We start from the raw sequence: 71,613 nt of genomic DNA on the forward strand, positions 1-71,613 counted from the left end.
GGTTGGGCCAGTCTAGAACTAGAGGTCATAGGTTAAGGATGAAAGGTAAAACGTTTAAGAGAACTTCTTCACTGAGAGGGCTGCACGCGTGTGGAACGAGCTGCCAACGGAACTGGTGGACGTGGGTTTGACTGCAACGTTCGAGGGAAATTTGGATAAGTACGTGGATGGTGGGGTGGAGGGCTGTGGTCTGGGCACAGGTCAATAGGACTAGGCAGAACAACAGTCCAACATGTATCAGACGGGCCGAAGGGCCTGCGCTTTCAATGATTCCATTCCATTCATACAGTAGGCCTTCACAATAAAAAACATTATTTCCCCTCAGATTATCGTTCTTTGAACAAAAGGAGCAACAAACCATCTGCTGGAGGAACTTGGGGGTCGAGCAGCACCCGTGAGGGGAGGAGAACGGTCACCCTTTCACATCTTTTATCAATTTATTTTTATTGAGGTAGCGGGGCCAACGAGCCCTCGCTGCCCGACCAGCTGAGTTACTGAGACACAGCATGGAACCAGCATTTCGAGACACACCGCCCAGCGACCCCGAGTTAACCCAAGCCTGATCAATGACCAATTAACCTATCGACTGGTACTTCATTAGACTGTGGGAGGAGACCGGAGCGCCCAGAGGAAACCCAGGCAGTCACGGGGAGAGAACGTACAAACTCCTTACGGGCAGTGGCGGGAATTGAACTCCGCTAACACCCCGAGCTGCAACAGCGCCACGCTACCGTCACGCCCAATTACACCCTTGTGTCCAATTCGCCTACTAGCAGCCTGAAACATCGACTGCTTTACTCTTTTCCACAGGTGCTGCCTGGCCTGCTGAGTTCCTCCAGCAGGTTGTGTGTATTGCTCAGATTTGTGGTATCTGTAGATTTTCTCTTGTTTGTAACCTGCTAACTGGTACGCCTCTGGAGGGTGGGAGGCAGAGGAGAGCCCTGCGGTCACCAGAACATACAAACTCCCGCTGCTCTACATCTGCGACAAGGGTGACGCGTTCCTTCTTCTACTGGGGCCTGGGGCTGCCGACGGCGGCTTGCCAGAGTCCTCAGCCCTGGGCTTCCGCGGCACTTTGTACGTCTTCCCGGCGGAGGTGCTTCCTCTCCCAGGGATGAGGCTGTAGCTCTGGGTCTTTTTTTTTCACGGGACGGGGTTGCTTGACACTCCTCCTTCCCGCAGCCCGACTTGGGGCTGTTCATAGGTGGCATTCGCGCCAACGTTTACACTGGGAAAATCTCTCCTCAGCGCAGAGCCAACTTTACAAGAGGAAAACGTTAACAGGGCACTGGGTGCATTGTGGAGATTGTTTGACATATTTAGACCAAGAGGTGATCTCATCTGACCAAAAAAAAGAAAGGGGGAAGAAAATATTTATTAGACTCACACGCTTTCCTCTGACATACAACCTTGCAGCACTTCTCTCTGGAATGAATTTAATTTAAAATGGGTTTATTTTACAGGATGACCAGTGCATATATAACATATATTAAAAGATTTTTTTTTCTGTTTTGTGTGTGATTTTTTTCCAAATGTAGAACTCTGTAACACGGAAAATCGTCCAAATGTCACTTGCGAAAATGCAGGCGGGGGGGAGAGGGGAGAGGGGAGCTCACTTCCACTGTTCCGAGGGGGGCTTGTCCATCCACTTCCAGCTCCCGCTGGTGTTGTCCTGCCTGCTGGAGGTGCTGGCGCTGGGGGTGGGCGACGAGGAGACGTGGGTGTTGTGGTACTTGCGCATGTGGCGGTACAGGTCGCCGGACTGCGAGTAGCGGCGCAGGCAGAAGCGGCAGCTGTGCGGCCTCTCCCGGGTGTGCACCAGGGCGTGCCGCTTGAGACTGTAGGTACACGAGAAGGTCTTGCCGCAGGCCGTGCAGGTGGGCAGCTCGTCCTCGGACCCCGGCGGGGGAGGCAGGTCTTGGAAGTACAGTTTGGCCGAGAGGGCCAGCGGCCCGGGGCTGACCATCTCGGGGTATGACTTGCCGTCCGCCGTCAGTCCGCTGCAGTACAGCCCCTGGCCCGGGTAGGCGTCCTCCTCGGGCGGCATCTCGTCCTCGTCGGAAATGACGATGTGGCCGGCCGGCTGGGGCTCCGGCTGCTGGAAGGCGTCGTCCAACAGGGGCCCTGGCTCCTCGGCCTGCTCGTCGTCCGAGAACAGATCGTCCTCTACCTTTACGGTGATGAGATCGCCCTCCTCCCCTTCGCACTTGCCTTCCTCCTCCTCCTCCTCAGCCGCTCCTCCTCTGTGCCGGCCGCCCTCGACGGCCGGCCGATGCCGCCCCTGGGTGCCGGGGGGGGCCGGGGAGCCGGGGCCGGCCCCTCCGGCTTCCGCCTCACCTTGCCAGGGACCACCAGCCGCCTCCAGTGAACGGCTGGCGCCGTGCAGTGCCGACTCAGTGGAGGAGCAGGGGCTGGCGAGGACGTTCTCCACCTTGGCCGAGTACAGTTCGGTCTCCATGCCCGGCTGGGTGGTGTCAGCCGGGTCCGAGGGCCACTGGTGCTCGGCCCCGGGCTGGAAGACCGACGCCGCCGCCGTCTCCTCGCTGCGGGCCGCCTCGGGGACCGGGAGGCGGGCAGGGACCACACCGCTGTAGGACGCGGAGAGGTGGGACACCCCGGGACCGGAGGCGCCCACCAGCGCCTCGTCCTCCTTGCGGGTGCTGTCCGCCTCGGCCATCGCCCGCGCCTTCAGCCGCGTCTTGCACACCTTGACGATGTCGTTCATGTGCAGGAAGCTGGCGGCCGCCAGCACGTCCTCGGTCGGGGCGCTGCAGAAGCGCAGCCGGCCCTCGTACATGAACTCGAGCAGCAGGGAGAAGGCGGGCGCCGTGACGATCTCGTCGTCCAGCTCCACCACGTCCCGCTTGCCCGCCGCCGCTGCCTCCTCCTTGTAGAACATGTGGAAGTAGGTGCTGAAGGTGGCGAGCACAGCGCGATGCGCCTGGAACTGCACCGGCCCCACCAGCACCGTGCAGTCGCACAGGAAGCCCTGGTGCCTCTGCTCCCGCAGGCTCTGCAGCAGCAGCCGCCCGTGCTCCGGGAACTCCATGGGGGCTGGGGCTGGCGGTGTGGCGCCTCTCACTGCCTCGTCGCCTGGCTCCAGACCGTCGTCATTCTGCGGGGCAGACAGAGAGAGGGGCGGGTCAGACCGTTCGGCCCACAATGTTGTGCTGCTCCAAAACCGATCGAACCCTGCCCTCCCACTTAGCTCTTCAACACCCCCCCCCCCCAACGCAGCCAGTACACAACCACGTACACTCGGTGGCCAGTTTAATGGGTACCTCCCGTAACTAATAAAGTGGCCACTGTTAGTATGCTTGTGATCTTCTGCTGCTGTAGCCCACCCACTTCTAAGTTCGACATGTTCAGAGATAATCTCTTCTGCACACCGCTGTTGTAACAGGTGGTTATCTGAGTTACTGTCAGCTTGAACCAGTCTGGCCGTTCTCCTCTGACCTCTCTCCCATTAACAAGGCGTTTTCTCCCTCAGAACTGCCGCTAGCTGGATGTTGTTTTGTTTCTCACACCCGTTCTTTGTAAATCCCAGAGACAGTTGCGCGCGGAAGTCCCAGCAGATCGGCACTTCCTGAGATACTCAAACCACCCTATCTGGCACCAACAGTCAAAAGTCACTCAGATCATATCTCTTCCCCATTCTGATGTTTGGTCTGAACAACAGCTGAACCTCTTGACCACGTCAGCATGCTTTTATGCATAGGGTTGCTGCCACAAGATTGGCTGATCAGACATTTGTATTAAAGAGGTGTACAGGTGTACCTAATAAAGTGGCCACTCAGTGTATACCCCTCCCATAGAACCCAATGACCCCTCCATTTTTCTGTCATTCACGTGCCTATCTAAGAGCCTCTGAAAAGCCCCTAATGTATCTGCCTCGATCACCACCCATAGCAGTGCGTTCCACACATCCACTGTCTGTTTTTAAAAAATCTCTGACGTCCCCCTTATACTTCTCTCCAATTACCTTGGCTATTTCTACCTTGTGTCAGGACATTAATATTAAATGTCTAGTGAGTGCCAATGAGGGGTCTCGACCCTAAACTGTTTATTCCTCTCAGTAGATGCAGCCTGACCTGCTGATTTTGTGTGTGTGTGTGTTGCTCTGGGTCTCAGCCCCTTATTTTGAGCCCCTTATTGAAGAAGGGAAGCGTTGGCCTTGGCAGAAGATCCAGGGGATGTTCACGAGAATGATCCCGGGGACAAAAGGGCAGCACGATAGCGCAGTGGTCAGCATAACGCTCTACTGCGCCAAGCGACCCGCGCTCAATTCCCGCTGCTGTCCTGTGAGGAGTTTTATATGCCAAACCCCTGTGTCCACGTGGGTTTCCTCCCACAGTCCAACGTCGTACGGGTTAGCATTAGGGAGTTGTGGGCATGCTATGGAGGAAACATGGCGACCCACGCGGATTGCCCGGTACAATCTTTAAAGTGAACTCCAGCGTTTGCAACAGTGACCAACACAGTTTATGTTTTCCTGTTTTGATAAACGCATGACAAATTAAGCTAATCTTTAATGCATGAGGAGTGTTTGATGGCCCTGGGCCTGGACTCATTGGAATTTAGATGAATGAGGAAGGAATCTCATTGAAACCTATCGAATATTGAAAGCAACACACACAAAATGCTGGAGGAACTCAGCAGGTCAGGCAACATTTATGGAAAAGAGTACAGTCGACATTTCATGCCAAGACCCTTTGGCAGGACTGGAGATTCCTTGTTTATTGAGTAGTTCTTGAATTCTCAGGGTATTAAAGGTTACAGGGAGAAGGCAGGAGAATAGGGTTGAGAGAGAAAATAAATCAGGCATGATTGAATAAAGGAGCAGACTCGACCAGGTAAATGGTCTAATCTTTCTCCTTTGTCTTATGGTCAATTGAAAGTGAGAGGGGTCAAGTTCAAAGGAGATGCACGAGGCAAGTTTTTTATCCCCCTCCTCAGTGCAACACACACAAAATGCTGGAAGAACTCAGCAGGCCAGGCAGCATCTAGGGAGAGGATTAAATCCATGCTGATGAAAGTCTCAGTCGAGAACATTGATGGTTTATTCCCCTCTGGAGATGCCGCCTGACCTGCTGAGTTTCTCCAGCATTTTGTGTCGCTCTTTCGTGCCTCATCTTTTTAAAAAACACACAAGAGAGTGGTGGATGCCTGGAGTGCGTTGCCAGGCGTGGTGGTGCAGGCAGGTACGATCGAGGCTCCTAGGTAGCCTCATGAATGTGCAGAGAATGGAGCCACCCGGGTATTACCTGGGCAAAAGGAGATTTGTTTACTTAGGTGCTGGATACTAGTCTAATTAAATCAGCACAACATCGCAGGCCACAGGGCCTGTTCCTGTGACTTCAATCTACATGTAGATTGGGTGAACCAAATTGGTAAAGGTGCTGAGGAAGAGGATTTCTTGGAATGTATGTGGGATGGTTTTTGGAACCAACATGTCGAGGAACCAACTAGAGAGCAGGCTATTCTGGACTGGGTTTTGAGCAATGAGGAAGGGTTAATTAGCGATCTTGTCGTGAGAGGCCCCTTGGGTAAGAGTGACCATAATATGGTGGAATTCTTCATTAAGATGGAGAGTGACATAGTTAATTCAGAAACAAAGGTTCTGAACTTAAAGAGGGGTAACTTTGAAGGTATGAGACGTGAATTAGCTAAGATAGACTGGCAAATGACACTTAAAGGATTGACGGTGGATATGCAATGGCAAGCATTTAAAGGTTGCATGAATGAACTACAACAATTGTTCATCCCAGTTTGGCAAAAGAATAAATCAAGGAAGGTAGTGCACCCGTGGCTGACAAGAGAAGTTAGGGATAGTATCAATTCCAAAGAAGAAGCATACAAATTAGCCAGAGAAAGTGGATCACCTGAGGACTGGGAGAAATTCAGAGTTCAGCAGAGGAGGACAAAGGGCTTAATTAGGAAGGGGAAAAAAGATTATGAGAGAAAACTGGCAGGGAACATAAAAACGGACTGTAAAAGCTTTTATAGATATGTGAAAAGGAAAAGACTGGTAAAGACAAATGTAGGTCCCCTGCAGACAGAAACAGGTGAATTGATTATGGGGAGCAAGGACATGGCAGACCAATTGAATAATTACTTTGGTTCTGTCTTCACTAAGGAGGACATAAATAATCTTCCAGAAATAGTAGGGGACAGAGGGTCCAGTGAGATGGAGGAACTGAGCGAAATACATTTTAGTAGGGAAGTGGTGTTAGGTAAATTGAAGGGATTGAAGGCAGATAAATCCCCAGGGCCAGATGGTCTGCATCCTAGAGTGCTTAAGGAAGTAGCCCAAGAAATAGTGGATGCATTAGTGATAATTTTTCAAAACTCGTTAGATTCTGGACTAGTTCCTGAGGATTGGAGGGTGGCTAATGTAACTCCACTTTTTAAAAAAGGAGGGAGAGAGAAACCGGGGAATTATAGACCAGTTAGCCTAACATCGGTGGTGGGGAAACTGCTGGAGTCAGTTATCAAAGATGTGATAACAGCACATTTGGAAAGCAGTGAAATCATCGGACAAAGTCAGCATGGATTTGTGAAAGGAAAATCATGTCTGACGAATCTCATAGAATTTTTTGAGGATGTAACTAGTAGAGTGGATAGGGGAGAACCAGTGGATGTGGTATATTTGGATTTTCAAAAGGCTTTTGACAAGGTCCCACACAGGAGATTAGTGTGCAAACTTAAAGCACACAGTATTGGGGGTAAGGTATTGATGTGGATGGAGAATTGGTTAGCAGACAGGAAGCAAAGAGTGGGAATAAACAGGACCTTTTCAGAATGGCAGGCGGTGACTAGTGGGGTACCGCAAGGCTCAGTGCTGGGACCCCAGTTGTTTACAATATATATTAATGACTTGGATGAGGGAATTAAATGCAGCATCTCCAAGTTTGCGGATGACACGAAGCTAGGCGGCAGTGTTAGCTGTGAGGAGGATGCTAAGAGAATGCAGGGTGACTTGGATAGGTTGGGTGAGTGGGCAAATTCATGGCAGATGCAATTTAATGTGGATAAATGCGAAGTTATCCACTTTGGTGGCAAAAATAGGAAAACAGATTATTATCTGAATGGTGGCCGATTAGGAAAAGGGGAGGTGCAACGAGACCTGGGTGTCATTATACACCAGTCATTGAAAGTGGGCATGCAGGTACAGCAGGTGGTGAAAAAGGCGAATGGTATGCTGGCATTTATAGCGAGAGGATTTGAGTACAGGAGCAGGGAGGTACTACTGCAGTTGTACAAGGCCTTGGTGAGACCACACCTGGAGTATTGTGTGCAGTTTTGGTCCCCTAATCTGAGGAATGACATCCTTGCCATAGAGGGAGTACAAAGAAGGTTCACCAGATTGATTCCTGGGATGGCAGGACTTTCATATGAAGAAAGACTGGATGAACTGGGCTTGTACTCGTTGGAATTTAGAAGATTGAGGGGGGATCTGATTTAAAAGTATAAGATCCTAAAGGGATTGGACAGGCTAGGTGCAGGAAGATTGTTCCCGATGTTGGGGAAGTCCAGAACGAGGGGCCACAGTTTGAGGATAGAGGGGAAGCCTTTTAGGACCGAGATTAGGAAAAACTTCTTCACACAGAGAGTGGTGAATCTGTGGAATTCTCTGCCACAGGAAACAGTTGAGGCCAGTTCATTGGCTATATTTAAGAGGGAGTTAGATATGGCCCTTGTGGCTACGGGGGTCAGGGGGTATGGAAGGAAGGCTGGGGCGGGGTTCTGAGTTGGATGATCAGCCATGATCATAATAAATGGCGGTGCAGGCTCGAAGGGCCGAATGGCCTACTCCTGCACCTATTTTCTATGTATGTTTCTAAAGTCTATGTGATCAGCCTGTCACAGGTGCAACTGGGGCCCCCTCTACCCCAGTTAGAACATAGAAATTACAGCACAGTACAGGCCCTTCGGCCCACAATGCTGTGCCGACCCTTAAACCCTACCTCCCATATAACCCCCCACCTTAAATTCCTCCATCTACCTGCCTAGCAGTCTCTTAATCTTCACGAGTGTATCTGCCTCCACCACTGACTCAGGCAGAGCATTCCATGCACCAACCACTCTCTGAGTAAAAGACCTTCCCCTAATATCCCCCTTGAACTTCCCACCCCTTACCTTAAAGCCATGTCCTCTTGTATTGAGCAGGGGTGCCCTGGGAAGAGGCGCTGGCTATCCACTCTATCTATTCCTCTTATTATCTTGTATATCTCTATCATGTCTCCTCTCATCCTCCTTCTCTCCAAAGAGTAAAGCCCTAGCTCCCTTAATCTCTGATCATAATGCATACTCTCTAAACCAGGCAGCATCCTGGTAAATCTCCTCTGTACTCTTTCCAATGCTTCCACATCCTTCCTACAGTGAGGCGACCAGAACTGGACACATTACTCCAAGTGTGGCCTAACCAGAGTTTTATAGAGCTGCATCATTACCCCGCGACTCTTAAACTCTATCCCTCGACTTATGAAAGCTAACACCCCATAAGCTTTCTTAACTACCCTATCTACCTGTGAGGCAACTTTCAGGGATCTGTGGACATGTACCCCGAGATCCCTCTGCTCCTCCACACTACCAAGTATCCTGCCATTTACTTTGTACTCTGCCTTGGAGTTTGTCCTTCCAAAGTGTACCACCTCACACTTCTCCGGATTGAACTCCACCTGCCACTTCTCAGCCCACTTCTGCATCCTATCAATGTCTCTGCAATCTTTTGACAATCCTCTACACTATCCACAACACCACCAACCTTTGTGTCGTCTGCAAACTTGCCAACCCCCACATCCAGGTCGTTAATAAAAATCACAAAAAGTAGAGGACCCAGAACAGATCCTTGTGGGACATCACTAGTCACAATCCTCCAATCTGAATGTACTCCCTCCACCACCACCCTCTGCCTTCTGCAGGCAAGCCAATTCTGAATCCACCTGGCCAAACTTCCCTGGATCCCATGCCTTCTAACTTTCTGAATAAGCCTACCGTGTGGAACCTTGTCAAATGCCTTACTAAAATCCATATAGATCACATCCACTGCACTACCCTCATCTATATGCCTGGTCACCTCCTCAAAGAACTCTATCAGGCTTGTTAGACACGATCTGCCCTTCACAAAGCCATGCTGACTGTCCCTGATCAGACCATGATTCTCTAAATGCCCATAGATCTTATCTCTACGGATCTTTTCCAACAGCTTTCCCACCACAGACGTAAGGCTCACTGGTCTATAATTACCCGGACTATCCCTACTACCTTTTTTGAACAAGGGGATAACATTCGCCTCCCTCCAATCCTCCGGTACCATTCCTGTGGACAACGAAGACATGAAGATCCTAGCCAGAGGCTCAGCAATCTCTTCTCTCGCCTCGTGGAGCAGCCTGGGGAATATTCCATCAGGCCCCGGGGACTTACCCATCCTAATATATTTTAACAACTCCAACACCTCCTCTCCCTTAATATCAACATGCTCCAGAACATCAACCTCACTCATATTGTCCTCACCATTATCAAGTTCCCTCTCATTGGTGAATAATGAAGAGAAGTATTCATTGAGGACCTCACTCACTTCCACAGCCTCCAGACACATCTTCCCACCTTTATCTCTAATCGGCCCTACCTTCACTCCTGTCATCCTTTTGCTCTTCACATAATTGAAGAATGCCTTGGGGTTTTCCTTTACCCTACTCGCCAAGGCCTTCTCATGCCCCCTTCTTGCTCTTCTCAGCCCCTTCTTAAGCTCCTTTCTTGCTTCCCTGTATTCCTCAATAGACCCATCTGATCCTTGCTTCCTAAACCTCATGTATGCTGCCTTCTTCCACCTGACTAGATTTTCCACCTCACTTGTCACCCATGGTTCCTTCACCCTACCATTCTTTATCTTCCTCACCGGGACAAATTTATCCCTAACATCCAGCAAGAGATCCCTAAACATCATCCACATGTCCATAGTCCATTTCCCTGCAAAAACATCATCCCAACTCACACCCGCAAGTTCTAGCCTTATAGCCTCATAATTTGCCCTTCCCCAATTAAACATTTTCCTATCCTCTCTGATTTCATCCTTTTCCATGATTATGTTAAAGGCCAGGGAGCGGTGGTCACTGTCCCCCGACTGAGAGATCTGTGACCTGACCCGGTTCATTACCTAATACTAGATCTAGTATGGCATTCCCCCGGTCAGCCTGTCAACATATTGTGACAGGAATCCGTCCTGGACACACCTAACAAACTCTGCCCCGTCTAAACCACTGGAACTAATCAGGTGCCAATCAATAAGTTAAAGTCACCCATGACAACAACCCTGTTATTTTTGCACCTTTCTAAAATCTGCCACCCAATCTGCTCCTCTGTATCTCTGCTGCTACCAGAGGGCCTACAGAATACCCCCAATAGAGTAACTGCTCCCTTCCTGTTCCTGACTTCCACCCATACTGACTCAAAAGAGGATCCTGCTACATTACCCACCCTTTCTGTAGCTGTAATAGTATCTCTGACCAGTAATGCTACCCCTCCTCTCTTTTTCCCCCCTCTCTATCCCTTTTAAAGCACTGAAATCCAGGAATATTGAGAATCCATTCCTGCCCTGGTGCCAGACGAGTCTCTGTAATGGCCACTACATCATAATTCCATGTATGCATCCAAGCTCTCAGTTCATCACCTTTGTTCCTGATGCTTCTTGCATTGAGGTACATGCACCTTAGCCCTTCTACCTTACTACCTTTACACCCTTTATTCTTCTTCTCTTTCCTTAAAGCCTCTTTATATGTTAGATCTGGCTTTACTCCATGCACTATACTTGCAGTTCTTGCATGACCTTTATCCTCCTCCACCTCACTATCTGCTCTAACACTCTGGTTCCCCTCCCCCTGCAAATCTAGTTTAAACCCCCTGGAGCAGCACTAGCAAATCTTCCCGCAAGGATATTAGTCCCCCCCCCCCCCAGTTCAGGTGAAACCCGTCCCATCGGAACAGGTCCCACCTTCCCAACAAGAGCAACAATACAATCAAGTACAGCACAGGCCTTTCAGCCCACTACGTGTGTGTGTCCACTGTCAAACCAAAATAAACAGTACATTGGTCACCCCGTTCTCCGCATATCACGTGTCTAACAGCCTCTTAACCAGCTCTGTCCTATCTGCCTCCTCCACCAGCCCTGGCACTGACCACCCTCTGAACAAAAGAACAAATCCCACCCCACCCCCCACACCGCAAGTCTCCTCTAAACTTTCCCCTTCTTTTGTTAAATGCACAGCCTGGTGTGGGAACACCAGTGCCCTTGAATGGAAAATCCTCCAAAAGTGGATTCTGCCCAGTCCATCACGGGTAAAGCCCTCCCAACCATTCAGCACAGCTACACGAAACGCTGTCATAGGAAAGCAGCGTCCGTCATCAGAGACCCCCACCACCCAGGCTCTTCCCACTGCTGCCATCAGGTAGAAGGTACAAGAGCCTCAGGACTCGCACCACCAGGTTCAGGAACAGTTACCACCCCTCAACCATCAGGCTCCCGAACAAAAGGGGATAACTACTCTCACTTGCCCATTCACCACAACCAATGATCTCACTTTAAGGACTCTTTATCTCATGTTCTCATTATTTATTGCTATTTATTTATATTTGCATTTACACAGTTTGTTGTCTTCTGCACTCTGGTTGATCTTTCACTGATTCTGTTTACAGTTACTATTCTATAGATTTGCTGACTATGCCCACAGGAAAATGAATCTTTGGGGTTGTATATGGTGACCATATATGCACTCTAATAATAAAGATTACCTTGTATTCTATTTGTCATTTCTACCTTGGGCAAAAGACTGACTGTCTGCTCTATGTCTGTGTCTCATACGTTACATCAGCTCTCCCCTCAGCCTCCGGCATGCCAGAAAAAACAAACCTCTTGGTAAACGTATTTCAAAACCCAGGCAGAGCCTCTTCTGCACCCTCTCCAAAGCCGCCACCGTAATGGGGCAACCGGAACTGCGAAGAGCACGCCAAATGCAGCCCAGCCAAAGTTTCATACAGCTACCCCACGACCTCCTGCTCGGTGCCCCGCAACCAAGCTGTGTGGCACCTTTACTGCCTGATCTACTTACTTCCGGGGAGCGATGGACTTGGACCCCATCAACACTGTGAAGGGTCTGTCCTTTAAGGGTACACCTTCCCCTTACACTCAACTCCCAAACATAGAACCTAACATCGCAAACAAAAGAAGACCTGCAGGTGCTGGAAATCCAAGCAACACACACAAAATGCCGGAGAAGCTCAGCAGGCCAGGCAGCGTCTATGGAAAAGAGTAAACAGTCGACGTTTCAGGCCGAGGCCCTTCATCAGGACTGGAAAACAAGATGAATATCCCAGTACAGGCCCTTCGGCCCACAATGTTGTACCGACCTTTTGACCTGCTCAATCTAACCCTTCCCTCCCGGACATTCCTCCACTTTTCTTTCATCCGAGTCTCATTTTTAAATCTCCCTGATGTATCTGCCTCTACCACCACCCCAGCAGTGCCTTCCACACCACCCACTCGGTGAAGAAAACCTACCTCTGACATCTCCCCTTATACTTTCCTCTGATCACCTGAAAACTCTGCCCCTTCGTATTAGCCAATTCTGTCCTGAGAAAAGAGTCTCTGGCTGTCCACTCGAAATATATATCTCTTATCATCTTGTACACCTCTAATCCTGCTTCGCTCCAACCTATCCTCATAAGACATGCCCTCTAATCCAGACAGTATCCTGGTAAATCTCTTACACACCCATTCTACATTCTATAACGAGGCGACCAGAACTGAACACAAGATTCTGAGTGTCGTCTAACCAGAGTTTTATAGAGCTGCAGCATTACCCTTCAACTCTTGAACTTACTCCCCTGTCTAATGAAGGCCTCTACACTATATGCCTTCTTAGGTGAAGTTGTGTAAGACATTGGTGAGGCCGAATTTGGAGTATTGTGTGCAGTTTTGGTCACCTACCTACAGGAAAGATGTAAATAAGGTTGAAGGAGTACAGAGAAAATTTGCAAGGATGTTGCCAGGTCTGGAGGACCTGAGTTATAAGGAAACATTGAATAGGTTAGGACTGTGTCCTTTAGAACGTAGAAGATTGAGAAGAGATTTGATAGGGGTATACAAAATTATGAGGGGTACAGATAGGGTAAGTGCAAGCTGGCTTTTTCCACTGAGGTTGGGTGGGACCAGAGGTCATGGGTTAAGGGTGAAAAGTTTAAGGGGAATATGAGGGGAAGCTTCTTCACTCAGAGGGTCGTGAATGTGTGGAACGAGCTGCCAGCACAAGTGGGGCATGCGAACTCGATTTCAACATTTAAGAGAAGTTTAGATGGGTACATGATTCCCAACTGGAGTGGTCACGTGTCTTAAGGGGAAACAGAAGTCGTCGGAGTCGTTCAAGATTTGGGAGAGTGGTAAGCAACACTCTAACTTGAGGCACAAGACCTGATCGGCTGTTGGTAGAGCAGGTACTTCCAAAAAAAAGGATGAGAAACTGAAACACAGGAAGAACCATAGCTCTTGGTCACGCGTCTGAAACTTGGCAATCTCATCCCAACTTACCAACCAAACAGATACTATTTGGAGATGCATAAATTAGCATCCAGAGTGTCCAACAGTTCCCCTTGACTCACGGCACGGAACCAGTTCAGGTAATTTAACAGTTGGTAAGTCAAGTACACCCTCTCAACTTTCTCTACAGATCTACGGAAAGCAGATCGCGCAATGAAACAGCGCTGGCCGGAACCAAATGGTGAAATAGAGCCAATCAGTGAACCTGTCGACCCCAAGGATTCTTCTTGTTCAAAGCGAACGCGGCTTCAGATATGCAGTCAAGGACCATCTTTGGGGACTACGAGACCTTACATGATGGGTCAATCGCGCTAACTGGAATAGTGTAAAGGTAGCTTGCCAAACACCAGCTGTATCCCGATTAGCACTCAGATACCAATCTGAATCCTTGTCAATTTTTGCTGTTGTGATCGTCTTCATCTTCGCCTCACCGTTCCTTTGCGTGTCACTACCATCGTTCCATCCGTGTCAGCTCGCTGCCGTCGTCAACATCCGACAGACATTCCCAGTTTGTGTTCAGTTTTTATTTTAATTTAGCCCCATTCATAATGGATAAATATGTATGGTGCGATCTCTGTGAGTGTGGAGGCGGTGATGCCTTGAATTCTAATCCTGCTTAGAAACAGAAACTACAGAAAGTGCGTCAGTTCGATTTTACACAGTTGGAGTATGATTTTATTCCGTTCCCGTCAGATCAGCGAAGCCCCATGTGTCTTCTTTGTAACACTGTACTGTCTAATGAAGCCATGAAACCATCAAGATTGCAGGAACATTTCTGTAAAAGACACCCTGAAAAGGCCACTTATGGTATTACTCAGTTCCAGAAGATAAAAGAAGCATTTGAAAAGCATTGCACACACTTTGCCAAGAAAGGTAAAAATGACCTTGATAGTCAGAAGTGCTCAGAACTGTTCTCAAAATGGATACCTGTATTTAAAATCAATTCCTCTGAGTAATAACTGTAGTTCGTCGTATTGACAAAATGAATGAAGACATTGAGTAACAACTAAGCACAGAGCTACAAAAAACAGAATTTGGGATACAACTGGATGAGTCAACTGTGCGAGACAATGAGGCATTGCTGATGGCATATGTACGATTTATCCAAAATAGATAAGTTTACAAAGAGATTCTCTTTTGTAAAAGTTAAAATATCTATGGAGAATTAATCTACGACGAGTCAAAATGTATATTGAGGACAAAAGTAGTCCGGTTGGGAACATGAATTCTTCTGAATCACTTGGAGTACTATATGACAGGTCGCCATGCTGGTTTAGTGGCAATTATGAAAAGAGAAATTCCAAGCCTGTTTGCAATCCATTGTGTAATTCATCGTCAACATCTCGCAGCTAAAACCCTCAACCAGTGACTTTTTTTCAAGCATGACTCTTGTAATACCTGCTGCCAACAAAATCAAAGCTCATCCATTAAATAGCGGAGTTATGCCGAGATAACGATGAAGAGTTTGAACGCTTGCTTCTTCACACTGAAGTGTGTTGGCAGTCAAAGGCCTGCTGCTTAAAATGTTTCTTTGATCTTTTTGACACTGTGGTTGAATTTTTGCTCAAAGTCAGCAGGAGCTGGGGAAACAAGATTAAACTTCTACATGGAGATGTGGCAGACCTAGCCGATCTGTATGACAAAACGAACATTCTAAAAATGAAAACGCAAACAGGAATTCTGCAGATGCTGGAAATTCAAGCAACACACATCAAAGTTGCTGGTGAACGCAGCAGGCCAGGCAGCATCTGTAGGAAGAGGTGCAGTCGACGTTTCAAGCCGAGACCCTTCGTCAGGACTAACTGAAAGAAGAGTGAGTAAGGGATTTGAAAGTTGGAGGGGGAGGGGGAGATCCAAAATGATAGGAGAAGACAGGAGGGGGAGGGATGGAGCCAAGAGCTGGACAGGTGTTTGGCAAAAGGGGATACGAGAGGATCATGGGACAGGAGGTCCGGGAAGAAAGACGGGGGGGGGGGGGGACCCAGAGGATGGGCAAGAGGTATATTCAGAGGGACAGAGGGAGAAAAAAGAGAGTGAGAGAAAGAATGTGTGCATAAAAATAAGTAACAGATGGGGTATGAGGGGGAGGTGGGGCATTAGCGGAAGTTAGAGTAGTCGATGTTCATGCCATCAGGTTGGAGGCTACCCAGACGGAATATAAGGTGTTGTTCCTCCAACCTGAGTGTGGCTTCATTTTTACAGTAGAGGAGGCTGTGGATAGACATGTCAGAATGGGAATGGGATGTGGAATTAAAATGTGTGGCCACTGGGAGATCCTGCTTTCTCTGGCGCACAGAGCGTAGATGTTCAGCAAAGCGGTCTCCCAGTCTGCGTCGGGTCTCGCCAATATATAAAAGGCCACATCGGGAGCACCGGACGCAGTATATCACCCCAGTCGACTCACAGGTGAAGTGTCGCCTCACCTGGAAGGACTGTTTGGGGCCCTGAATTGGTGGTAAGGGAGGAAGTGTAAGGGCATGTGTAGCACTTGTTCCACTTACACGGATAAGTGCCAGGAGGGAGATCAGTGGGGAGGGATGGGGGGGACGAATGGACAAGGGAGTTGCGTAGGGAGCGATCCCTGTGGAATGCAGAGAGAGGGGGGGAGGGAAAGATGTGCTTAGTGGTGGGATCCCGCTGGAGGTGGCGGAAGTTACGGAGAATAATATGTTGGACCCGGAGGCTGGTGGGGTGGTGGTTGAGGACCAGGGGAACCTTATTCCTAGTGGGGTGGCGGGAGGATGGAGTGAGAGCAGATGTACGTGAAATGGGGGAGATGCGTTTAAGAGCAGAGTTGATAGTGGAGGAAGGGAAGCCCCTTTCTTTAAAAAAGGAAAACATCTCCCTCGTCCTAGAATGAAAAGCCTCATCCTGAGAGCAGATGCGGCGGACACGGAGGAATTGCGAGAAGGGGATGGCGTTTTTGCAAGAGACGGTGAGAAGAGGAATAGTCCAGATAGCTGTGAGAGTCAGTAGGCTTATAGTAGACATCAGTGGATAAGCTGTCCCCAGAGACAGAGACAGAAAGATCTAGAAAGGGGAGGGAGGTGTCAGAAATGGACCAGGTAAACTTGAGGGCAGGGTGAAAGTTGGAGGCAAAGTTAATAAAGTCAACGAGTTCTGCATGCGTGCAGGAAGCAGCGCCAATGCGGTCGTCGATGTAGCGAAGGAAAAGTGGGGGACAGATACCAGAATAGGCACGGAACATAGATTGTTCCACAAACCCAGCAAAAAGGCAGGCATAGCTAGCACCCATACGGGTGCCCATAGCTACATCTTTAGTTTGGAGGAAGTGGAAGGAGCCGAAGGAGAAATTATTAAGAGTAAGGACTAATTCCGCTAGACGGAGCAGTGTGGTGGGAGAGGGGAACTGATTAGGTCTGGAATCCAAAAAGCGTAGAGCTTTGAGACCTTCCTGATGGGGGATGGAAGTATATAAGGACTGGACATCCATGGTGAAAATAAAGTGGTGGGGGCCAGGGAACTTAAAATCATTCTAAAAATGAAACTGCTGGGTGAGAATTCCAATTTAATCCAGGCAAAAAGTGCAGTTGTCCACTTTTATCAGAAAATTAGAAACACAGAAGCAAAACATTGGGAGAAGAATATTCTCACCGTTTCCCTGCATGGAAAGTATGGCACTCTTTCACAGACGGTGATTTGCAAGAGTACTGCTTACACCTGCAGTCACTGAAGAAGGTTTTTCAGAATCAATTCAAGGATTTGAACGATCTAGAGATTCTGGACAGGGTAATTAACCCATTTCTTTGCAAGGTGGAAGAACAGGAAGAGAGCTTGCAAGAAGAAATTATTAAAATTCAGAATGATGAAGAATCAAAAATGCTTTTCAAAAATATTAGATTTTGTGGTATGCGGCTGCATTGTCATACAAAGTTCCTTGGTCTTTGGAGAAGAGCCAAACTGCTCTTCATTGCATTTCCAACCTCCTATCTTGTTGCAAGAGGCTTCAGTGCAGTGAACCACATACTCAAGAAACTGAAACCATTTGGACATTGTTACTCGTGGGGACTTTGAGGCTTTTGCTGTCAGAATTTGAAGCAGATATTTCAAATCTTGCCAAAAACCACCAGGCTCAAGGATCGCATTGATATTGAAGCTGCTGTACAGCGTACAGCTAGTTTTAAAGACAAATAAAAATTTAAAGCAGAATCATTTTTCCTCATGTTGGCATATGGTAGACATGTTTTTACACTATGGGAGCACTGGAAAGTATACTGTGCCTGATATTGGCAAGTATGAAGGTGTTGGGGGGGGGGGTTGGGCTTGAAAAGGATGGGAAACACTCGGCTAGGTACATGGATGGTAGGGGTATGGAGGGATGTGTCCCAGTGCATGTCGATGGGAGTAGGCAGAAAAAATGGCTCAGCACAGACTAGATGGGCCAAAGGGTTATGACCCTATAACCAGCCTATTAACTTACGGGACAACTTGAATCATTTAGGTAGAATTGGCAGGAAGACCCAGGTGGGAGTGCTGCAAAGATGCCCCAGCAGATGTACCATAGTAACTCACAGAAAATGCTAGAGGAACTCAGCAGGTCAGGCAGCATTTATGGAAAGGAATGAACAGTCGATGTTTCAGGCCAAGACCCTTCATCAGGACAGGAGCTTGGCCTGAAATGTCGACTGTTCATTTCCCTCTACAGAAGCTGCCAAACCTGCTGAGTTTCTCTGGCATTTCGTGTGAGCTTCTCTGGTTTTCCACCATTTGCAGAATCTCTTGTGTTTAAGGTGTACTGCAGAACAGAATACAAATTAAGAAATACTGGAGGCTTAAGAAATAAGGGACTGGAATAGCTATTGGTGATTCTTTTAATTTTCAAAGAGCATATTTATAGTTGCTTTTTTAAAGCCATACTTTCAGTGCGCAGCTAGAAAGAGCAAAAGCCAATGTAAGTAATATAAAATAAAACAGGAGTAAGATCTTCTGCTGATATATAAAATCGCAAATAACTAAAGCTAATGTTGTTCCCTTCGGGGGTGAGATTTGGGAATTAATAATGGGAACCGGCCTGTGATTTGGGATAATTATTTTGCTTCAGACTACATGCTAGAAGACAGTCTGAAGGGAACCAATATGGACCCAATGAAATAAATGGCCTTTTTAAAGATTTATAATAAAGTCCTAAGGCATAAGAGCAGAATTAGGCCATTTGGCCCATTGAGTCTGTGCCATCATTCCAGTTTGGCTGATTACTTATTCCCGTCTCCTGACTTCACCCCATAACATTTGACTCCCCAACAGATCGAGTACCCATCAAGCTCTGCTTTAAATACATGCAATGACTTGGCCTCCACGGCCGTCTGTGGCAACTAATTCCACAGGTTCACCACCTTCTGTCTAAAGAGATTCCTCCTCATCTCTGTTCTAAAGGGACGTCTTTGTATGGGGAAGTTGTGCCCTCTGGTCCCAGACTCCCCCGCTAGAGGAAACATCGTCTGCACGTTCACTCTACCTAGGCCTCGCAAAGTTCAATACACAGAACCCTTCCATGACTCCGTATGAGAAGACTGCAAAGTTAACTGATTGAGCAAGCTCGGAACATGCAAGGCGATCCAGATTATTATTTAAACGGAGTGAGGCGGCAGCACGCTGCGTTGAACAGGGATGTGGGGTCCAAGAGCCGATGGTCGACTGCAGAAAAGGGTAAGGCGAGGGGACGCGAACCAATCCCCTCAGGAGGATCGGAATTGGGGAGAGTGAGCAATTCCAGGCTCCTGGGTGTCAATATCTCTGAGGATCTAACCTGGTTGCAACGTATCGGTGCAGCGACAAAGAAGGCACGACAGCAGCTACATTTCATTAGGAGTTTGAGGAGATTTGGCTTGTCACCAAAAACACTCGAGAAAACTACAAATGTACCGTGGAAAGCATTGACAGGCTGTATCACCGTCTGGTATGGTGGGGGGGGGGGGGCTACTACACAGGATCAAGAGAGACGGCAGAGAGTTGTAAACTCAGTCAGCTCCATCACGGGCACCAGCCTCCGTAGTGTCCAGGACATCTTCAAGGAGCGGTGTCTCAGAAAGGCGGCGTCCATCATTAAAGACCCCCATCACCCAGGACATGCCCTCTTCTCATTGCTACCATCAGGGAGGAGGTACAGGAACCTGAAGACACACACTCAGCAATTCAGGAATAGTTTCTTCCCCTCTGCCATCCGATTCCTAAACGGACATTGAACCCATGATCACAACCTCAGGTTTTAAATTTCTGTTTTTGCTCGGCTATTTTTTAAATTAACTATTTAACAATCTGTATATAGCACTGTGCTGCTGCCGCTAAGCGAACAAATCTCACGACATACGCCGGTGATGATAAACCTGATTCTGACTCTGAAGTGCATGAGACACGAGTAGCAGCAGATACTGTCGAGCAAGGTTAATTGTTTATTAGAAGGGGTAGGGAGCATCAAAGAGGAAAGCTTTGATACATAAACACAGGAGATTCAGCAAATGCTGGAAATTCAAATATCCACATTATCATTATGGGAGACACATTAGACACAAAACCACGAGACACAGGAGCAGAATTAGGCCATCTGGCCCATCGAGTCTGCTCTGCCATTCAATCATTGTTGATGTATTTTCCCTCTCAACTCCATTCTCCTGCCTGCACCCGTAACCTTTGATGCCCTGACTAGTCGAGAAACTATCAACCTCCGCTTCAGATACACCCAGAGACTGGAGATGCAGGAGGAAATGGAGAAGTGGCCCAAGGAAAAGTGTGAAGAGACTTACTGCAGAGGATTGAACCAGAAGGCAGAATACAGGGTTAACAGCGAGGTTCTCAGAAGCGTGGAGGGAACAGAGGGATCTTGGGGTCCATGTCCACAGATCTCTCAAAGTTGCCGCACGGGCCGATAACGTTGTTAGGAAGGCGGGATGGAGCTCACAGGCTGCGAGGTAATACTGCAGGCTTAGATCACACTTTGGGAGTCTTGTGCTCGGCTGTGGTTGCCTTATTACAGGGAGGACGTGGAAGCTTTAGGGAGGGTGCAGAGGAGATTTCGGGTCATAGAGGAGTACAGCACAGAAACAGGCCCACCAGCCCAAGCCAAAAACATTTAAACTGCCCACTCCCATTGACCTGCACTGGGACCATCGCCCTCCATACCCCTACCATCCATGTACCCATCCAAATGTCTCTTAAACGTTGAAATCGAGCTCATGTGCGTCACTTGTGCTACCCACACTCTCAGGGCCTTCTGAGTGAAGTAGTTTCTCCTCAGGTTTCCCTTTTCACCTTTCACCCTGAACCCGTGACCTCTGGTTGTAGTCCCACCCAACCTCAGTGGAAAAAGCCTGCTTGCATTTACCCTATCTGCACCCCTCATAATTTTGTATACCGCTATCAAATCTCCCCTCAATCTTCTACACTCCAAGGAATAAAGTCCTAACTTATTCAATGTTTCCATATAACTCAGGTCCTCCAGACCCGGCAACATCCTTGTAAATTTTGTCTGTACTCCTTCAATCTTGTTTACATCTTTCCTGTAGGTAGGTGACCAAAACTGCACTCAATACTCCAAATTAGGCCTCACCAACGTCTTATACAACTTCAACACAACATCCCATCCCGTACTCAATACTTTGATTTATGAAGGCCAGTGGGCCAGAAGCTTTCCTTATCCTTTCTTGAACAGTGGAACAACACTGGCTGCCCTCCAATCCGCTGGTACCTCACCTGTCACTAAGGATGATTTAAATATCTGTACTAGGGTCCCGGCAATATCTGCACCTGCCTCCTGCAGGGTCTGAGGGGCCACCCAGTCAGCCCCTGGCGACTTATCCACCCTAATTTCACTCAAGACACTAAACAGCTCGCCCTCGGTAATCTGTACAGAGCCCAGGAAGTTGATGCTGTTTTGCCTCACTTCCACAGACTCTGTGTCCGTCTCCCGAGTAAATACAGATGCAAAAAATGAATTTAATATCTCCCCCATCTGCTTTGGCTGCACACATGGATTACCACTCTGATCTGCCAGACGGGCCAATTTTGTCCTTTGCAATCCTTTTGCTCTTAACATATCTGCAGAATCCCTTTGGATTCTCCTTCACTGTGTCTGCTAGAGCAACCTCATGCCTTCCTGTAGCCCTCCTGATTTCCTTCTTAAGTGTTCTCTTGCATTTCTTACACTCCTCAAGGGCCTCATTTGTTCCTACCCGCCTATACCTGCTCTGCATTCCCTTTTATTTCCTTAACCAGGGCCTCAATATCTCTTGAAACCCAAAAACTTTCCCACTTTTGATGTCAGACTCACCGGCCTATAATTTCCTGCTTTTTTTATTAGCGCCTTTCTTAAACAGTGGAACAACATTGGCTATCCTCCAATCCTCTGGTACCTCACCTGTCGCTAAGGTGATTTAAATATCTCTGCCAGGGCCCCAGCGATGTCTGCACTTGCCTCCTGCAGGGTCCGAGGGCACAAACAAGCTACGCACGATTAAATTTTCACTTTTGAAGGCCTCCCACTAACCAAGTACACCTTTGCCAGAAAACAGCCCGTCCCAATCAGCACTTGCCAGATCCTTCCTGATACCATCAAAATTGGCCTCTCTCCGATTTAGAATCTCAACCCGAGGACCAGACCTCTCTTTTTGCACATTTACTGTGAAACTAATGGCATTGTGACCACTAGATGGAAAGTGTTCCCCTACACAAACTTCTGTCACCTGCCCTGCCCCATTCCCCATAGGTCAAATATCTCTCGTTGGGACTTCTATGCACTGATGAAGGAAACTTTCCTGAACATATTTGGCAAACTCTATCCTATCTAGTCCTTTTACAGTATGGGATTCCCAGTCAATATGTGCAAAGTTAAAATCACCTACTATCACATCCTTATGTTTCTTGCAACAGTCTGTTATCTCTCTACAAATTTGTTCCTCTAAATCCCTCGGACTGTTGGGTGGTCTATAATAGATATTTCTTATTTCTCAGTTCCGCCCATAACACCTCACTGGTTGATTTCTCCAGTCTGTCCTGACTGTCTTAACTATATCTGTCGCCACAACCACTCATTCCACTATTTGTTCTGGTATTCTTAACCAAATTTCAACCAACACCCACCCCCCCCCCCCGTGCAACATTAGCAAACCTTCCTGCTAGGATTAGTCCCCCTCCAGTTCAGGTTCAAAACCGTCCCTCCTGTACAGATCCCACCTTCCCTGCGAGGAAGGCCATGATCCAAAAATCTTATGCTCTCCCTTCTACACCAAATCCTTAGCCACATGCGAAACGGTATAATCTTCCTAGCTCTGGCCTCACCGGCACGTGGAACGGGTGGCAATCCTGAGATCACAGCCCTGGTAGTCTGGCTCTTTAACTTAGCCCCCAACTCCCTGAACTCCCGCAGCAGAACCTCGTCACTCGCCCTACCCGTGTCATTGGTACCTACATGGACCATGACCTCTGGCTGTTCACCCTCCCACTTATGAATGCTGACAACTCAATCCAAGTCCCGGTCCCTGGCACCCAGGAAGCAACGTATTGCCGGGGAATCTTTTTCTCATCCCTCCTTCCTGTTTCCCTGACTAACGAATCCCCTGTCACCGCAGCTCGCCTCTTCTCCTCCTTTGCCTTCTGAGTCACAGAGACGGAGACCTGACCGCTGTTGACTTTCCTCCGCTACGACATTCCCCACCCCCCCCACTGCCCAACAGCATTCAAAGCTGTATACCTGTCGTTGAGGGGGACAGCCCCAGGGGTACTCAGCACTACCCCTTTTCCCATCCTGTCATCCAGTCTCCTGCGTCCTGCACCTTGGGTGTAACTACCTCTCTGTCTGTCCTGTCCATCACCCCCTCAGCCTCCCGAATGCTCCGGAGCTCATCCAGTTCCAGCTCCAACTCCTTAACGCGGATTGTCAGAAGCTGCGGCGGGATGTACCTCTTGCAAGTGTGGTCATGAGGGACAACGGAGGTCTCCCTGCCTTCCCACATCCTGCAAGAGGAGCATTCAACTATCCTGCCTGGCATCTCTACTGTTCTAACTGAGCAAACGTATAGAATGGGGGAAGAAACCTCTACCTACAGCCTTTTTGTTTGCCTTCTCTGACTGAAGCCTGAAAGTTTCTGCTCTAACTCTGACCTCTCCGACAGTGGCCGCTCCACTTGCCCCAGCCTTATTTGAATTTGCTCTTGCCGATCAATCCTGACGACTGGTTGGCCTCTGCTCAAAGCACCAAACTACCGTGAAGTCGCTGCTTTGCTGCTCGGTGGGCGAACCTGAGGGAGCTACGTCTTATCAGGCTACTGATCACCGAGGTGCCACTGCTGAAAGCACTGTCGACGATCCAGGTGATTTTCCAGGATGCTGCCTGGACTACAGGTCATGTCTTATGCTGATAAGTTGAGAGAGCTAGGGCTGGAGCAAAGGAGGATGAGAGATGGCTTGGCAGATGTGGACGAGGTGATAAGAGGCGTAGATTGAGTGGATAGCCAGACTTTTTTCCAAGACGGAAATGTGGGGGCATCATTTTAAGGTAGTATAGGGGTTGGTTGACAGAGCAAGTGTGCATGGAATTCTCTGTCGGGGTGCTGGTAGAGTCAGCTACATTAGGGCCATTTTAAGAAACTCTTAGGCAGGTGCTTAGAAGAAAAATGGAGGGAGGCTTTAACTGATCTTAAATGTTCGGTGGATTGTGGGCTGCGGCCTGTACTGTACTGATATGCTCTAACTCAGCCGGCCAGGAGCTGAACAAACCGCCCATGCAAATTCACAGCGCGAGACTGCACAATTCCGTTCCTCCAGAGTGCAGGAGGTGACATTGAGGCAGCGCAGTTGGGGGCGCAGAGGCCGGCCGGCTTGAGGAGTTTCCGGAACATTCCGCACTGCAGAAGAATTAAAGGCATTCATAAGATCTTGGGGGTGGGGGTGGGGGAGGGGGAGAGAAAGGGTATCAGAATAAGGGGTCGCTCGTTCCAGGTGGAGAGGTGGAGGGGAGGAGGAAGATCCCCTCCCCGGACAGCTGAAGGTGGCAACCAGCAAAGATTCGTGCAACAGGCTCTCTGGTGAGTGGAGGGGAGGGACAGCACAACTGGTTCAACGGGATAAGCAAGACTGAGCCAGCCATGCTCTTGATGGATAGTGGAGAAGCTGACTTCATTGGCCTCCTACAGTTTGCCTTTCCTCCACTTGGCTGCTGGGTTGTCCCATTACCTCCTCTCCATTACAGCAAATATCCACTCTCCCTTCACCACGGATGAATTGTCTCTGACCATTGACCAGACAACGGCCTTCTCTGTTCCCCATTGGCCAGAGGCCCCCCTTCTCTGTTCCCCATTGGCCAGAGGCCCCCCTTCTCTGTTCCCCATTGGCCAGAGGCCCCCTTCTCTTCTCCCCATTGGCCAGAGGCCCCCCTTCTCTGTTCCCCATTGGCCAGAGGCCCCCTTCTCTTCTCCCCATTGGCCAGAGGCCCCCTTCTCTTCTCCCCATTGGCCAGAGGCCCCTTTCTCTGTTCCCCATTGGCCAGAGGCCCCCCTTCTCTGTTCCCCATTGGCCAGAGGCCCCCCTTCTCTGTTCCCCATTGGCCAGAGGCCCCCTTCTCTTCTCCCCATTGGCCAGAGGCCCCTTTCTCTGTTCCCCATTGGCCAGAGGCCCCCTTCTCTGTTCCCCATTGGCTGGAGTTCCCCTTCTCTGTTCCCCATTGGCCAGAGGCCCCCTTCTCTTCTCCCCATTGGCCAGAGGCCCCCTTCTCTGTTCCCCATTGGCTGGAGTTCCCCTTCTCTGTTCCCCATTGGCCATAAGGCCCGTCCCTTCTCCCATTGGCCAGTTGCCACCTCTTCTATCCCCATTAACCAGATGCCCTTCCATACCCCTCTAGCCAGTTACCTCCCCTCACCCCATTGGCCAAGTGCCCCCTCCCGCTCTCCCCATTGGCCAAATGCCTCCCTCCCGCTCTCCCCATTGGCCAAGTGCCCCGCTCCCTTCTCCCCATTGGTCAGATGCCCCCTTCCCCTCTCCCCATTGGCCGGGTGACCCTCCTCCCCTCTCCCCATTGGCCATTCGCCCCCCCTTTCCCTCCGCCAGACAGAGAAAAAGACCCACCCACTCCTCGGCGATTGGCGTGGGCTCTCAGTCCAACCCGCCAATGGGCGTCGTCCAGAGCCCGGACTCCTGGCCCGGATTGGCCTGCGCCGCTGTCGTTCAGGCGCGTTCTCGCCCGGTGATTGGCCGCTTCCACAAAACGCTGCCGGGTAACAAAAATACAAAGGAAAAAGCCGAACGGCGGCGGTACGGGGCCTGCGGGCGGCACCGAGGCCCTCACACGGGGCACTGTCCCGGGACCTCAGCACCCCACGGTCGGTTTCCCCTCACCCCTGACGGTCGCTTCCGCTCCCGCCGCGATCCGTCGCCGCCACCGCCTCGAAGCGCCCGTAAACCCTCCCCCGCCCAACACCCGCCAACCCCGCCGGAAGTGAGCGGCTCTCGCGAGACCTGGGACCTTGCCATGGCAACGACGGCGAGCGTGCGCCGCCCTGGCGGTGGGAAGAGCGAACGGCACCCTCTGGAGTGGGACAGCATCCGCCGCGGGGCAGAACGGCGGCCCTGGTCGGCTGAACCGAGTCTTGAGCCAGGAAAGCTGTGCTCAGGTGCATGGCTCTGTGTAGCCAAAGGATGGCACAGAGAGCTAAAAATAGAACAGTGAACACCAGATCAGGCCGTTCGGCCCACAATGTCCGTGCTGGACACGATGCCAGATTAAACCACTTTATTCCCTGCTAACAGGCCTTCTTAAAGTCCTGATGTTGGCTCTCAGACTGAAATATCAACTGTTTTCTCCCCTCCATGGATGCTGTCTGACCCTCCGGGTTCCTGAGTGCCTCTATTGTGTCTGCTTACACGCTCCAGCAATTCACCATTCCCTGCGTACTAAAACAAAACTTGCCCCACACACCTCTGTTAAATGTTCCCTCTCCCACTTCAATGCACTTGACACTTCCACCGTGGGGGGAAAAAACCTTCTGAGCATCCATTCCACCTCATAGTCTTATAAACGTCTATCAGAAACATTGGGACAGGGCTGACGTTGATTTAGATTGGGTAATTATAGAACAGAGCCTGGCTGCACCACATTCTCCCCTTAACATCCTCTCACAACATGTGGAAAACAAGACTAATCTAAATCCTATGCTATCTCACTCAAGGAGCGTGTGGAGTACAATTCATAAGGCTTGTCGAATGTCACATTTAAACCAGTTATACTCCTCGCTCTGGAATAACCCTGAGATATGCTTTGGGAAAAGAATGGTGTACTGGAAAGAACGGAAGATTAAATACGGTAGGTGATCTCTATGAGAATGGGATTTTTATGTCGTATGTGGATTTGCAGAGGAAATACAACTTTGTAGATAAAGGGAATTTTTGGAAGTATTTGCAAATAAGACATTGCGTTAGTAGCATATTCAAGAACGATGACCCACAAAGTAACCCTTTAACTGAATACATTAGATTATGAGAACACTCAGTCCTCTTTTATTGTCATTTAGAAATGCATACATGCATTAGGAAATGATACAATGTTTCTCCAGAGTGATATCACAGAAAACAGGACAAACTAAAGACTAACACTGACAGAACCATATAATTATAACATATAGTTACAGCAGTGCAAAGCAATACTATAATTTGATAAAGAACAAACCATGGGCACGGTACAAAGTCTCAAAGTCCCCAAGTCCCCGAGTCGATCAACTTCCGAGTCCCTGATGGCAGGCGGCAAAAGAGAGAAACTCCCTGCCATAAACCTCCAGGCACCGTCAGCTTGCCGATGCCTTGGGAGCAGCCGACCACAGCCGACACTGAGTCCGTCCATCCGAAAACTCCGAGCCTCCGACCAGCCCCTCCGATACAGCCTCCCGAGCACCATCCTCTGCCGAGCGCCTTCGACCTCGCCCCGGCCGCTGAAACAAGCAAAGCCGAAGATTTGGGACCTTCTGCTCCGGAGATTCCGGTTACCACACAGTAGCAGCGGCAGCGAAGCGGGCATTTCAGAACTTTCTCCAGATGTTCCTCCGTACTCTCACGTCTGTCTCCAGCAAATCATAATTGTGCACGGTCCCCTACTTGACAGATTACGGATATCATTCACCGGCGAGGCCGCTGCGAGCTGCGTCACGCCACCATCTTCTCCTCCTTACCTCAGTACTTCATTACCACAGGAAGTTTGTAAAGCACCAGTGTTTTATAAACTGTTCAAGCACTCTGTGGCCGAATCATGTAACAATCTCAAAGCAGTATGGCAGAAGGATCTTGGAAGCGATACTGAAGATAATGAGTGGTCAAATATTTTATCAAATGTGGGTGGACATATTAGGGAAGCGAGAGGGAAATTTATTCAATATAAGATAGTACACAGATATTATTGGACACCAACTAGACTGTATAAAGTGGGGATTGTTGATAATAATTTATGCTGGAAATGTAAAAATGAGGTGGGCACATATTTTCACATGATTTGGAAGTGTTCCATGGTTCGTCCATTTTAGAAACATAGAAAATAGGTGCAGGAGTAGGCCATTCGGCCCTTCGAGCCTGCACCACCATTCAGTATGATCATGGCTGATCATCCAACTCAGAACCCTGTACCTGCCTTCTCTCCATACCCCCTGATCCCTGTAGCCACAAGGGCCATATCTAACTCCCTCTTAAATATAGCCAATGAACTGACCTCAACTGCTTCCTGTGGCAGAGAATTCCACAGATTCACCACTCTCTGAGTGAAGAAGTTTTTCCTCATCTCGATCCTAAAAGGCTTCCCCTTTATCCTCAAACTGTGACCCCTCATTCTGGACTTCCCCAACATCGGGAGCAATCTTCCTGCATCTAGCCTGTCCAATCCCTTTAGGATTTTATACGTTTCAACAAGATCCCCCCTCAATCTTCTAAATTCCAGTGGGTAAGTGTTTTACTCAGAGTGGTGAATGTCTGGTATGGTGTAAAGTTCTTGATCTGTTGGGGAATTAGTCGGGTTCCACACTACCCCTGTGCCCACAGCTTTGTCTCCTGGGTGATCGGACAATGATACCGAACATAAACAATGATAAGTTCACTATTTTAAAGGTGGGTCTCATCACAGCCGCAAGATTTATATTGCAAAACATGAAAAAATCCAGACGTCCCACTGTGAAGGAATGGACTGAGGAAATGATTAAGATTTCATCATATGAACACACGTTGGGAAGAATTAATAGTGAGGGAAAAGTGCAAGACACGTGGGATCAATTTTGGTTGTATGTTAATTTAAACTTAAATTAGGACTTCTTTCTGTCTCTAAGTTTTGCTTGTTTTCCTGTCATGGGATGGCTGTGTAAATGTGGTACTCTATCTGCTCTATGACATGCTGTTCTGCTTTGTAAAATAAGAATAAATAACAATAAGAATTTGAATTACAAAAAAAAAACTTCTATCAGGTCTCTCAGCCGCCAGCCCTCCAGAATTCGTTTTATAATCTCTGAACTATGTGGTGAAATATGTGGATTTGTGCTCCAAGAGGACCACAACCTTCTCTTTGCGTTTCATGGCTTGCGTGTCTCATCCACCTGGAGATCTACCGCTGGCTGGAGTCAGGGCTTTGTGCTTTGGCTCTTGGCGGGGTCACCCATGCCAAACAGGTCGAAGGGTAGAGGTCAGACTAAGAGTGGCCCACCGGTCCTCCAGGTTCAGGGCTGACAACCCTGACTGGTCAAACAAAACTGTTAGGGAAACAGCAATGAAGAACCCTTCTACATCTGAGTGTGACGGTATTCCTGAGTCTCCACCCGGGACTGACAGGAGTGAAAACCAGGAGGAAGCAACTGACACGATAAAGGAAGCCCTGAACACCGGCAGAGATGGAGGACCTCCATTGCTGCCCGAAACGCCAGCGGAGTAACGGTCAGTAAGTAACTACAGGGCAGGGTAGGGCAGCCAGTGGCCTCATACCCTGGTGAGATAAGGACATGCCTGTCCCAGCATGTGAAATCAGCTCCGGCAGACCAAGCAGATGAGATCTACAGTGAGATCCAAGGCCAGGCAGGCGGTTCTGCAATGCTACACGGGGACCGAAGGGCATGACAAGGCGCAGAAGACGTCACGGCCAAGCAGGATCCCAGTTGTGATGGCAACCCTACCACTGGACGGGGACCTCTGCCATCAAAAGTGGAACTTCCCCGCACAACAGCTTTTCCACTTCAAAAACTCTCCCCGCACATGTTTCACCGCAGATGGTTGAGGAAGTTTGGTGTGGGCCCCCCAGATCCTAAGAACTTTCTACAGGGGCACATTGAGAGCATCCTGACTGGCTGCATCACTGCCTGGTATGGGAACTGTACCTCCCTCAATCGCAGGACTCTGCAGAGAGTGGTGCGGACAGCCCAGCGCACCTCTAGTGTGAACTTCCCGCTATTCAGGACATTTACAAGGACAGGTGTGTAAAAAGGGCCCGAAGGATCACTGGGGACCCGAGTCACCCCAACCACAAACTGTTCCAGCTGCTACCATCCGGGAAACGGTACCACAGCATAAAAGCCAGGACCGACAGGCTCCGGGACAGCTTCTTCCACCAGTCCATCAGACTGATTAATTCACGCTGATACAATTGTATTTCTATGTTATATTGACTGTTCTGTTGTAGATAGTATTTATTATAAATTATTATAATTGCACATTTAGACGGAGACGTAACATAAAAGATTTTTACTCCTCACGTGTATGAGGGATGTACGAAATAAAGCCAATTCAATTCTGGTCATTGTCAGATTTGAAGGACAACCAATCGCAGTGCAAGACATAAAGAAATTACTGTTACTTGCAGTAACAAAGCAATAAAATGAATACATAGTTCAGAAAATGAATAGTGAGGGAGCGTTCATGGGCCGTTCAGAAATCTGATGATGGAAACAGCTGTTTCTAATATGTGGAGTGTAGCTCCTCAGGCTCCTATCCCTCCTCCGAACCCAACCCAGGTTTGCCCTGCCTCTCATTAGCTCATTCACTCTAATCGGGGCAGTGTCCTGCTGAACTAATTCCTCACCCTCTTCAGAGTCTCCACAGCCTTCCTGTTATGGGGGACCAGCACTGCCCACAATACTCCCAACGCTAAGCTGATAAAGGCCACAGACTTACTTACTGACTGCTCGGGCTGGAGATGGAGATTCCGGTGGTCAGGCTGGAGAAGGAGATTTCAGTGGTCAGGCTGGAGACGGAGATTCCGGTGGTCAGGCTGGAGAAGGAGATTCCGGTGGTCAGGCCAGAGAGGGACAGGCCGGTGGTCAGGCCGGAGAAGGAGATTCTGGTGGTTGGGCTGGAGAAGTACAGGCCGGTGGTCAGGCTGGAGAAGGAGAGGCCGGTGGTCAGGGTGGAGAAGGAGAGGCCAGTGGTCAGGCTGGAGAAGGAGATTCTGGTGGTCAGGCTGGAGAAGGAGATTCCGGTGGTCAGGCTGGAGATGGAGATTCCGGTGGTCAGGCTGCAGAAGGAGATTCCGGTGGTCAGGCTGGAGAAGGAGATTCCGGTGGTCAGTCTGGAGAAGGAGATTCTGGTGGTCGGGCTGGAGAAGGACAGGCTGGTGGTCAGGCTGGAGATGGAGGTTCCGGTGGTCAGACTGGAGAAGGAGATTCCTGTGGTCAGGCTGGAGAAGGAGATTCCGGTGGTCAGTCTGCAGAAGGAAAGGCCAGTGGTCAGGTGGGAGAAGGAGATTCCGGTGGTCAGGCTGGAGACGGAGATTCCGGTGGTCAGGCTGGAGACGGAGATTCCGGTGGTCAGTCTGCAGAAGGAGATTCCGGTGGTCAGTCTGCAGAAGGAGAGGCCGGTGGTCAGATTGGAGAAGGAGATTTCGGTGGTCAGGCTGGAGAAGGAGATTTCGGTGGTCAGGCCAGAGAAGGAGAGGCCGGTGGTCAGGCCGGAGAAGGAGATTCCGGTGGTCAGGCCAGAGAAGGAGATTCCGGTGGTCAGGCTGGAGAAAGAGAGGCCGGTGGTCAGGCTGGAGAAGGAGAGGCCGGTGGTCAGGCCGGAGATGGAGATTCTGGTGGTCAGGCTGGAGAAGGAGATTCCGGTGTTCAGGCTGGAGAAGGAGATTCCGGTGGTCAGGCTGGAGAAGGAGAGGCCGGTGGTCAGGCCGGAGAAGGAGATTCCTGTGGTCAGGCTGGAGAAGGAGATTCCGGTGGTCAGGCTGGAGAAGGAGATTCCGGTGGTCAGGCTGGAGATGGAGATTCTGGTGGTCAGGCTGGAGAAGGAGATTTCAGTGGTCAGGCTGGAGATGGAGATTTCGGTGGTCAGGCTGGAGAAGGAGATTCTGGTGGTCAGGCTGGAGAAGGAGATTCTGGTGGTCAGGCTGGAGAAGGAGATTCTGGTGGTCAGGCTGGAGATGGAGATTCTGGTGGTCAGGCTGGAGACAGGGATTCTGGTGGTCAGGCTGGAGAAGGAGATTCTGGTGGTCAGGCCGGAGAAGGAGATTCCGGTGGTCAGGCTGGAGATGGAAATTCCGGTGGTCAGTCTGGAGAAGGAGATTCTGATGATCAGGCAGGAGAAGGAGAAGCCGGTGGTCAGGCCGGAGACGGAGATTCCGGTGGTCAGGCTGGAGAAGGAGATTCCGGTGGTCAGGCCGGAGAAGGAGATTCCGGTGGTCAGGCTGGAGATGGAAATTCCGGTGGTCAGTCTGGAGAAGAAGAAGCTGGTGGTCAGGCCGGAGAAGGAGAGGTCAGCACTCAGCTGGGAGATGGAGAAGCTGGGGGAACGGGTTGGAGAGGCTGACCTGGGTGCAGAATGTACTGCTGCCGGCTACTCAAAGGCCTCGGAGTCAGTGTGCAAAGGCATCGTGCGGTGTAACCGTGAGTGACTGTCTTGGATGTTTCTCTTGCGATCACAAAACCCTGTTGGACGTTGATAATGTGAGATGTCACAGGCCTGTTTACCCTCAACTTGCATGTCGCTCAGGGAATCGGACTGGATGTGTGTTTCTTTGCGTAATAATGTGCCTCTCTCTCGCTATTTTGAATGTGTGTTATGCACCTGGGCCCCAGTGGGACGCAGTCTCGTTTGACTGTTTCATGTATGGTTTAAGTGGGAAGTAAACTTGATGAGATTTTATAGCTTAAATGGAGGGAGCTTTGCTCTGTATTTCACCCTGTTTCTTACTGGCCCTGACTCGATCTGCTGTGTTTTTGTCTTACATTCAATTAAACAAAACCCAAACCATCTGGTTAAAATATTTCCCCTCGCACAAAAAGGCCAGAGTCGCCTCTACTTCCTGAGGAGACTGAGGTCCTTTGGAGTGTACAGGCCTCTCCTTCACATGTTCTCCCAGTCTGTTGTCACCAGTACAACCTTCCATGTGGTGGTGTGCTGGGGCAGTGGCATCAACACGGGTGATGCCAACAGGCTCAATAAACTGATTAGAAAGGCTGGCCCTGTTATCGGAGTCAAACTGGACACACTGGAGGCTGTGGTGGAACAAAGGACCCTCTGGAAAATCCTGGCAATTCTGGACAATGTTTCTCACCCTCTGCATGCCACCTTGGCTGAACAGAGGAGCACTTTTAATAACTGACTGAGACAACTGTGCTGCTCCAAAGAGTGATATGTGAGGTCATTCTCACCCTCGGCCATTAGGCTCTGTGATGAGTCAACCTATCACCGGGGAAGTGATGACTCCCTCCTGTTAGACTGTTTGAGGTAATAGTAATAGGTAATAGTCATTACAGGGTCTGGAATGATGAGCAGTCTTAATTCCAAGATACCAGTTTATTTTAGACTACATACACACACAAAGCAAACTAAATAAGGCAGTGTCCATGATTAAGTACCCCAGCACCCAGGGCATGCCCCTTTCTCATCAGGGAGGAGGTACAGAAGCCTGAAGGCACACACTCAGCGATTCAGGAACAGTTTCTTCCCCTCTGCCATCTGATTCCTAAATGGATATTGAATCTTTGGACATTACCTCACTTTTTAAAAAAATATACAGTATTTCTGTTTTTGCACATTTTTAAAAATCTATTCAATATACATAATTGATTTACTTTTTATTTATTATTTTTTTTTTTTTTCTCCGCTAGATTATGTACAGCATTGAACTGCTGCTGCTAAATTAACAAATTTCACGTCACTTGCCGGTGATAATAAACCTGATTCTGATTCTGATATGGAGCGGGGAAACAATGCTAAGAGGTGGATTAATGATAAGGGGTGTAAGCCAAAGGCGCTTCTGAGAAATCTATCACTTTTACAATAAGTTAAGGAAAATCCCTTAGATGAGAATGAACTAGTTAACAGACTACATATTTAAAACGATTACATCACATGGGTCATGTGCTAATGCTTAGCCAATGAAAAATGGGAAAGGTGAGAAACCGTTAGTTTAGCTGCTATGCCGTTTTCTGCCAAGAAGTGTGAAAACTACATGAGTTTGTTAAAAAGTTCAAATCTTATAAAATGTGTTATTTAAAAAAAAAGCAGTTTCCAACGTCCACTACAGTCCACTCTATCTAGTCGCCCATAGTTCAGGGAGAAATTAGTTTGACTGGAGCGTTTTTTGCGTCTTGAGTAACCTCCAAGACCCGAGACTCCTGGAACCCCTTTCTGCAACTCTGCCAAGAGGACCACAACCTTGTCGTAGGGTTTGGAGGCTTGCCTGCCTCAATGACTCGGAGAGCTGTGTTGGCTGGAGTCAGGGCCTTCCGCTTTGGCCTTCTTGCCAAACAGGTCAGAGGGTGGAGGCCAGACTAAAGGTGGCCCACTGGTCCTCCAGCTTCAGGGGCTCAGCTCAGGGATAACAACCGTGACTGGTGAGAAAGAGCAACGAAGAATCCTTCTATACAGAGAGAGGTGGACAATCTTCATCGCTGCCCTAAATGCCAGTGGCATAATGGGCAGGAAGTAAGTTTCTGCAACTGGGACTTCTGGCTTCTGGCCCTACATTAGTCACGGTAGTGTAGCAGTTAGCACGACGGTTTACAGTGCAGGCGACCTGGGTTCAATTCCCGCCATCACCTGTAAGGAGTCTGTATGTTCTTCCCACAGGCCAAAGACGTACTGATCTGTTTTTGCTCCAAATTAGAGTGTTGCTGAGTGGTGGGGCTCGAAGGGCTGCTGTACCTCAATTAAAATACCTCGCCAGTGGACATGGAGAGTTGGGAGATACCAAATATAGACATATCTTTACAATAAAGACATGGAATATAAATGTGGGAACCGCAGGAAATGATAGTACTAAATTTATGCCAAATATAAAGATATCTTCACTGTAAGGGCGCAGAATGTAAATGTGAGAACTGCAGGAAGTTGGGTGCTGAGAATAGAATAACATTTTGTCAGGGATAACCCCTGCAGTGATACACTTTTGGCTGACCAGAAGAACACCTATAAAAGTGGCCTTCTAGCCTCCCCACCCACACTTGCTTATTCAGTCTTCTTTCCCCCCCCCCACCTGCCTTTCCAGTCCTAAACAAGGGTCCCAGCCCGAAACGTAGACTGTTTATTCCTCTCCAGAGATGCTGCCTGACCCCACCCCCCCCACCTGGCAATTTTGTGTTTGCGTTGCTTTTGTGAATGTTTGTGTGAGAGGGAGTGTATTTGTGAGTGTGTGTGTCTGTCTTTCTGTGCGTGTGTGCATGTGAGAGAGAGTGTATTTGTGTGTGTGTGTGTGTCTGTCTGTCTCTCTGTCTGTCTTTCTGTGAGTGTGTGCATGTGAGAGAGAGTGTATTTGTGTGTGTGTGTCTGTCTGTCTTTCTGTGAGTGTGTGCATGTGTGTATGTGTGTTAGTGTGTGTGTCTCTGTCTGTCTTTCTGTGTATGTGTCTGTCTCTGTCTTTCTGTGAGTGTGTGTGTATGTTTGTCTTTCTGTGTGTCTCTGTCTTTGTGTGTATGTGTCTGTCTCTGTCTTTCTGTGAGTGTGTGTGTGTGTGTGTGTGTATGTGTCTCTGTCTGTCTTTCTGCGAGTGTGCATGTGTATGTGTTTGTCTTTCTGTGTCTCTGTCTGTCTTTCTGTGGGTGTGTGTATGTTTGTCTTTGTGTGTGTATGTGTGTGTGTGTGTGTGTGTCTCTGTCTTTCTGCGAGTGTGCATGTGTATGTGTTTGTCTTTCTGTGTGTCTCTGTGTCTTTCTGAGTGTGTATATGTTTCTTTGTGTGTGTGTGTTTGTCTGTGTGTGTGTGTATGTGTGTCTGTCTCTGAGTGTGTGTGTATGTGAGTGTGTGTGTGTATGTGTGTGTGTGTGTATGTGTGTCTGTCTCTGTGAGAGTGTGTGTGTGTGTGTCTGTCAGTCTGTGTGAGTGTGTGTGTCTGTCTGTGTGTGTGTGTGTGTCTGTCTGTCGGTTTGTGTTGAGTGTGTGTGTGTGTGTGTGTCTGTCTGTCTGTCGGTCTGTGTTGAGTGTGTGTGTATGTGTGTCTGTCTGTCAGTCTGTGTTGAGTGTGTGTGTGTGTGTGTGTGTCTGTCTGTCGGTCTGTGTTGAGTGTGTGTGAGTGTGTGTGTCTGTCTGTCGGTCTGTGTTGAGTGTGTGTGTGAGTGTGTGTGTGTGTGTGTCTGTCGGTCTGTGTTGAGTGTGTGTGTGTGTGTCTGTCTGTTGGTCTGTGTTGAGTGTGTGTGTGTGTGTGTGTCTGTGTTGAGTGTGTGTGTGTGTGTGTGTCTGTCTGTCGGTCTGTGTTGAGTGTGTGTGTGTGTGCGTCTGTCTGTCGGTCTGTGTTGAGTGTGTGTGTGTGTCTGTCTGTCGGTCTGTGTTGAGTGTGTGTGTGTGTGTGTGTGTGTGTGTGTGTGTGTGTGTGTGTGTGTTTGCTTTCTCCCTTTCTGTCTCCACTGGAGGGCAGAGTGACGACCGAGAACAAACAGGAAAAAGGCCAACCCCGCTTAAACTGCCATCGGTTTGAATTCAAACAGCGTCGGTTGACATTTCACCAGCGGGAGAAGTTTCTCCGTCAAAGGGTGATTTCCTTCGGGCGCCTGCAGCGGTTTCTTTGCTCAGATCACAGCACAAAACACAGTCAGATGCAACGCTAGCCCAGGCGTCAAAACTCCCCGTTAGTGTCTATTTATTGATAAATACTTAAAAGAAACACTTCCCAGATGCCAAGGAAGTCGACGGAATCACGCAGGAGGTCGAAGCGTCTCAACCAGGTATGGGGTTGCGGAGGGCAGGAAGGACACGTCCCGGTTTCATTGCGACCGACAATTGCCGGGACTGCGGGTTGCCTTTGGCAATTATTGTTATTTCCCCCCGACTTTCTTGCTTTCTCCTATAACCGCTACAAGGCTTATCGTTTTGGAATAAACACGCCTCCCTCTTCCCCCCCGCACTTCGATGTGAAGCTCTTGATGCAAAGTTACCAGGCGGTGGGGCGATGTTTTAACCCCTCCAGCCACTTTGATGATGTTCGTACACGTGCAATTCCATCTCCTTTTATTGCAAATCGTTTACTTTGTGTCGCCTCGGAAGGCTTTTATGGATGCCCTGCGTTCCACGATTTGTAGCCGTCTGTGTTTTGCTGAATTCTGCGAATTGTTACCTCGGTAAAGTTTTTGTTTTGGTGTGTGTGTGTGTGTGTGTGTGTGTGATTGCAATTCCTTGCAAGATAGTTTTAAAGTTGGAGAGGCCTTGAAATCCTGGCACTGGATTAACCGATACTCCGGATTCCGCAGCCCCGACTCTTTGCGGGTTTTGGCGCCGAAATTGTACTTCTTTTATCGATTACGAGATAACATGGTCGTACTCAGTGCACTTAAGATGTAGTTGCCAGAAGTTAAACTTCAGCTCCGGGCTGGCTGTTTAAAAATTATAATTATGATTTATTTTTTGCATGTATGTTTTTTTTCTCTAGGGGCAGGCCTCCGATCTGGAGCCTGCGGATCCCGGGGGGGAGGTGGTGGATTCCGAGGAGGAAGGGAAGCTGGTCGCCTCCTCCAGGGAACCGATGGTTCCCACTCCCAGGAATCCGATCCGCGGGAGTTCGAGGATCCCCCGCAGCAGCCGGACCAGCCGGAAGGAGGAGGAGGAGGAGGAGGAGGCCCCGGTGAGTCGGGGGTAGGGAGGAGGGTGGGAGGGTGGAGTTTGTTGCATTTCACGCCTCTCCCTGCATTTAAACCCAAAGTGTCAGTCGTCGCATTTGCTGGTGACACGACCGAGGGAAATGGGCTGGTTTCCGGGAATAGGACCATATGCAGATGAGCTGTATGCAAATGACCTGTGATTTTATTTTCGTGTGGGGTGGGGGGAGAGAGAGGTAATGCAACAAAAAGAAAACTGTGGGGTCGGCTAAAGAGATAAAAGTTTGACTGAAAGTGGCGCCCTCTCCTTCCTGGGTGTCCCTCACCCTGACCGTGAGGGGCTGCCCCAGCATAGACGCAAGTGCTTGGCCAAGCCCTGTGTTGGCCTGTGTGAGGATGGACCTTCCTTGTAAATGACTGAGTCAACGCAAAATTTTTATTGTTAATAACTGTATTGAATAAGGACTCACAGTCAATGAATGGTTTTCTTTTCTTGTATGTAATTATTTTTATTTTGTAATATTTCTGAATAAAGTATTTTTGGAAAAAAAAAGTCTGCTCTGGCTGGCAGGAATTCTGTAATTGGGAAGGTGCCAGACCAGAGCCTTTGTGCCCATGACTGTGCAGCTGAGGGCATTTTTAGATCATGAGGACTCTCAGTCCTAATTTATTGTCATTTAGAGTTGCATACGTGCATTAAAAAATGATACAGTGTTCCTCCAGAGTGCTATCACAGAAAAACAGGACAAACCAAAGACTAACACTGATAGAGCCACATAATTATGACATATAGTTACCCCAGTGCAAAGCAATACCATAATTTGATAAAGGACAGACCATGGGCACAGTAAAAAAAAAAGTCTCAAAGTCCCCGAGTCGATCGAGTCCCCGATAGCAGGCGGCAAAAGGGAGAAACTCCCTGCCATAAACCTCCAGGCACCGTCAACTTGCCGATGCCTTGGAAGCAGCCATCACTGAGTCCATCTGTCTGAAAACTTCAAGCCTCCGACCAGCCCCTCCGATACAGCCTCCCGAGCGCCATCCTCTGCCGAGCGCCTTCGACCTCGTCCTGGCCGCCAAAACAAGCAAAGCCGAGGATTCAGGGCCTTCTGCTCCGGAGATTCCGGTTACCACACAGTAGCAGCGGCAGCGAAGCAGGCATTCCAGAAGTTTCTCCAGATGTTCCTCCGTACTCTCACGTCCGTCTCCATCAAATCAGGATTGTGCACGGTCCCCTACTTGACAAGTAACAGACATCACCACCGGAGTGGCCGCGCGCGCTGCATCGCGCCGCCATCTTCTCCTCCTCCTTTTTGATGTGACTTCTACCTGGCTGGATCCGTGCATTGTTTTCTGGAGGACGTATCAGGAGAAAAAGGGTTGTGCACCCTTGACTAACTCGACCACAGAGCCTCTCAAAGCCTGGGGTCCTCCTTAACTCCATTCTGGTCGCCTCATGGACACTACAGAGAGAGTGCAGAGGAGATTTACAAGGACGTCGCCTGGATTGGAGGGCGTGCTCAAGGATAAATGGGAGGGCGGACATTTGCTTGGTTGAGGAGAATGTGGGCGAGGTACTTACTGAGTACTTTGCTTCAGTATTTACCAAGGAACAGGATGTGGAGGACCGGGAGATCAGTGCTGAGTGTATAAATACATTAGGACGCAAGGAGGAGGAAGTGTCAGACCTCTAGACTCAGACCCCAGTTAACTCCGAGGCTGCTATGCGGGGTCGTTAAAACATTGTGTTTGCTTATCCTCCCATATATTTGAATTCACTTTATTTCTTACGTCCTTCACGTACGCGAGGAGTAAAAATCTTTACGTTACGTCTCTGTCTAAATGTGCCGTGTGCAATCATGATAATTTATAATAAATAGAACAGTCAGTGTAATATAGAGAATCAGAATCCTTTATTATCGCCAAGTGTGTGGACACATACAGGGAATTTGATGCCAGTTTCCCTGAGCTCTCGCTGTACAGAATCAAAAAGCAAACAAAACAATAGTGCAAATAATGGTGAACTATATACAATGAGGTATACCTGCGTATGTACAGGTGGACTTGGTTTATAATAGACTAAAATTCAAGTGTTCATAAGACTGATGGCATACGGAAAGAAACTGTTCTTGTACCTACGGGTCCTGGCATACAGTGATCTGAAGCGCCTACCAGAAGGAAGGAGTTGGAACAAGTGATGTCCAGGGTGTGATGGGTCTACAATGATACCGCTTGCTCGCTTCCTGACTGTAGATGCATATAAGTCCTGGATCGAGGGCAGCTTCACACCAATAATCCTTTCCACAGCCCTGACGGTTCTTTGGAGTCTATTCTTGTCTTGTTTGGTAGCTGATCCAAACCAGACAGTGATGGAGGAACAGAGAACAGACTGGATTATTCCTGAATAGAATTGAATCAGCAGCTCCTGAGGTAGGTTGTACTTCCTGAGCTGACGTAGGAAATACAACCTCTGCTGAGCCTTTTTGTTAAGAGTGTCCGCATTGGATGTCCACTTCAGGTCCTGGGAGATTGTGACACCCAGAAACCTGAAGGCCTCCACAGCAGACACAATATTGTTGAGTATAGTGAGTGGGGGGAGTACTGGGGGGCTCCTCCTGAAGTCCACTGTCATCTCCACAGTCTTGAACTTATTTAGCTCCAGGTTGTTCTGACCAGATTTAAGTACGCTTAAATCAGCATGAGTTAATCAGTCTGGTGGCCTGGTGGAAGAAGCTGTCCCGGAGCCTGTTGGTCCTGGCTTTTATGCTGCGGTACCGTTTCCCGGATGGTAGCAGCTGGAGCAGTTTGTGGTTGGGGTGACTCGAGTCCCCATTGGGCCCTTTTTACGCACCTGTCCTGAATCACGGACTATACTCCATTTTTTTCCCATGCAAATGGCTCCTTGAACGAGGCACCTCCGTCGATGATAACTTTGAGGTCGTCGTTGCAGAAGCTTTTGTCGCGTCTGCGTTTTTAAAATAATTGGCGGTGTAGCCACTTACAAAGAGGTGCCGACGTCGACCTGAAACTCGTCGGCTTTGTTTGTAGTTTCACATCCGCGCTGATTCTTCTCTCAGACATCTTGGACGCACTTCCCACACTGGAAGCTGCAGGCCGTCTTACCGACATCATGGGTGGGGATGGGGGTGGGGGGGAGAATGGAATAACTTGAAGAGGGAGCAAGAACGTTTCCGCTCGTGGGGGCAGGCAGAGGGTGAACTGATACGCGATTGGCTGTGAGTGGCTCAGAGCGCATGTAAAGCGATCTCATTGGCTGGTTGATTGTTTACTGTAATGGCAGCCGCCCTCAAGAACTTTTAAGTGTTGCTCAGAATGAATTTCCGTCATTTTTCAAAACTTCAGTGAAGAATTGAACCACCACGTTGTAACAAATCAGCGCTCTGCGGGGTTTGACTGTGTTAAGGCGGATAGGACACCAGGCCCTGCTGGAACTTTCTCCAGGTTATTGAAAGAGGCAAGAGGTGAGATTGCTGGGCCCTGTATCTTTGTGTTGTCTCTAACCACAGGCAAGGTCCCGGAAGGCTGGCGAGAGGCTAATGTTTTACCTCTGTTTAAGAAGGGAACAAGGACAAATCCTGGGAACGGTAGACTGGTGAGACTCACGCCAGTTGTAGGATAATTGCCAGAGAAAATTCTTCGGGATGGGATAGGTGAGCATTTGGAAACCCATAGACTAATTAGGGAGAGCCAGCAGGGCTCTGTGCTGGGCAGGTCATGTCTTACCAACTTGATTGAGTTTTTGTTTTGGCAAGGTGACGAGAGACGTTGACGAAGGTAGGGCAATGAATGTTGTCTTCATGGATTTTAGTAGGGTGTTTGACAAAGTCCCTCATGGAAGGCTAATTCAGAAGAATAGGATGCATGGGGTCCACAGCGAATTGGCTGTTTGGATTAGGAACTGGCTCGTGGGGTGGGCTGGTGGTGAAATGACATCGGCGCCGGACTCTGGGACGGAGGTTCCCGGGTTCGAACCCGGTCGGGGCCGCTCCCGAGCACGCTTTCCATCCGTGCTGGGTTGAGTGTCGAGATCGCAACTCGACCTCGTAAAATAAAGGGAAAAGTACTGCGAAATGTCTGTGTGAGGAGCGGCGCGCCACAAGGTCTCTCTCTCGCTCCGTGCCTTGTAAAGGCATGAAAAAGACACCGTCCCGCCAACATCGTACACGCACGGATGCACGCCAAAAAAAAAGGAACTGGCTTGTGCATGGGAGACAGGGTAGTGGTTGAAGGGACTTTTTTGAGCTGGAGGTATTCTGCAGGGGTCTGCGGTGGGACCACTGCCTGAAAACGTGGATGGGTGGGTTAGTAAATTTACAGATGATACCAAGACTGGTGGAGTTGTGGATGGCGTAGAAGACTGGCAAAGAATACAGCACGATGTAGATCAGTTGCAGAAGTGGGCAGAGGAATGGCAGATGCAGTTTAACCCAGATAAACGTGAGCAGGGCAAATGCAAGGAGATTGTACAGTGGTAAAGGCAAGATCATTGACAGTGTTGAGGAGCAGAGAGATCTTGAGGTCCAAGTTCATGGCTCCTTGAAAGTCGATAAGGTGGTTTAGAAGGCTTATGGGTCGCCTGCTTTTATTAGTGGAGACACTGAGTTCAAAAGCGAAGGGGTTATGTTGCAACTTTATAAATCTCTAGTTAGGCCACATGGGGAGTATTGTGTACAGTTGTGATTGCCCCACTACAGGGAGGAAGTTGAGGCTTTGGAGAGGGTGCAGAAGAGGTTTTTCAGGATGCTGCCTGGTTTAGAGGGCGTGTGCTATCACGAGAGGCTGGATAAACTTGGGTTGTTTTCTCCGGAGTACTGGAGGCTGAGAGGAGGTCTGATAGAGGTTTATAAGATTATGAGAGGCATAAATAGAGTGGACAGGGAGTATCTGTTTCCCAGAGTTGAAATGTCTCATACCAGAGGGCATGAATTGAAGGCGAGAGGAGGGGATGTGAGGGGTAAACATAGAAACATAGAAAATAGGTGCAGTAGGCCATTCGGCCCTTCGAGCCTGCACCGCCATTTATTATGATCATGGCTGATCATCCAACTCAGAACCCTGTACCAGCCTTCCCTCCATACCCCCGATCCCTTTAGCCACAAGGGCTATATCTAACTCCCTCTTAAATATAGCCAATGAACTGGCCTCAACTGTTTCCTGTGGCAGAGAATTTCACAGATTCACCACTCTCTGTGTGAAGAAGTTTTTCCTAATCTCGCTCCTAAAAGGCTTCCCCTTTATCCTCAAACTGTGACCCCTCGTTCTGGACTTCCCCAACATCGGGAACAATCTTCCTGCATCTAGCCTGTCCAATCCCTTTAGGATTTTATACGTTTCAATCAGAACCCCCCTCAATCTTCTAAATTCCAGCGGGTAAGTGTTTTACTCAGAGTAGTGGACGTCTGGTGTGGTGGTGGAAGCAAATACATTAGAGGCTTTTAAGAGATGTTTGGACAGGCAGATGGATGTGAGGAAGATGGACAGATGTGGACATGGTGTAGGTAGGAGGGATTAGTGTTTGGGTGTTTTGGATTTGCTTTTTAGCTGGTTCAGCACAACATTATGTGGGCTGAATGGCCTGTTCCTATCCCATACTTGTCTAAATTCTATGTTAACTTGCAGGCTCACTTTCAAGGACCCTACAACCCATTCTCAGAAGTTAATTTGAATCTACACAATTTGTCTCATTTTGCACGTTGATCAGTCATTTATAGATTGTGGTATTTCTTTATTTTCTATAAATGCCTGCAGGAAAGCGAATCTCAGAGTGGCCCATTGCGGTCCGTCGTATCCAACGCTGACAGGAAGCTGGTCTGGGAAGCGTGCAGGCCTTTGCACTGGGGCAGTTCCGTTCTCTTGACCTCGGGACGAGTAGTCGTCCCAGCCAGGGTCTTCCTCAGTCGCCGCGGATGACGGCGACGTCTTCTGGCCCTCGCCGCGCCCTTCGCTCCCCCACGGGGCCTCACAGAGCCGCCCTCCCTGGCCTCTGCGTCTCCCTGTCGGTCTGACTTTGCGTGCTGGGGCAGGCGTGTCCCTGTCTCACCGGGGTACCAGGCCTCCCCCCCCCCCCGGTGTACCGGGGTGTGGACGCTGAGAGCTGAGGGTCCGGCGAGGGCCAGAGGTGAGCAGGCTTCCCTGGAGCGGACACAAGCCCCTTCACCAGAGGTGCTGCCCCTCCCTGGACACCCCATCCGCCTCAAAGTACTTTACTGTCTGGTAGAATGTTATTTATGGGACCATATGCCAAGAAGGCCCACCAGCGCCTTTACTTCCTGAGAAAGCTAAAGAAATTTGGCCTGTCCCCTAAAACCCTCACTGATTTTTATAGATGCACGGTAGAAAGCATTCTTCTAGGGAGCATCACAACCTGGTATGGAAGTTGTCCTGTCCAAGACCGGAAGAAGCTGCAGAAGATCGTGAACACGACCCAGCACATCATACAAACCAATCTTCCGTCCGTGGACTCACTTCACATCGCACGCTGTCGGAGCAGTGCTGCCAGGATAATCAAGGACACGACCCACCCAGCAAACACACTTTTTGTCCCTCTTCCCTCTGGAAGAAGGCTCAGGAGCTTGAAGACTCATACGGCCAGATTTGGGAACAGCTTCTTTCCAACTGTGATAAGACTGCTGAACGGATCCTGACCCGGATCTGGGCCGTACCCTCCAAATATCCGGACCTGCCTCTCGGTTTTTTTGCACTACCTTACTTTCCATTTTTCTATTTTCTATTTATGATTTATAATTTAAGTTTTTAATATTTACTATCGATTTGTCCTCCAGGGAGCTGGAAGCGTCGAATGCGACAATAAAGTATATGGCTTGGTATAGCGGTGGTGTACTGGCATCAGCACCAGACTTTGAGGCCCATTGGTCCCCGGTTCGAATCCGGCCGGCCCCTTGCAAGCTTTCTATCCCTGCTGGGTCGAGGGTCAAGGGTCGAGCTAGCAACTCGGCCTTGTTTTAAAACAAACAAATGCTACGGAAATGGGAACAATGCCACCCAGTGCGCCACGAGGCGCGGAAAGGAACGACGACGGTTTGGTGTATGGTAGTATATTGACTTCCGGTCGAGACGGCGCCAGCGAAGAACGATTCCTTCCAGGTCGCCAGCTGTGGCGCACGGTTTGGAGTTCGGTCGAGGGGCCTGGCGCGCCGCCGTCCCTGGAGAGGACCGCGAGCACGGGCTGCCTCGCGCACAGGACCATGGCCGAAACGTCGAGGAAAACTGGAGCATCGAGGCGGGTGCGGAGGGGGTCGGCGGCCGGTCTGCACGGGGGCCGCGGGTCGGCGGTCGGTCTTCGCGGGAGGCCCGGATTCCGGCCGGGAGGAGGCTTTCGGAGTTCTGAGGTTCATCGGGCTGTAGCTTTCTGTCTTGTCTTTCTTGTCGCCGATTGGCGGGTTGGGGCCCCGTGGGCGCTGCGTGGGATTTTGCCCGAGGGTGGGGTCGGGGATTTGGGGGCCCGATGTCCCTGTTGGGTTTTCTGTGGGGGAGAGGGGATTGGGGGGGGGTGGGGGTTGATGCTGTTGAGCTTGCCCTTTTTTGCGGGCGAGAGGGTTGGGGCTTCCTGGCTGCCGTCTGCCCGCCTGTTGGATTTTGTGTGGTGGTGTGGTTTGGGATTTGGTATTCCAGCTGCCCTTCCTGTTTCTGCTCAACGTATGATAGCCTTTTCGACCTTACTGGCTAGGAGAGCCATTTTATTGAAGTGGAAGGACTCTAACCCACCTGCAGTCTTTTACTGGCTCTCCTCCATTATGCCCTGTTTAAGTTTAGAGAAAATAAGAAATCGGACATTTGAAACATCCTTTAAATTTGAGCAAATATAGCGACCTTTTATCAGTATTTTCATTTGATTTGATTTATTACTCTTTCAATTTTTTTTTCAAAGTTTTAGATTTGATCAGAAAGTCTGTCTTTTTTTTTGATCGTATCCTCAAAATGTCCCTTTTTTTGTTTTTTCTCTATAGTGTCGTTTTTTTCCTTTTCATTTGAAACCCAGTGTTTTTTCTTTTCTCTTCATAAACTGGTAGGAGGAGAATTGCTATTTTCATTTTTGTATTGTATATTTTATACTAGTTTAACAATATCTATGACTTTGACAATGTCTATCTTAACTTCGGTTTATATTGTTACTGATATATATATATTTGAGACAATTCTCCTTTTGATTGTATTTATGGTGTGGGCACGTGGCCAAGTGGTTAAGGTGTCGGTCTAGTGATCTGAAGGTTGTGAGTTCGAGCCCAGCTGAGGCGACGTGTTGTGTCCTTCAGCAAGGCACTTAATCACACAATGCTCTGCGACGACACCAGTGCCAAGCTGTATGGGTCCTAACGCCCTTCCCTTGGACAACATCGGTGTCGTGGAGAGGGGAGACTTGCAGCATGGGCAACTGCCGGTCTTCCATACAACCTTGCCCAGGCCTGCGCCCTGGAGAGTGAAGACTTTCCAGGCGCAGAGCCGTAGTCTCGCAAGACTAATGGTTGCCTTAAATCAATAAAAACATCAATAAAGAAACGAATGATATTCCAGCTGCCGTCTCCTCTGTGGGCGATCTGTTAGTTTTTTGTGAAGGGAGGGTCTTCAGGCTCCTAAACCTCTTACCTGGATGAGGTTTCTACAGACTGTACGTTCGTCGGCAACATAGTCAGGAGTGCAAGTCTGAAGCCTCTGCCTTTCAGTCGCACTTGCAGACTGGCCCAGCGCCCAGTTTTCTGAAAAGGGAACAGCACTCGTGACCTGAGTCTGCCTTCCGAGTACTGGTGGATTTTTTTTTAAAAGAACACCTTAAAACGATGCAAGTTACTGAAGGGCCCGTAGTGCGACTGTGGAATCTAGCGCGAGGTTCAGTGTCCGTGAAGGGTTGTGGAATCGGCTGGGAGTTGAGGTGAGTGAAGTTATCCACTCCGGTTCAGGTTGAGGGGGTAATAACTGTTCCTGAACCTGGTGGTGTGGGACCTGATGGTTGAGGGGTGATAAATGTCCATGAACCTGGTGGTGTGGGACCTGATGGTTGAGGGGTGATAACTGTCCCTGAACCTGGTGATGTGGGACTTGATGGTTGAGGGATGATAACTGTCCCTGAACCTGGTGGTGTGGGACCTGATGGTTGAGGGGTGATAACTGTCTCTGAACCTGGTGATGTGGGACCTGATGGTTGAGGGGTGATAACTGTCCCTGAACCTGGTGATGTGGGACCTGATGGTTCAGGGGTGATAACTGTCCCTGAACCTGGTGGTCTGGGACCTGATGGTTGAGGGGTGATAACTGTCCCTGAACCTGGTGGTGTGGGACCTGATGGTTGAGGGGTGATAACTGTTCCTGAACCTGGTAGTGTGGGACCTGATGGTTGAGGGATAATAACCATTCCTGAACCTGGTGGTGTGGGACCTGATGGTTGAGGGGTGATAACTGTCCCTGAACCTGGTGGTGTGGGACCTGATGGTTGAGGGGTGATAACTGTCCCTGAATCTGGTGATGTGGGACCTGATGGTTGAGGGGTGATAACTGTTCCTGAACTTGGTGGTGTGGGACCTGATGGTTGAGGGGTAATAACTGTTCCTGAACCTAGTGGTGTGGAACCTGATGGTTGAGGGATAATAACTGTTCCTGAACCTGGTGGTGAGGGACCTGAAGCTCCTGTATCTCCTTCCTGATGGTTGAGGGGTGATAACTGTTCCTGAACCTGGTGGTGTGGGACCTGATGGTTGAGGGATAATAACCGTTCCTGAACCTGGTGGTGTGGGACCTGATGGTTGAGGGGTGATAACTGCTCCTGAACCTGGTAGTGTGGGACCTGATGGTTGAGGGATAATAACCGTTCCTGAACCTGGTGGTGTGGGACCTGATGGTTGAGGGGTGATAACTGTCCCTGAACCTGGTGGTGTGGGACCTGATGGTTGAGGGGTGATAACTGTCCCTGAACCTGGTGATGTGGGACCTGATGGTTGAGGGGTGATAACTGTTCCTGAACCTGGTGGTGTGGGACCTGATGGTTGAGGGGTGATAACTGTCCCTGAACCTGGTGGTGTGGGACCTGATGGTTGAGGGGTGATAACTGTCCCTGAACCTGGTGGTGTGGGACCTGATGGTTGAGGGGTGATAACTGTCCCTCAACCTGGTGGTGTGGGACCTGATGGTTGAGGGGTGATAACTGTCCCTGAACCTGGTGATGTGGGACTTGATGGTTGAGGGGTGATAACTGTCCCTGAACCTGGTGGTGTGGGACCTGATGGTTGAGGGGTGATAACTGTCTCTGAACCTGGTGATGTGGGACCTGATGGTTGAGGGGTGATAACTGTCCCTGAACCTGGTGGTGTGGGACCTGATGGTTGAGGGGTGATAACTGTTCCTGAACCTGGTAGTGTGGGACGTGATGGTTGAGGGATAATAACCGTTCCTGAACCTGGTGGTGCGGGACCTGATGGTTGAGGGGTGATAACTGTCCCTGAACCTGGTGGTGTGGGACTAGATGGTTGAGGGGTGATAACTGTCCCTGAACCTGGTGATGTGGGACCTGATGGTTCAGGGGTGATAACTGTTCCTGAACATGGTGGTGTGGGACCTGATGGTTGAGGGGTGATAACTGTCCCTGAACCTGTTGGTGTGGGACCTGATGGTTGAGGGGTGATAACTGTCCCTGAACCTGGTGATGTGGGACTTGATGGTTGAGGGGTGATAACTGTCCCTGAACCTGGTGATGTGGGACCTGATGGTTGAGGGGTGATAACTGTCCCTGAACCTGGTGGTGTGGGACTTGATGGTTGAGGGGTGATAACTGTCCCTGAACCTGGTGGTGTGGGACCTGATGGTTCAGGGGTGATAACTGTTCCTGAACCTGGTAGTGTGGGACCTGATGGTTGAGGGATAATAACCGTTCCTGAACCTGGTGGTGTGGGACCTGATGGTTGAGGGGTGATAACTGTCCCTGAACCTGGTGGTGTGGGACCTGATGGTTGAGGGGTGATAACTGTCCCTGAACCTGGTGGTGTGGGACCTGATGGTTGAGGGGTGATAACTGTTCCTGAACCTGGTGGTGTGGCACCTGATGGTTGAGGGGTGATAACTGTCCCTGAACCTGGTGGTGTGGGACCTGATGGTTGAGGGGTGATAACTGTCCCTGAACCTGGTGGTGTGGGACCTGATGGTTGAGGGGTGATAACAAGTTCCTGAACCTGGTGGTGTGGGACCTGATGGTTGAGGGGTGATAACTGTCCCTGAACCTGGTGGTGTGGGACCTGATGGTTGAGGGGTGATAACTGTCCCTGAACCTGGTGGTGTGGGACCTGATGGTTGAGGGGTGATAACTGTCCCTGAACCTGGTGGTGTGGGACCTGATGGTTGAGGGGTGATAACTGTCCCTGAACCTGGTTGTGTGGGACCTGATGGTTGAGGGGTGATAACTGTCCCTGAACCTGGTGATGTGGGACTTGATGGTTGAGGGGTGATAACTGTCCCTGAACCCAGTGGTGTGGGACCTGATGGTTGAGGGGTAATAACTGTCCCTGAACCTGGTGGTGTGGGACCTGATGGTTGAGGGGTGATAACTGTCCCTGAACCTGGTGGTGTGGGACCTGATGGTTGAGGGGTGATAACTGTTCCTGAACCTGGTAGTGTGGGACCTGATGGTTGAGGGATAATAACCGTTCCTGAACCTGGTGGTGTGGGACCTGATGGTTGAGGGGTGATAACTGTCCCTGAACCTGGTGATGTGGGACCTGATGGTTGAGGGGTGATAACTGTTCCTGAACTTGGTGGTGTGGGACCTGATGGTTGAGGGGTAATAACTGTTCCTGAACCTGGTGGTGTGGAACCTGATGGTTGAGGGATAATAACTGTTCCTGAACCTGGTGGTGAGGGACCTGAAGCTCCTGTATCTCCTTCCTGATGGTTGAGGGGTGATAACTGTACCTGAACCTGGTGCTGTGGGACCTGATGGTTGAGGGATAATAACCGTTCCTGAACCTGGTGGTGTGGGACTTGATGGTTGAGGGGTGATAACAGTTCCTGAACCTGGTAGTGTGGGACCTGATGGTTGAGAGATAATAACCGTTCTTGAACCTGGTGGTGTGGGACCTGATGGTTGAGGGGTGATAACCGTCCCTGAACCTGGTGATGTGGGACCTGATGGTTGAGGGATGATATATGTTCCTGAACCTGGTGGTGTGGGACCTGATGGTTGAGGGGTGATAACTGTCCCTGAACCTGGTGGTGTGGGACCTGATGGTTGAGGGGTGATAACCGTCCCTGAACCTGGTGATGTGGGACCTGATGGTTGAGGGGTGATAAATGTTCCTGAACCTGGTGGTGTGGGACCTGATGGTTGAGGGGTGATAACTGTCCCTGAACCTGGTGGTGTGGGATCTGATGGTTGAGGGGTGATAACTGTCCCTGAACCTGGTGGTGTGGGACCTGATGGTTGAGGGGTGATAACTGTCCCTGAACCTGGTGGTGTGGGACCTGATGGTTGAGGAGTGATAACTGTCCCTGAACCTGGTGATGTGGGACTTGATGGTTGAGGGGTGATAACTGTCCCTGAACCTGGTGGTGTGGGACCTGATGGTTGAGGGGTGATAACTGTCCCTGAACCTGGTGGTGTGGGACCTGATGGTTGAGGGGTGATAACTGTCCCTGAACCTGGTGGTGTGGGACCTGATGGTTGAGGGGTGATAACTGTTCCTGAACCTGGTAGTGTGCGACCTGATGGTTGAGGGATAATAACCGTTCCTGAACCTGGTGGTGTGGGACCTGATGGTTGAGGGGTGATAACTGTCCCTGAACCTGGTGGTGTGGGACCTGATGGTTGAGGGGTGATAACTGTCCCTGAACCTGGTGGTGTGGGACCTGATGGTTGAGGGGTGATAACTGTTCCTGAACCTGGTGGTGTGGCACCTGATGGTTGAGGGGTGATAACTGTCCCTGAACCTGGTGGTGTGGGACCTGATGGTTGAGGGGTGATAACTGTCCCTGAACCTGGTGGTGTGGGACCTGATGGTTGAGGGGTGATAACTGTTCCTGAACCTGGTGGTGTGGGACCTGATGGTTGAGGGGTGATAACTGTCCCTGAACCTGGTGGTGTGGGACCTGATGGTTGAGGGGTGATAACTGTCCCTGAACCTGGTGGTGTGGGACCTGATGGTTGAGGGGTGATAACTGTCCCTGAACCTGGTGGTGTGGGACCTGATGGTTGAGGGGTGATAACTGTCCCTGAACCTGGTTGTGTGGGACCTGATGGTTGAGGGGTGATAACTGTCCCTGAACCTGGTGATGTGGGACTTGATGGTTGAGGGGTGATAACTGTCCCTGAACCCAGTGGTGTGGGACCTGATGGTTGAGGGGTAATAACTGTCCCTGAACCTGGTGGTGTGGGACCTGATGGTTGAGGGGTGATAACTGTCCCTGAACCTGGTGGTGTGGGACCTGATGGTTGAGGGGTGATAACTGTTCCTGAACCTGGTAGTGTGGGACCTGATGGTTGAGGGATAATAACCGTTCCTGAACCTGGTGGTGTGGGACCTGATGGTTGAGGGGTGATAACTGTCCCTGAACCTGGTGATGTGGGACCTGATGGTTGAGGGGTGATAACTGTTCCTGAACTTGGTGGTGTGGGACCTGATGGTTGAGGGGTAATAACTGTTCCTGAACCTGGTGGTGTGGAACCTGATGGTTGAGGGATAATAACTGTTCCTGAACCTGGTGGTGAGGGACCTGAAGCTCCTGTATCTCCTTCCTGATGGTTGAGGGGTGATAACTGTACCTGAACCTGGTGCTGTGGGACCTGATGGTTGAGGGATAATAACCGTTCCTGAACCTGGTGGTGTGGGACTTGATGGTTGAGGGGTGATAACAGTTCCTGAACCTGGTAGTGTGGGACCTGATGGTTGAGAGATAATAACCGTTCCTGAACCTGGTGGTGTGGGACCTGATGGTTGAGGGGTGATAACCGTCCCTGAACCTGGTGATGTGGGACCTGATGGTTGAGGGATGATATATGTTCCTGAACCTGGTGGTGTGGGACCTGATGGTTGAGGGGTGATAACTGTCCCTGAACCTGGTGGTGTGGGACCTGATGGTTGAGGGGTGATAACCGTCCCTGAACCTGGTGATGTGGGACCTGATGGTTGAGGGGTGATAAATGTTCCTGAACCTGGTGGGGTGGGACCTGATGGTTGAGGGGTGATAACTGTCCCTGAACCTGGTGGTGTGGGACCTGATGGTTGAGGGGTGATAACTGTCCCTGAACCTGGTGGTGTGGGACCTGATGGTTGAGGGGTGATAACTGTCCCTGAACCTGGTGGTGTGGGACCTGATGGTTGAGGAGTGATAACTGTCCCTGAACCTGGTGATGTGGGACTTGATGGTTGAGGGGTGATAACTGTCCCTGAACCTGGTGGTGTGGGACCTGATGGTTGAGGGGTGATAACTGTCCCTGAACCTGGTGGTGTGGGACCTGATGGTTGAGGGGTGATAACTGTCCCTGAACCTGGTGGTGTGGGACCTGATGGTTGAGGGGTGATAGCTGTTCCTGAACCTGGTAGTGTGGGACCTGATGGTTGAGGGATAATAACCGTTCCTGAACCTGGTGGTGTGGGACCTGATGGTTGAGGGGTGATAACTTTCCCTGAAGCTGGTGGTGTGGGACCTGATGTTTGAGGGGTGATAACTGTCCCTGAACCTGGTGGTGTGGGACCTGATGGTTGAGGGGTGATAACTGTCCCTGAACCTGGTGGTGTGGGACCTGATGGTTGAGGGGTGATAACTGTTCCTGAACCTGGTGGTGTGGGACCTGATGGTTGAGGGGTGATAACTGTCCCTGAACCTGGTGGCGTGGGACCTGATGGTTGAGGGGTGATAACTGTCCCTGAACCTGGTGGTGTGGGACCTGATGGTTGCGGGGTGATAACTGTCCCCGAACCTGGTGGTGTGGGACCTGATGGTTGAGGGGTGATAACTGTTCCTGAACTTGGTGGTGTGGGACCTGATGGTTGAGGGGTAATAACTGTTCCTGAACCTGGTGGTGTGGAACCTGATGGTTGAGGGACAATAACTGTTCCTGAACCTGGTGGTGAGGGACCTGAAGCTCCTGTATCTCCTTCCTGATGGTTGAGGGGTAATAACTGTTCCTGAACCTGGTAGTGTGGGACCTGATGGTTGAGGGGTGATAACTGTCTCTGAACCTGGTGATGTGGGACCTGATGGTTGAGGGGTGATAACTGTCCCTGAACCTGGTGGTGTGGGACCTGATGGTTGAGGGGTGATAACTGTTCCTGAACCTGGTAGTGTGGGACGTGATGGTTGAGGGATAATAACCGTTCCTGAACCTGGTGGTGTGGGACCTGATGGTTGAGGGGTGATAACTGTCCCTGAACCTGGTGGTGTGGGACTAGATGGTTGAGGGGTGATAACTGTCCCTGAACCTGGTGATGTGGGACCTGATGGTTCAGGGGTGATAACTGTTCCTGAACATGGTGGTGTGGGACCTGATGGTTGAGGGGTGATAACTGTCCCTGAACCTGTTGGTGTGGGACCTGATGGTTGAGGGGTGATAACTGTCCCTGAACCTGGTGGTGTGGGACCTGATGGTTGAGGGGTGATAACTGTCCCTGAACCTGGTGGTGTGGGACCTGATGGTTGAGGGGTGATAACTGTTCCTGAACCTGGTGGTGTGGGACCTGATGGTTGAGGGGTGATAACTGTCCCTGAACCTGGTGGTGTGGGACCTGATGGTTGAGGGGTGATAACTGTCCCTGAACCTGGTGGTGTGGGACCTGATGGTTGAGGGGTGATAACTGTCCCTGAACCTGGTGGTGTGGGACCTGATGGTTGAGGGGTGATAACTGTCCCTGAACCTGGTTGTGTGGGACCTGATGGTTGAGGGGTGATAACTGTCCCTGAACCTGGTGATGTGGGACTTGATGGTTGAGGGGTGATAACTGTCCCTGAACCCAGTGGTGTGGGACCTGATGGTTGAGGGGTAATAACTGTCCCTGAACCTGGTGGTGTGGGACCTGATGGTTGAGGGGTGATAACTGTCCCTGAACCTGGTGGTGTGGGACCTGATGGTTGAGGGGTGATAACTGTTCCTGAACCTGGTAGTGTGGGACCTGATGGTTGAGGGATAATAACCGTTCCTGAACCTGGTGGTGTGGGACCTGATGGTTGAGGGGTGATAACTGTCCCTGAACCTGGTGATGTGGGACCTGATGGTTGAGGGGTGATAACTGTTCCTGAACTTGGTGGTGTGGGACCTGATGGTTGAGGGGTAATAACTGTTCCTGAACCTGGTGGTGTGGAACCTGATGGTTGAGGGATAATAACTGTTCCTGAACCTGGTGGTGAGGGACCTGAAGCTCCTGTATCTCCTTCCTGATGGTTGAGGGGTGATAACTGTACCTGAACCTGGTGCTGTGGGACCTGATGGTTGAGGGATAATAACCGTTCCTGAACCTGGTGGTGTGGGACTTGATGGTTGAGGGGTGATAACAGTTCCTGAACCTGGTAGTGTGGGACCTGATGGTTGAGAGATAATAACCGTTCCTGAACCTGGTGGTGTGGGACCTGATGGTTGAGGGGTGATAACCGTCCCTGAACCTGGTGATGTGGGACCTGATGGTTGAGGGATGATATATGTTCCTGAACCTGGTGGTGTGGGACCTGATGGTTGAGGGGTGATAACTGTCCCTGAACCTGGTGGTGTGGGACCTGATGGTTGAGGGGTGATAACCGTCCCTGAACCTGGTGATGTGGGACCTGATGGTTGAGGGGTGATAAATGTTCCTGAACCTGGTGGGGTGGGACCTGATGGTTGAGGGGTGATAACTGTCCCTGAACCTGGTGGTGTGGGACCTGATGGTTGAGGGGTGATAACTGTCCCTGAACCTGGTGGTGTGGGACCTGATGGTTGAGGGGTGATAACTGTCCCTGAACCTGGTGGTGTGGGACCTGATGGTTGAGGAGTGATAACTGTCCCTGAACCTGGTGATGTGGGACTTGATGGTTGAGGGGTGATAACTGTCCCTGAACCTGGTGGTGTGGGACCTGATGGTTGAGGGGTGATAACTGTCCCTGAACCTGGTGGTGTGGGACCTGATGGTTGAGGGGTGATAACTGTCCCTGAACCTGGTGGTGTGGGACCTGATGGTTGAGGGGTGATAGCTGTTCCTGAACCTGGTAGTGTGGGACCTGATGGTTGAGGGATAATAACCGTTCCTGAACCTGGTGGTGTGGGACCTGATGGTTGAGGGGTGATAACTTTCCCTGAAGCTGGTGGTGTGGGACCTGATGTTTGAGGGGTGATAACTGTCCCTGAACCTGGTGGTGTGGGACCTGATGGTTGAGGGGTGATAACTGTCCCTGAACCTGGTGGTGTGGGACCTGATGGTTGAGGGGTGATAACTGTTCCTGAACCTGGTGGTGTGGGACCTGATGGTTGAGGGGTGATAACTGTCCCTGAACCTGGTGGCGTGGGACCTGATGGTTGAGGGGTGATAACTGTCCCTGAACCTGGTGGTGTGGGACCTGATGGTTGCGGGGTGATAACTGTCCCCGAACCTGGTGGTGTGGGACCTGATGGTTGAGGGGTGATAACTGTTCCTGAACTTGGTGGTGTGGGACCTGATGGTTGAGGGGTAATAACTGTTCCTGAACCTGGTGGTGTGGAACCTGATGGTTGAGGGACAATAACTGTTCCTGAACCTGGTGGTGAGGGACCTGAAGCTCCTGTATCTCCTTCCTGATGGTTGAGGGGTAATAACTGTTCCTGAACCTGGTAGTGTGGGACCTGATGGTTGAGGGGTGATAACTGTCTCTGAACCTGGTGATGTGGGACCTGATGGTTGAGGGGTGATAACTGTCCCTGAACCTGGTGGTGTGGGACCTGATGGTTGAGGGGTGATAACTGTTCCTGAACCTGGTAGTGTGGGACGTGATGGTTGAGGGATAATAACCGTTCCTGAACCTGGTGGTGTGGGACCTGATGATTGAGGGGTGATAACTGTCCCTGAACCTGGTGGTGTGGGACTAGATGGTTGAGGGGTGATAACTGTCCCTGAACCTGGTGATGTGGGACCTGATGGTTCAGGGGTGATAACTGTTCCTGAACATGGTGGTGTGGGACCTGATGGTTGAGGGGTGATAACTGTCCCTGAACCTGTTGGTGTGGGACCTGATGGTTGAGGGGTGATAACTGTCCCTGAACCTGGTGATGTGGGACTTGATGGTTGAGGGGTGATAACTGTCCCTGAACCTGGTGGTGTGGGACCTGATGGTTGAGGGGTGATAACTGTCCCTGAACCTGGTGATGTGGGACCTGATGGTTGAGGGGTGATAACTGTCCCTGAACCTGGTGGTGTGGGACTTGATGGTTGAGGGGTGATAACTGTCCCTGAACCTGGTGGTGTGGGACCTGATGGTTGAGGGGTGATAACTGTTCCTGAACCTGGTAGTGTGGGACCTGATGGTTGAGGGATAATAACCGTTCCTGAACCTGGTGGTGTGGGATCTGATGGTTGAGGGGTGATAACTGTCCCTGAACCTGGTGGTGTGGGACCTGATGGTTGAGGGGTGATAACTGTTCCTGAACCTGGTGGTGTGGGACCTGATGGTTGAGGGGTGATAACTGTCCCTGAACCTGGTGGTGTGGGACCTGATGGTTGAGGGGTGATAACTGTCCCTGAACCTGGTGGTGTGGGACCTGATGGTTGAGGGGTGATAACTGTCCCTGAACCTGGTGGTGTGGGACCTGATGGTTGAGGGGTGATAACTGTCCCTGAACCTGGTTGTGTGGGACCTGATGGTTGAGGGGTGATAACTGTCCCTGAACCTGGTGATGTGGGACTTGATGGTTGAGGGGTTTTAACTGTCCCTGAACCCAGTGGTGTGGGACCTGATGGTTGAGGGGTAATAACTGTCCCTGAACCTGGTGGTATGGGACCTGATGGTTGAGGGGTGATAACTGTCCCTGAACCTGGTGGTGTGGGACCTGATGGTTGAGGGGTGATAACTGTTCCTGAACCTGGTAGTGTGGGACCTGATGGTTGAGGGATAATAACCGTTCCTGAACCTGGTGGTGTGGGACCTGATGGTTGAGGGGTGATAACTGTCCCTGAACCTGGTGATGTGGGACCTGATGGTTGAGGGGTGATAACTGTTCTTGAACTTGGTGGTGTGGGACCTGATGGTTGAGGGGTAATAACTGTTCCTGAACCTGGTGGTGTGGAACCTGATGGTTGAGGGATAATAACTGTTCCTGAACCTGGTGGTGAGGGACCTGAAGCTCCTGTATCTCCTTCCTGATGGTTGAGGGGTGATAACTGTACCTGAACCTGGTGCTGTGGGACCTGATGGTTTAGGGATAATAACCGTTCCTGAACCTGGTGGTGTGGGACTTGATGGTTGAGGGGTGATAACAGTTCCTGAACCTGGTAGTGTGGGACCTGATGGTTGAGAGATAATAACCGTTCTTGAACCTGGTGGTGTGGGACCTGATGGTTGAGGGGTGATAACCGTCCCTGAACCTGGTGATGTGGGACCTGATGGTTGAGGGATGATATATGTTCCTGAACCTGGTGGTGTGGGACCTGATGGTTGAGGGGTGATAACTGTCCCTGAACCTGGTGGTGTGGGACCTGATGGTTGAGGGGTGATAACCGTCCCTGAACCTGGTGATGTGGGACCTGATGGTTGAGGGGTGATAAATGTTCCTGAACCTGGTGGTGTGGGACCTGATGGTTGAGGGGTGATAACTGTCCCTGAACCTGGTGGTGTGGGACCTGATGGTTGAGGGGTGATAACTGTCCCTGAACCTGGTGGTGTGGGACCTGATGGTTGAGGGGTGATAACTGTCCCTGAACCTGGTGGTGTGGGACCTGATGGTTGAGGAGTGATAACTGTCCCTGAACCTGGTGATGTGGGACTTGATGGTTGAGGGGTGATAACTGTCCCTGAACCTGGTGGTGTGGGACCTGATGGTTGAGGGGTGATAACTGTCCCTGAACCTGGTGGTGTGGGACCTGATGGTTGAGGGGTGATAACTGTCCCTGAACCTGGTGGTGTGGGACCTGATGGTTGAGGGGTGATAACTGTTCCTGAACCTGGTAGTGTGGGACCTGATCGTTGAGGGATAATAACCGTTCCTGAACCTGGTGGTGTGGGACCTGATGGTTGAGGGGTGATAACTGTCCCTGAACCTGGTGGTGTGGGACCTGATGGTTGAGGGGTGATAACTGTCCCTGAACCTGGTGGTGTGGGACCTGATGGTTGAGGGGTGATAACTGTTCCTGAACCTGGTGGTGTGGGACCTGATGGTTGAGGGGTGATAACTGTCCCTGAACCTGGTGGTGTGGGACCTGATGGTTGAGGGGTGATAACTGTCCCTGAACCTGGTGGTGTGGGACCTGATGGTTGAGGGGTGATAACTGTTCCTGAACCTGGTGGTGTGGGACCTGATGGTTGAGGGGTGATAACTGTCCCTGAACCTGGTGGTGTGGGACCTGATGGTTGAGGGGTGATAACTGTCCCTGAACCTGGTGGTGTGGGACCTGATGGTTGAGGGGTGATAACTGTCCCTGAACCTGGTGGTGTGGGACCTGATGGTTGAGGGGTGATAACTGTCCCTGAACCTGGTTGTGTGGGACCTGATGGTTGAGGGGTGATAACTGTCCCTGAACCTGGTGATGTGGGACTTGATGGTTGAGGGGTGATAACTGTCCCTGAACCCAGTGGTGTGGGACCTGATGGTTGAGGGGTAATAACTGTCCCTGAACCTGGTGGTGTGGGACCTGATGGTTGAGGGGTGATAACTGTCCCTGAACCTGGTGGTGTGGGACCTGATGGTTGAGGGGTGATAACTGTTCCTGAACCTGGTAGTGTGGGACCTGATGGTTGAGGGGTGATAACTGTCCCTGAACCTGGTGATGTGGGACCTGATGGTTGAGGGGTGATAACTGTTCCTGAACTTGGTGGTGTGGGACCTGATGGTTGAGGGGTAATAACTGTTCCTGAACCTGGTGGTGTGGAACCTGATGGTTGAGGGATAATAACTGTTCCTGAACCTGGTGGTGAGGGACCTGAAGCTCCTGTATCTCCTTCCTGATGGTTGAGGGGTGATAACTGTACCTGAACCTGGTGCTGTGGGACCTGATGGTTGAGGGATAATAACCGTTCCTGAACCTGGTGGTGTGGGACTTGATGGTTGAGGGGTGATAACAGTTCCTGAACCTGGTAGTGTGGGACCTGATGGTTGAGAGATAATAACCGTTCCTGAACCTGGTGGTGTGGGACCTGATGGTTGAGGGGTGATAACCGTCCCTGAACCTGGTGATGTGGGACCTGATGGTTGAGGGATGATATATGTTCCTGAACCTGGTGGTGTGGGACCTGATGGTTGAGGGGTGATAACTGTCCCTGAACCTGGTGGTGTGGGACCTGATGGTTGAGGGGTGATAACCGTCCCTGAACCTGGTGATGTGGGACCTGATGGTTGAGGGGTGATAAATGTTCCTGAACCTGGTGGTGTGGGACCTGATGGTTGAGGGGTGATAACTGTCCCTGAACCTGGTGGTGTGGGACCTGATGGTTGAGGGGTGATAACTGTCCCTGAACCTGGTGGTGTGGGACCTGATGGTTGAGGGGTGATAACTGTCCCTGAACCTGGTGGTGTGGGACCTGATGGTTGAGGAGTGATAACTGTCCCTGAACCTGGTGATGTGGGACTTGATGGTTGAGGGGTGATAACTGTCCCTGAACCTGGTGGTGTGGGACCTGATGGTTGAGGGGTGATAACTGTCCCTGAACCTGGTGGTGTGGGACCTGATGGTTGAGGGGTGATAACTGTCCCTGAACCTGGTGGTGTGGGACCTGATGGTTGAGGGGTGATAGCTGTTCCTGAACCTGGTAGTGTGGGACCTGATGGTTGAGGGATAATAACCGTTCCTGAACCTGGTGGTGTGGGACCTGATGGTTGAGGGGTGATAACTTTCCCTGAAGCTGGTGGTGTGGGACCTGATGTTTGAGGGGTGATAACTGTCCCTGAACCTGGTGGTGTGGGACCTGATGGTTGAGGGGTGATAACTGTCCCTGAACCTGGTGGTGTGGGACCTGATGGTTGAGGGGTGATAACTGTTCCTGAACCTGGTGGTGTGGGACCTGATGGTTGAGGGGTGATAACTGTCCCTGAACCTGGTGGTGTGGGACCTGATGGTTGAGGGGTGATAACTGTCCCTGAACCTGGTGGTGTGGGACCTGATGGTTGCGGGGTGATAACTGTCCCCGAACCTGGTGGTGTGGGACCTGATGGTTGAGGGGTGATAACTGTTCCTGAACTTGGTGGTGTGGGACCTGATGGTTGAGGGGTAATAACTGTTCCTGAACCTGGTGGTGTGGAACCTGATGGTTGAGGGACAATAACTGTTCCTGAACCTGGTGGTGAGGGACCTGAAGCTCCTGTATCTCCTTCCTGATGGTTGAGGGGTAATAACTGTTCCTGAACCTGGTAGTGTGGGACCTGATGGTTGAGGGGTGATAACTGTCCCTGAACCTGGTGATGTGGGACTTGATGGTTGAGGGGTGATAACTGTCCCTGAACCTGGTGGTGTGGGACCTGATGGTTGAGGGGTGATAACTGTCTCTGAACCTGGTGATGTGGGACCTGATGGTTGAGGGGTGATAACTGTCCCTGAACCTGGTGATGTGGGACCTGATGGTTGAGGGGTGATAACTGTCCCTGAACCTGGTGGTGTGGGACCTGATGGTTGAGGGGTGATAACTGTCCCTGAACCTGGTGGTGTGGGACCTGATGGTTGAGGGGTGATAACCGTCCCTGAACCTGGTGATGTGGGACCTGATGGTTGAGGGGTAATAACTGTCCCTGAACCTGGTGGTGTGGGACCTGATGGTTGAGGGGTGATAACTGTTCCTGAACCTGGTGGTGTGGGACCTGATGGTTGAGGGGTAATAACTGTTCCTGAACCTGGTGGTGTGGAACCTGATGGTTGAGGGATAATAACTGTTCCTGAACCTGGTGGTGAGGGACCTGAAGCTCTTGTATCTCCTTCCTGATGGTTGAGGGGTAATAACTGTTCCTGAACCTGGTCGTGTGGGACCTGATGGTTGAGGGGTGATAACTGTCCCTGAACCTGGTAATGTGGGACTTGATGGTTGAGGGGTGATAACTGTCCCTGAACCTGGTGGTGTCGGACCTGATGGTTGAGGGGTGATAACTGTCTCTGAACCTGGTGATGTGGGACCTGATGGTTGACGGGTGATAACTGTCCCTGAACCTGGTGATGTGGGACCTGATGGTTGAGGGGTGATAACTGTCCCTGAACCTGGTGGTGTGGGACCTGATGGTTGAGGGGTGATAACTGTCCCTGAAACTGGTGGTGTGGGACCTGATGGTTGAGGGGTGATAACTGTCCCTGAACCTGGTGGTGTGGGACCTGATGGTTGAGGGGTGATAACTGTCCCTGAACCTGGTGGTGTGGGACCTGATGGTTGAGGGGTGATAACTGTCCCTGAGCCTGGTGATGTGGGACCTGATGGTTGAGGGGTGATAACTGTCCCTGAACCTGGTGGTGTGGGACCTGATGGTTGAGGGGTGATAACTGTCCCTGAACCTGGTGGTGTGGGACCTGATGGTTGAGGGGTGATAACTGTCCCTGAACCTGGTGGTGTGGGACCTGATGGTTGAGGGGTGATAACTGTCCCTGAACCTGGTGGTGTGGGACCTGATGGTTGAGGGGTGATAACTGTTCCTGAACCTGGTGGTGTGGGACCTGATGGTTGAGGGATAGTAACCGTTCCTGAACCTGGTGGTGTGGGACCTGATGGTTGAGGGGTGATAACTGTCCCTGAACCTGGTGGTGTGGGACTAGATGATTGAGGGGTGATAACTGTCCCTGAACCTGGTGATGTGGGACCTGATGGTTGAGGGGTGATAACTGTTCCTGAACATGGTGGTGTGGGACCTGATGTTTGAGGGGTGATTAGTGTCCCTGAACCTGGTGGTGTGGGACCTGATGGTTGAGGGGTGATAACTGTCCCTGAACCTGGTGATGTGGGACTTGATGGTTGAGGGGTGATAACTGTCCCTGAACCTGGTGGTGTGGGACCTGATGGTTGAGGGGTGATAACTGTCTCTGAACCTGGTGATGTGGGACCTGATGGTTGAGGGGTGATAACTGTCCCTGAACCTGGTGGTGTGGGACCTGATGGTTGAGGGGTGATAACTGTCCCTGAACCCAGTGGTGTGGGACCTGATGGTTGAGGGGTGATAACTGTCCCTGAAGCTGGTGGTGTGGGACCTGATGGTTGAGGAGTGATAACTGTTCCTGAGCCTGGTAGTGTGGGACCTGATGGTTGAGGGATAATAACCGTTCCTGAACCTGCTGGTGTGGGACCTGATGGTTGAGGGGTGATAACTGTCCCTGAACCTGGTGGTGTGGGACCTGATGGTTGAGAGGTGATAACTGTCCCTGAACCTGGTGATGTGGGACCTGATGGTTGAGGGGTGATAACTGTCCCTGAAGCTGGTGGTGTGGGACCTGATGGTTGAGGAGTGATAACTGTTCCTGAGCCTGGTAGTGTGGGACCTGATGGTTGAGGGATAATAACCGTTCCTGAACCTGCTGGTGTGGGACCTGATGGTTGAGGGGTGATAACTGTCCCTGAACCTGGTGGTGTGGGACCTGATGGTTGAGAGGTGATAACTGTCCCTGAACCTGGTGATGTGGGACCTGATGGTTGAGGGGCAATAACTGTTCCTGAACCTGGTGGTGTGGAACCTGATGGTTGAGGGATAATAACTGTTCCTGAACCTGGTGGTGAGGGACCTGAAGCTCCTGTATCTCCTTCCTGATGGTTGAGGGGTGATAACTGTTCCTGAACCTGGTGGTGTGGGACCTGATGGTTGAGGGGTGATAACTGTCCCTGAAACTGGTGGTGTGGGACCTGATGGTTGAGGGGTGATAACTGTCCCTGAACCTGGTGGTGTGGGACCTGATGGTTGAGGGGTGATAACTGTCCCTGAGCCTGGTGATGTGGGACCTGATGGTTGAGGGATGATAACTGTCCCTGAACCTGGTGGTGTGGGACCTGATGGTTGAGGGGTGATAACTGTTCCTGAACCTGGTAGTGTGGGACCTGATGGTTGAGGGATAATAACCGTTCCTGAACCTGGTGGTGTGGGACCTGATGGTTGAGGGGTGATAACTGTCCCTGAACCTGGTGGTGTGGGACCTGATGGTTGAGGGGTGATAACTGTCCCTGAACCTGGTGGTGTGGGACCTGATGGTTGAGGGGTGATAACTGTTCCTGAACCTGGTGGTGTGGGACCTGATGGTTGAGGGGTGATAACTGTCCCTGAACCTGGTGGTGTGGGACCTGATGGTTGAGGGGTGATAACTGTCCCTGAACCTGGTGGTGTGGGACCTGATGGTTGAGGGGTGATAACTGTTCCTGAACCTGGTGGTGTGGGACCTGATGGTTGAGGGGTGATAACTGTCCCTGAACCTGGTGGTGTGGGACCTGATGGTTGAGGGGTGATAACTGTCCCTGAACCTGGTGGTGTGGGACCTGATGGTTGAGGGGTGATAACTGTCCCTGAACCTGGTGGTGTGGGACCTGATGGTTGAGGGGTGATAACTGTCCCTGAACCTGGTTATGTGGGACCTGATGGTTGAGGGGTGATAACTGTCCCTGAACCTGGTGATGTGGGACTTGATGGTTGAGGGGTGATAACTGTCCCTGAACCCAGTGGTGTGGGACCTGATGGTTGAGGGGTAATAACTGTCCCTGAACCTGGTGGTGTGGGACCTGATGGTTGAGGGGTGATAACTGTCCCTGAACCTGGTGGTGTGGGACCTGATGGTTGAGGGGTGATAACTGTTCCTGAACCTGGTAGTGTGGGACCTGATGGTTGAGGGATAATAACCGTTCCTGAACCTGGTGGTGTGGGACCTGATGGTTGAGGGGTGATAACTGTCCCTGAACCCGGTGGTGTGGGACCTGATGGTTGAGGGGTGATAACTGTCCCTGAACCTGGTGATGTGGGACCTGATGGTTGAGGGGTGATAACTGTTCCTGAACTTGGTGGTGTGGGACCTGATGGTTGAGGGGTAATAACTGTTCCTGAACCTGGTGGTGTGGAAACTGATGGTTGAGGGATAATAACTGTTCCTGAACCTGGTGGTGAGGGACCTGAAGCTCCTGTATCTCCTTCCTGATGGTTGAGGGGTGATAACTGTACCTGAACCTGGTGCTGTGGGACCTGATGGTTGAGGGATAATAACCGTTCCTGAACCTGGTGGTGTGGGACTTGATGGTTGAGGGGTGATAACAGTTCCTGAACCTGGTAGTGTGGGACCTGATGGTTGAGAGATAATAACCGTTCCTGAACCTGGTGGTGTGGGACCTGATGGTTGAGGGGTGATAACCGTCCCTGAACCTGGTGATGTGGGACCTGATGGTTGAGGGGTGATAAATGTTCCTGAACCTGGTGGTGTGGGACCTGATGGTTGAGGGGTGATAACTGTCCCTGAACCTGGTGGTGTGGGACCTGATGGTTGAGGGGTGATAACCGTCCCTGAACCTGGTGATGTGGGACCTGATGGTTGAGGGGTGATAAATGTTCCTGAACCTGGTGGTGTGGGACCTGATGGTTGAGGGGTGATAACTGTCCCTGAACCTGGTGGTGTGGGACCTGATGGTTGAGGGGTGATAACTGTCCCTGAACCTGGTGGTGTGGGACCTGATGGTTGAGGGGTGATAACTGTCCCTGAACCTGGTGGTGTGGGACCTGATGGTTGAGGGGTGATAACTGTCCCTGAACCTGGTGGTGTGGGACCTGATGGTTGAGGGGTGATAACTGTCCCTGAACCTGGTGGTGTGGGACCTGATGGTTGAGGAGTGATAACTGTCCCTGAACCTGGTGATGTGGGACTTGATGGTTGAGGGGTGATAACTGTCCCTGAACCTGGTGGTGTGGGACCTGATGGTTGAGGGGTGATAACTGTCCCTGAACCTGGTGGTGTGGGACCTGATGGTTGAGGGGTGATAACTGTCCCTGAACCTGGTGGTGTGGGACCTGATGGTTGAGGGGTGATAACTGTTCCTGAACCTGGTAGTGTGGGACCTGATGGTTGAGGGATAATAACCGTTCCTGAACCTGGTGGTGTGGGACCTGATGGTTGAGGGGTGTTAACTTTCCCTGAAGCTGGTGGTGTGGGACCTGATGTTTGAGGGGTGATAACTGTCCCTGAACCTGGTGGTGTGGGACCTGATGGTTGAGGGGTGATAACTGTTCCTGAACCTGGTAGTGTGGGACCTGATGGTTGAGGGGTGATAACTGTCCCTGAACCTGGTGATGTGGGACTTGATGGTTGAGGGGTGATAACTGTCCCTGAACCTGGTGGTGTGGGACCTGATGGTTGAGGGGTGATAACTGTCTCTGAACCTGGTGATGTGGGACCTGATGGTTGAGGGGTGATAACTGTCCCTGAACCTGGTGATGTGGGACCTGATGGTTGAGGGGTGATAACTGTCCCTGAACCTGGTGGTGTGGGACCTGATGGTTGAGGGGTGATAACTGTCCCTGAACCTGGTGGTGTGGGACCTGATGGTTGAGGGGTGATAACCGTCCCTGAACCTGGTGATGTGGGACCTGATGGTTGAGGGGTAATAACTGTCCCTGAACCTGGTGGTGTGGGACCTGATGGTTGAGGGGTGATAACTGTTCCTGAACCTGGTGGTGTGGGACCTGATGGTTGAGGGGTAATAACTGTTCCTGAACCTGGTGGTGTGGAACCTGATGGTTGAGGGATAATAACTGTTCCTGAACCTGGTGGTGAGGGACCTGAAGCTCTTGTATCTCCTTCCTGATGGTTGAGGGGTAATAACTGTTCTTGAACCTGGTCGTGTGGGACCTGATGGTTGAGGGGTGATAACTGTCCCTGAACCTGGTAATGTGGGACTTGATGGTTGAGGGGTGATAACTGTCCCTGAACCTGGTGGTGTGGGACCTGATGGTTGAGGGGTGATAACTGTCTCTGAACCTGGTGATGTGGGACCTGATGGTTGACGGGTGATAACTGTCCCTGAGCCTGGTGATGTGGGACCTGATGGTTGAGGGGTGATAACTGTCCCTGAACCTGGTGGTGTGGGACCTGATGGTTGAGGGGTGATAACTGTCCCTGAAACTGGTGGTGTGGGACCTGATGGTTGAGGGGTGATAACTGTCCCTGAACCTGGTGGTGTGGGACCTGATGGTTGAGGGGTGATAACTGTCCCTGAGCCTGGTGATGTGGGACCTGATGGTTGAGGGGTGATAACTGTCCCTGAACCTGGTGGTGTGGGACCTGATGGTTGAGGGGTGATAACTGTCCCTGAACCTGGTGGTGTGGGACCTGATGGTTGAGGGGTGATAACTGTCCCTGAACCTGGTGGTGTGGGACCTGATGGTTGAGGGGTGATAACTGTCCCTGAACCTGGTGGTGTGGGACCTGATGGTTGAGGGGTGATAACTGTTCCTGAACCTGGTGGTGTGGGACCTGATGGTTGAGGGATAGTAACCGTTCCTGAACCTGGTGGTGTGGGACCTGATGGTTGAGGGGTGATAACTGTCCCTGAACCTGGTGGTGTGGGACTAGATGATTGAGGGGTGATAACTGTCCCTGAACCTGGTGATGTGGGACCTGATGGTTGAGGGGTGATAACTGTTCCTGAACATGGTGGTGTGGGACCTGATGTTTGAGGGGTGATAAGTGTCCCTGAATCTGGTGGTGTGGGACCTGATGGTTGAGGGGTGATAACTGTCCCTGAACCTGGTGATGTGGGACTTGATGGTTGAGGGGTGATAACTGTCCCTGAACCTGGTGGTGTGGGACCTGATGGTTGAGGGGTGATAACTGTCTCTGAACCTGGTGATGTGGGACCTGATGGTTGAGGGGTGATAACTGTCCCTGAACCTGGTGGTGTGGGACCTGATGGTTGAGGGGTGATAACTGTCCCTCAACCCAGTGGTGTGGGACCTGATGGTTGAGGGGTGATAAATGTCCCTGAAGCTGGTGGTGTGGGACCTGATGGTTGAGGAGTGATAACTGTTCCTGAGCCTGGTAGTGTGGGACCTGATGGTTGAGGGATAATAACCGTTCCTGAACCTGCTGGTGTGGGACCTGATGGTTGAGGGGTGATAACTGTCCCTGAACCTGGTGGTGTGGGACCTGATGGTTGAGAGGTGATAACTGTCCCTGAACCTGGTGATGTGGGACCTGATGGTTGAGGGGTGATAACTGTTCCTGAACTTGGTGGTGTGGGACCTGATGGTTGAGGGGCAATAACTGTTCCTGAACCTGGTGGTGTGGAACCTGATGGTTGAGGGATAATAACTGTTCCTGAACCTGGTGGTGAGGGACCTGAAGCTCCTGTATCTCCTTCCTGATGGTTGAGGGGTGATAACTGTTCCTGAACCTGGTGGTGTGGGACCTAATGGTTGAGGGATAATAACCGTTCCTGAACCTGGTGGTGTGGGACCTGATGGTTGAGGGGTGATAACTGTTCCTGAACCTGGTAGTGTGGGACCTGATGGTTGAGAGATAATAACCGTTCCTGAACCTGGTGGTGTGGGACCTGATGGTTGAGGGGTGATAACTGTCCCTGAACCTGGTGGTGTGGGACCTGATGGTTGAGGGGTGATAACCGTCCCTGAACCTGGTGATGTGGGACCTGATGGTTGAGGGGTGATAAATGTTCCTGAACCTGGTGGTGTGGGACCTGATGGTTGAGGGGTGATAACTGTCCCTGAACCTGGTGGTGTGGGACCTGATGGTTGAGGGGTGATAACTGTCCCTGAACCTGGTGGTGTGGGACCTGATGGTTGAGGGGTGATAACTGTCCCTGAACCTGGTGGTGTGGGACCTGATGGTTGAGGGGTGATAACTGTCCCTGAACCTGGTGGTGTGGGACCTGATGGTTGAGGGGTGATAACTGTCCCTGAACCTGGTGGTGTGGGACCTGATGGTTGAGGAGTGATAACTGTCCCTGAACCTGGTGATGTGGGACTTGATGGTTGAGGGGTGATAACTGTCCCTGAACCTGGTGGTGTGGGACCCGATGGTTGAGGGGTGATAACTGTCCCTGAACCTGGTGGTGTGGGACCTGATGGTTGAGGGGTGATAACTGTCCCTGAACCTGGTGGTGTGGGACCTGATGGTTGAGGGGTGATAACTGTTCCTGAACCTGGTAGTGTGGGACCTGATGATTGAGGGATAATAACCGTTCCTGAACCTGGTGGTGTGGGACCTGATGGTTGAGGGGTGATAACTTTCCCTGAACCTGGTGGTGTGGGACCTGATGGTTGAGGGGTGATAACTGTCCCTGAACCTGGTGGTGTGGGACCTGATGGTTGAGGAGTGATAACTGTCCCTGAACCTGGTGGGGTGGGACCTGATGGTTGAGGGGTGATAACTGTTCCTGAACCTGGTGGTGTGGGACCTGATGGTTGAGGGGTGATAACTGTTCCTGAACCTGGTGGTGTGGGACCTGATGGTTGAGGGGTGATAACTGTTCCTGAACCTGGTGTTGTGGGACCTGATGGTTGAGAGGTGATAACTGTTCATGAACCTGGTGGTGTGGGACCCGAAGGTTGAGGGGTGATAACTGTTCCTGAACCTGGTGGTGTGGGACCTGATGGTTGTGGGGTGATAACTGTTCCTGAACCTGGTGGTGTGGGACCTGATGGTTGAGGGGTGATAACTGTCCCTGAACCTGGTGGTGTGGGACCTGATGGTTGCGGGGTGATAACTGTCCCCGAACCTGGTGGTGTGGGACCTGATGGTTGAGGGGTGATAACTGTTCCTGAACTTGGTGGTTTGGGACCTGATGGTTGAGGGGTAATAACTGTTCCTGAACCTGGTGGTGTGGAACGTGATGGTTGAGGTATAATAACTGTTCCTGAACCTGGTGGTGAGGGACCTGAAGCTCTTGTATCTCCTTCCTGATGGTTGAGGGGTAATAACTGTTCCTGAACCTGGTCGTGTGGGACCTGATGGTTGAGGGGTGATAACTGTCCCTGAACCTGGTGATGTGGGACTTGATGGTTGAGGGGTGATAACTGTCCCTGAACCTGGTGGTGTGGGACCTGATGGTTGAGGGGTGATAACTGTCTCTGAACCTGGTGATGTGGGACCTGATGGTTGACGGGTGATAACTGTCCCTGAACCTTGTGATGTGGGACCTGATGGTTGAGGGGTGATAACTGTCCCTGAACCTGGTGGTGTGGGACCTCCTGAACCTGGTGGTGTGGGACCTGATGGTTGAGGGGTGATAACTGTCCCTGAAACTGGTGGTGTGGGACCTGCTGGTTGAGGGGTGATAACTGTCCCTGAACCTGGTGGTGTGGGACCTGATGGTTGAGGGGTGATAACTGTCCCTGAACCTGGTGGTGTGGGACCTGATGGTTGAGGGGTGATAACTGTCCCTGAACCTGGTGGTGTGGGACCTGATGGTTGAGGGGTGATAACTGTTCCTGAACCTGGTAGTGTGGGACCTGATGGTTGAGGGATAATAACCGTTCCTGAACCTGGTGGTGTGGGACCTCATGGTTGAGGGGTGATAACTTTCCCTGAAGCTGGTGGTGTGGGACCTGATGTTTGAGGGGTGATAACTGTCCCTGAACCTGGTGGTGTGGGACCTGATGGTTGAGGGGTGATAACTGTTCCTGAACCTGGTAGTGTGGGACCTGATGGTTGAGGGGTGATAACTGTCCCTGAACCTGGTGATGTGGGACTTGATGGTTGAGGGGTGATAACTGTCCCTGAACCTGGTGGTGTGGGACCTGATGGTTGAGGGGTGATAACTGTCTCTGAACCTGGTGATGTGGGACCTGATGGTTGAGGGATAATAACCATTCCTGAACCTGGTGGTGTGGGACCTGATGGTTGAGGGGTGATAACTGTCCCTGAACCTGGTGGTGTGGGACCTGATGGTTGAGGGGTGATAACTGTCCCTGAACCTGGTGATGTGGGACCTGATGGTTGAGGGGTGATAACTGTTCCTGAACTTGGTGGTGTGGGACCTGATGGTTGAGGGATAATAACCATTCCTGAACCTGGTGGTGTGGGACCTGATGGTTGAGGGGTGATAACTGTCCCTGAACCTGGTGGTGTGGGACCTGATGGTTGAGGGGTGATAACTGTCCCTGAACCTGGTGATGTGGGACCTGATGGTTGAGGGGTGATAACTGTTCCTGAACTTGGTGGTGTGGGACCTGATGGTTGAGGGGTAATAACTGTTCCTGAACCTGGTGGTGTGGAACCTGATGGTTGAGGGATAATAACTGTTCCTTAACCTGGTGGTGAGGGACCTGAAGCTCCTGTATCTCCTTCCTGATGGTTGAGGGGTGATAACTGTTCCTGAACCTGGTGGTGTGGGACCTGATGGTTGAGGGATAATAACCGTTCCTGAACCTGGTGGTGTGGGACCTGATGGTTGAGGGGTGATAACTGTTCCTGAACCTGGTAGTGTGGGACCTGATGGTTGAGGGATAATAACCGTTCCTGAACCTGGTGGTGTGGGACCTGATGGTTGAGGGGTGATAACTGTCCCTGAACCTGGTGGTGTGGGACTAGATGATTGAGGGGTGATAACTGTCCCTGAACCTGGTGATGTGGGCCTGATGGTTGACGGGTGATAACTGTTCCTGAACATGGTGGTGTGGGACCTGATGTTTTGGGGTGATAAGTGTCCCTGAACCTGGTGGTGTGGGACCTGATGGTTGAGGGGTGATAACTGTCCCTGAACCTGGTGATGTGGGACTTGATGGTTGAGGGGTGATAACTGTTCCTGAACCTGGTGGTGTGGGACCTGATGGTTGAGGGGTGATATCTGTCTCTGAACCCAGTGGTGTGGGACCTGATGGTTGAGGGGTGATAACTGTCTCTGAACCTGGTGGTGTGGGACCTGATGGTTGAGGGGTGATAACTGTCCCTGAAGCTGGTGGTGTCGGACCTGATGGTTGAGGAGTGATAACTGTTCCTGAGCCTGGTAGTGTGGGACCTGATGGTTGAGGGATAATAACCATTCCTGAACCTGCTGGTGTGGGACCTGATGGTTGAGGGGTGATAACTGTCCCTGAACCTGTTGGTGTGGGACCTGATGGTTGAGGGGTGATAACTGTCCCTGAACCTGGTGCTGTGGGACCTGATGGTTGAGGGGTGATAACTGTTCCTGAACTTGGTGGTGTGGGACCTGATGGTTGAGGGGTAATAACTGTTCCTGAACCTGGTGGTGTGGAATCTGATGGTTGAGGGATAATAACTGTTCCTGAACCTGGTGGTGAGGGACCTGAAGCTCCTGTATCTCCTTCCTGATGGTTGAGGGGTGATAACTGTCCCTGAACCTGGTGCTGTGGGACCTGATGGTTGAGGGATAATAACCGTTCCTGAACCTGGTGGTGTGGGACCTGATGGTTGAGGGGTGATAACTGTTCCTGAACCTGGTAGTGTGGGACCTGATGGTTGAGGGATAATAACCGTTCCTGAACCTGGTGGTGTGGGACCTGATGGTTGAGGGGTGATAACTGTCCCTGAACCTGGTGGTGTGGGACCTGATGGTTGAGGGGTGATAACCGTCCCTGAACCTGGTGATGTGGGAGCTGATGGTTGAGGGGTGATAAATGTTCCTGAACCTGGTGGTGTGGGACCTGATGGTTGAGGGGTGATAACTGTCCCTGAACCTGGTGGTGTGGGACCTGATGGTTGAGGGGTGATAACTGTCCCTGAACCTGGTGGTGTGGGACCTGATGGTTGAGGGGTGATAACTGTCCCTGAACCTGGTGGTGTGGGACCTGATGGTTGAGGGGTGATAACCGTCCCTGAACCTGGTGATGTGGGACCTGATGGTTGAGGGGTGATAAATGTTCCTGAACCTGGTGGTGTGGGACCTGATGGTTGAGGGGTGATAACGGTCCCTGAACCTGGTGGTGTGGGACCTGATGGTTGAGGGGTGATAACTGTCCCTGAACCTCGTGGTGTGGGA

The 71,613-nt window shown here is 50.8% G+C and overlaps 1 protein-coding gene across 2 annotated transcripts; it reads right to left on the reverse strand.

The window, feature by feature from the left end:
• Nucleotides 1–1,435: 1,435 nt before the first annotated feature.
• Nucleotides 1,436–26,017, reverse strand: LOC140193733 (zinc finger and BTB domain-containing protein 3-like). 2 transcript variants are annotated; one of them, XM_072250905.1, is made up of 3 exons: nt 25,664–26,017; nt 20,353–20,596; nt 1,436–3,115 (listed from the first exon to the last, which is right to left on the reverse strand). In XM_072250905.1, exon 3 carries the CDS (start codon nt 3,047–3,049, stop codon nt 1,613–1,615), a length of 1,437 nt encoding a protein of 478 aa, XP_072107006.1. In that variant the 5' UTR covers nt 3,050–3,115; nt 20,353–20,596; nt 25,664–26,017; the 3' UTR covers nt 1,436–1,612. The 2 variants fall into 2 exon arrangements, with proteins under 2 accessions (XP_072107006.1, XP_072107005.1); XM_072250904.1 differs by lacking the exon at nt 20,353–20,596.
• Nucleotides 26,018–71,613: the final 45,596 nt, after the last annotated feature.

The sequence above is a fragment of the Mobula birostris genome, unplaced genomic scaffold (assembly GCF_030028105.1).
Source record: "Mobula birostris isolate sMobBir1 unplaced genomic scaffold, sMobBir1.hap1 scaffold_760, whole genome shotgun sequence".
Taxonomy (NCBI): Eukaryota; Metazoa; Chordata; class Chondrichthyes; order Myliobatiformes; family Myliobatidae; genus Mobula; species Mobula birostris.

Coding starts and splice junctions, on each gene's coding strand:
- LOC140193733 (XM_072250904.1), bottom strand. CDS start 3,049: ATGGAGTTCCCGGAGCACGGGCGGCTGCTGCTGCAGAGCCTGCGGGAG.